This window comes from Neomonachus schauinslandi, chromosome 6 (assembly GCF_002201575.2).
Source record: "Neomonachus schauinslandi chromosome 6, ASM220157v2, whole genome shotgun sequence".
Classification (NCBI taxonomy): domain Eukaryota; kingdom Metazoa; phylum Chordata; class Mammalia; order Carnivora; family Phocidae; genus Neomonachus; species Neomonachus schauinslandi.
The window spans coordinates 76,867,670-76,938,947 of record NC_058408.1 but is presented as its reverse complement, the minus strand read 5'-3'; the positions used below and the strand labels follow the sequence as shown (position 1 = coordinate 76,938,947).

General features: G+C 42.7%; 2 protein-coding genes and 1 non-coding gene across 7 annotated transcripts; 1 reads left to right on the top strand and 2 right to left on the bottom strand.

Annotated features, from left to right (window-relative positions):
* Positions 1–21,232: 21,232 nt before the first annotated feature.
* ANKRD22 (ankyrin repeat domain 22) lies at positions 21,233–45,959 on the top strand. 4 transcript variants are annotated; one of them, XM_021696118.2, is made up of 6 exons: positions 21,233–21,414; positions 36,562–36,753; positions 40,346–40,453; positions 42,600–42,677; positions 44,877–44,975; positions 45,254–45,959. In XM_021696118.2, the coding sequence occupies exons 1-6, from the start codon at positions 21,394–21,396 to the stop codon at positions 45,329–45,331; spliced, it is 576 nt and encodes a 191-aa protein (XP_021551793.1). In that variant the 5' UTR covers positions 21,233–21,393; the 3' UTR covers positions 45,332–45,959. The 4 variants fall into 4 exon arrangements, with proteins under 4 accessions (XP_021551793.1, XP_021551790.1, XP_021551791.1 ...); XM_021696115.2 differs by lacking the exon at positions 21,233–21,414 and adding an exon at positions 29,435–29,870; XM_021696116.2 differs by lacking the exons at positions 21,233–21,414; positions 42,600–42,677 and adding an exon at positions 29,435–29,870.
* On the bottom strand, positions 40,169–40,241 carry TRNAK-UUU. Its single transcript has one exon. It is a non-coding gene; the product is annotated as a tRNA-Lys (tRNA).
* Positions 45,960–47,887: 1,928 nt separating the features above from the next.
* Positions 47,888–70,722, bottom strand: LIPM (lipase family member M). Of its 2 annotated transcripts, none has more exons than XM_021696159.1 (10): positions 70,555–70,722; positions 63,960–64,220; positions 61,155–61,272; positions 57,966–58,164; positions 57,010–57,119; positions 54,599–54,735; positions 54,073–54,219; positions 52,952–53,023; positions 51,675–51,746; positions 47,888–48,204 (listed from the first exon to the last, which is right to left on the bottom strand). In XM_021696159.1, exons 2-10 carry the CDS (start codon positions 64,056–64,058, stop codon positions 47,935–47,937), a joined length of 1,224 nt encoding a protein of 407 aa, XP_021551834.1. In that variant the 5' UTR covers positions 64,059–64,220; positions 70,555–70,722; the 3' UTR covers positions 47,888–47,934. The 2 variants fall into 2 exon arrangements, with proteins under 2 accessions (XP_021551834.1, XP_021551833.1); XM_021696158.1 differs by having other exon boundaries at positions 63,960–64,065.
* Positions 70,723–71,278: the final 556 nt, after the last annotated feature.

Here is a 71,278-nt window from a genome sequence, read left to right as displayed (position 1 = left end):
AGGACAGAAAGGGGGGAGGGGGGGAAAACCATAGAACAGCATCTGACCTGCACCGTCAAAACATATCCTATAACAGTCCCATCTCCTCTGGTACTGCTCCCATGCAATAGAAATCCTTCCATTGTAGGCTTTAACTATTATTTAACAGCTATTCAGTAGGTTTGAGTGGCATCCCTTTGAAACACGCAAGATGGCCTGATATTGGTTCTTTAAATTTAAAATCTCTTTGGTCAGCAGAGAAAGAAGCTATCTTCTGTTTATAGAAAAAAAAAAAGTGCCCAGTAAAGTTTTTACCGGAGTGAATAATATTATTTTAAAATACAATTCTTAAATTTGTGGCTCTGTAAGCAAAGACATGACCTTTTCCAAGGACAAATAGTAAAAATAGCGGATCTGTGAATATATATTGGGGCACGTGCTCCGGGGCTTAAAACTCAGGCTCATAATATAGATAATACTTAGGTCTGAGCCTGCTCAGGCTGCCCTCACAAAATACCACAGACTGGGTGGCTATGAACAACAGAAATTTTTTCTCACTGCCTGGAAACTGGAAGTCACAATCAAGGGGCTGGCTGATTCTTTTCCTACTGGGAGCTCTCCTCCTGGTTTGCGGATGCTCCCCTTCTTGCTGTGTCCTCACGTGCGTGGGGGCGGGGGGAGATCTCTCTCTTCCTCTTTTGTTTTTTTTTTAAGATTTTATTTAACTTTTTTTTAAAGATCTATTTATTTATTTTAGAGAAAGAGAGAGAGAGAGAGCATGCCAGCAGGGGGGAGGGGCAGGGAGAGAGGGAGAGAATCGCAAGCAGACTCCCTGCTAAATGCAGAGCCTATTGTGGGGCTTGACCTCACAATGCTGAGATCATGACCTGAGCCGAAACCAAGAGTCCAACCCTTAACCCAATGAGCCACCCAGGCGCCCCAGATTTTATTTTATTTTTAAGTAATCTCTATACCCAGTGTGGGGCTCAAACCCACAACCTCGAGATTAAGAGTCACATGCTCCACAGACTGAGCCAGCCAGGTGCCCCATCTTCTCCTCTTCTTATAAGGCCACCAACCCTATAGGATTAGGACCCCAATATCATGGCCTTATTTAACCTCAATTACCTCCTGGAATCCTGTCTCCAAATACAGTCACATTGGGGGTTAGACCATCAATATGTGAAATTTGGGGGGGACTGAATTCAGTCCATAGAACTTATTTGCCATTTAAACTTAAGTACAAAATAAACCATAAATGAAACCACATAGTTTCCTATGAGTCTCTTAGAGACTACAGGATCCTTTGTACTCCAAGGGACAAAATACTCATGAGTATGTCATGGCACACTGTGATTTGTTCAGTTTCTCTGATTAAATGTCAAAACTTTGCCATCATAGGTTACTCTGTCATAGCACGACTTATGTTTTGAGAGCCTTGAATAAACAAGGAAATACCCCCTCCTCTGGAGAGAGAAGGGGGAAATTCTAAAAGCTTGTTAATACTGCCTTTCTCTGACTTTATGGTTTTTTTAAAATCAGAAAAACCCATCATTCTTTGAGGTGGCAGATAGAGTGCATTCTGGACAAGTAGAATCTTCAAGTTTTCAAATCAGAAGGTACCACAGGTATCAGCTGGTCCGACCTCCTTACTTCACAGAAGAGGAAACAGAAATCTTAGAGGGTGGTGGTAAGTTGTCAAGGTCACTGAGGACTCCACACGGCTGTTCCATTATAGTTGGGAAACACTCAACATTTAGCGTTGATTAATGGCATTAGCTTTCCACCAGCTAGTGTGATTAGATTTTACCTTTACTGATTGTACATACTTTCCCAGGCATTATGCCAATTGATTCTCTTCACAACCCTGTTAAAGGAAGGCCTTGTGTTAGGGCAAAGGATGAAGGCTTGTGTTTTTAGAAATGGTACACAGAAGGGAATGGGGAGAAGATTGCAAATCTGCAAACCACGGGACAATAAAGGTCAGAGTTAAAGTGGGACTCAGATGCCACCTAGAAACAAATGGGCATCTGTTACGTATTATAAAGGGCTAAGTGAATTTGTGGAAGTGGACTATTAGGTGGCAGAGGAGTTGATCGCAAAGAATGGGGGTGGGGGTACTTATATTTGGACGGATTGGACTTCAAAGGCAAGTCGATTAATTCTCCCAAGCCCCAGTTTCTTAAGTAATAAATACAGTAAAACTCTTATGAAAAGTAAGTGAAATCACATCTAGAGAGCATGTAGCGCTGTGTCTAGCATGGGGAGGGATGCACAAAGGTTTCCGAGTCAAGCTATAATGGAGGCTGGAGTAAGATGGCAAAGAGCCAGATGGAAATGCCGACCTAGTAATCCCACGAAATTAACCTTGAGATGTAGAGTTGGGGGTCCTCTGCTGAGGAGTGATAAGTACAACCCAGAAGATGGATGAAAGCCTCAAGGACAGTGAATGGGAAAGGCCTGAGCACCAAAGACTGAGCCTCAACAAACGTCCACGTGTATTGGGCAGCAGAAGGTGGAGTGCACTTACGCCAGGTCACAGGGAATCGGTGAGTGTTGGGGCAGGACTGGGATGCCAACCACGGACCAGTTATCCCAATGGAAGGCAAGAAATAGATGGGCAGTCAGGGGGTCCTCAGAGCCTGGCAGCTTCTGCCTGCAAGGTAGGGCAGCAGAAGGAAGGAGCTGGTAGAAAGAAGATGAAAGACTGTGGAATATGGAAAGACATAAGGAAAAGAGTAAGATCCTGAAGGAGTCAAGACAGGCTGAGATCAATAATACAGGTGTGAGGATTCATTTTCAAGGGAAGAAGACCAAACTTGAGTCATGTTCTACTACTTTGTAACACTTTCTTAGCAAGCTTTTGCATTCAAAGAAATATCCATTCAGCCTCCAAACTTTATTTTTTTTTAATTTTTAAAGATTTTATTTATTTATTTAGAGGGGGGTGGGGGCAGAGGGAGAGGAGAGAGAGAACCTCAAGCCGACTCACGATGGGCTCAGAGCCCAATGCAGCGCTCAATCTCACGACCCTGAGATCATGGCCTGAGCTGAAATCAAGAGTCAGAGGCTTCACTGACTGAGCCACCCAGGTGTCCCAGCATCCAAATTTTAGATGGCAATTTTAAAGCATTGCTGTGTGTGTCACAAAAATGCTGAAAGGGTTGTTTTCACAATGTTGCTTTTTTTTCTTATTCTTTGTGTCTTATAAATGGCAGTCACTCCAAGGTTTTTGTTGTGTTCCTCTTCCTTCTCTTTATTTTAAATCTGTAAGGCTTCCTAGACTCTTCCTACTGATTTATTCTCACATTACCCAGATTCCTTCCAAGGAAAGAGAAACCAGGATTAACCTAGCAAGCAAGGGTCCTTTCATGACCTCCCATTACCTCTCCAACTCTGAGAAGATGGTGGAAGCCTGAGAACATATAGGAACTTATATCCTTGTCACACACAATTCATCTGAGACACAGGAAAGGATGAAAAGTATGGAGTCAAAAATACATCCCATCCATCCCCAAATGAAGTTCTTTTATTTGATATTCCATAAGGTAGAGGTGCTTCTGGGAGTCAGGAATTGTCTTACCAAATATAAAAATTCAACAGTCATCTGGACTCAACCAAACAGCAGTTATTGACCTCATAGCACTGGAATTTAGGTCTCAAGGTGGGATATTTAGGGAGATAAGGTTTGAGTGGATGACACTTTATAGTATCTTGGTCCAGGGCTTTCCTCTGTACTTGGACCATTAGCATCATGAACATGAGCCATGTCTTTAGAAAGTGAGTCTACTTACCTGAGAGAGCCTGTTAACTCGATCAGTTAAGAGAATGGGTTTAGAGTGAGACAGACTTGGTTTGAATCTTGGTTCCAGCACTTTGCAGCCCTGTGACCTTTGAGCCGTTAAATTAACTCCTCTGAATTTCAGTTTTCCCATCTATAAAACAGGGATTGTAAAGGGGGTCTGGGTGGCTCAGTCGGTTGGGCATCTGACTCTTAATTTCAGCCCAGCGTCATGATCTCAGGGTTGGGAGACCGAGCCCCATGTCATGCTCTGTGCTGAGCACAGAGTCTGCTTGAGATTCTCTCCCTCTGCCCCTCCCCCTGCTCAGGATCTCTCTCTCTCTTTCTCTCAAATTCTCAAATAAATAAATAAATAAATAAAATCTTAAAAAATAACAAACCGAGATAGTAATACTATTTCATGGGGAGTTTGTTAAGTATTCGCTGATCTGGCAAACTCAAATGCACAGCACGGTGATCAGCACCCCGTGGGCCCTCAATAAAGAGTCATCATTATGGCTAGTAATAAAAGAGAATTTCTGATTAGTAAGTCAGTCAGATGGGTAGAGTCAGCTGGTGAGACACCCTTGAGCTGTCCTGCAAGTTCATTAGCCACACAGTGAAACAAAGCTATGTGCATTGGGGGAGGAGCAGGAAGGGGGAGACAGAATCTGTCTTCGTACTTACGGGCCATTTCACATGCAGACATCCAAGCTGCCTTTCCTAGAAAATGCTGTGCTCTGCTTAGAAGCCCAGGTTACTCTTTCAGCCTCGATGTCATAGCCAAAAAGAGATGTCTGCAATGCAGACTAGACTCAGGAGACAAAAGGCATCTTTCAGCAGATGTTTCATTAAGCTCTGACTTAGCTTGATTAAAATCTATATTGACCTAGCCTAAGGAAGTTGTTGCAAGAGAAATAACATCCCCTAGCATTATGTCAGTGCCTAGAGAATGATTTCAATTCCAGAAGTGCTTGGGTGATGGGGAACGGATTTGTGTGTGATCTTTAGTTTCCTCTCTTCCTTTGTAATTTTTCTAATTGTGTTATTTTTCCAACCTTTCTGCCAAGAACATCTATTACTTGTATAATAGTACAAATTGAAAATTATGAAGGAAATATATCTCCTGTCTTACTAACACACGAGTGTGAAAAGCCAGTGTGAAAGGGAAGTCGGGCTACCGTGTTCAAGAGGATTTGGGGAGGGGAAGACCTGGAGGCAAGCATCTGGGCATAAAGTGGTAAAACTTTGAGTTTATCTCCAATATGTTCTTTTTTTCTCTTGTCGCCTGTTCCCATCTTCCTGTTCACTGAAAAAAAAAAAAATCTTTTGTGGAAAGATAGAGATTTCTGATGCTACCAGAGGGGTGGGGTAGGAGGTCAAGGCTTTGTTTTAGGAGACAGACCTGATTGCTCTGAAGTTTTATAAAAAAGCTAAGGCCCTCCAGTGATTCTTCTGATGAGGGGATGGAAGATATGCCTCCCAACACTCTGCTTTAAACTATGAACCCCTGGTGGGTGTTTTGCAGGATAAATCTAGGATGAGACCTTGAGATTTGGCTTAAAAAAAGCTGGTATTCACATCTGCTTCCCTCTTTATAACGATGCGAATATTCTTTCCCTCTCGCCCAGGCTTTAGGATGTAGGATACCATTTGTGATAATTTTATGTGTCAAGTTGACTGGGCTAAGGGATGTCCAAAGTTGGTAAAACATTATTTCTGGATGTGTCTGTGAGGATGTTTCTGGAAGAGATTAGCATTTGAATTGGTAGACTGAGTAAAGAAGATCATTCTCCCCAGGGTAGGTGGGCACTCCCCACCCCATCCACTGAGGGCCTCAATACAACAAAAAGGCAGAGGAAGGGCCAGTTTGCTCTCTCTGTTTGAGCTGGGACATCTGTCTTCTTCTGCCCTCAGACATAGGCTCCCCTGTTTCTCAGGTCTTTGGGCTCAGACTGGAACTACACCATCAACTTTCCTGCGCCTCCAGCTTACAGATGGTGAGGCCCCTCAGCCTCATAATCATGTGAGGCAATCCTTCCTGATATGTCTCTCTGTACATGTGTCTGTGTTTACTCCATTGGTTCTGCTTCTCTGGAGAACCCTGACTGATAACACCATTCAACCAGTTACCCAACTAACCTTTTGAGGCAAACAGCCAGCTATTTGCTTCTTCTTATTATAAAACTTGAATATTTCTAAAATAGAGATCTCAAAGAGGAAAATAAAAACCATCTGTGATCGCTGGCGCCTGGGTGGCTCAGTCGTTAAGCGTCTGCCTTTGGCTCAGGTCATGATCCCAGAGTCCTGGGATCGAGCCCCACATCGGGCTCTCTGCTCATCGGGAAGCCTGCTTCTCCCTCTCCCACTCCCCCTGCTTGTGTTCTCTCTCTCGCTGTGTATCTCTCTCTGTCAAATAAATAAACAAAATCTTTAAAAAAAAACCATCTGTGATCTTTTATCCAGAGACAACCAACATCTTGGCATATTTGCTGTTGGATTCCTCTGTACAGGCAAACACACACACACGTATTTATGGGGTGTGAGTACCATATATAGCTCTGTGTGTTTACTTTACTAAATACATATTAGAGTACACACGCTCCTAAGTAACCTTCCTTTTCTCTCTTAGTGTGTGGTGAACATTCCCCACATCTTTAAATATATTCTTATTTTTTGAGGTTTTATCTTTACATACTTATTTGAGAGAGCACTCACGAGTAGGGGGAGGAGAAGAGGGGGAGGGAGAGGGACAAACAGACTCTGCACTGAACAGAGAGCCCCATGCAGGGCTCAGTCTCAGGACCCTGAGATCACCACCTGAACCAAGAGTCAGATGCTTAACCAGCTGAGCCACCCAGGCACCCCTTTAAATATATGATATAATTTTTTACAATATAATTTTTACATCCAACTGCATCAGCCCCACAGATTGCCACTGGGTGACTTCGAAATGCCTAGCACTGAGGCGGATGCTACAGGAGTCCTGGCTCTGTCACTTGCAAGCTCCTTAAGATAAGCTACTGAACTTCTCTAAGTCTCAACTGGTAACAGTATCTAGTTTAAGGTCTGTGAGATGATTAAGAAAATGCATTTAAGGTATGGTTCATGGCATACAATAAACCCTCTGGCCAAGATTAAATAACATTGTTATCATTTTTTAAAAGTTTTTATTTATTTACTGTTTCGAGAGAGAGAGCGAGAGAGAGACAGTGAGCATGAGCAGGGAGAGGAGCAGAGGGAGAGGGAGGAGCAGGCTCCCCACTGAGCAGGGAGCCTGATGCGGGGCTTGATGCCAGGACCCTGGGACCATGACCTGAGCTGAAGGCGGATCCCAGGACCCTGGGATCATGACCTGAGTAGAAAGCAGATGCTTAACCTACTGAGCCACACAGGCACACCATTGTTATCTTTTTAAACAATGCTTGTCTTGAAAATTTTCAGTGACATCTGTCATCCTGATCCTGCATGGCTGGTCCATTTCCCAGTAGGAATTCCTGTATACTTTTCTCTTCTTGCAGATGACATAGATCCTGGGCGCATTAGTGACCATGTTGGTCTAGAAAGTTCCAGCCCAGCGTTCGCTTACATCATTTAGAACACATAAGTCTAACTTTACATTTCATCATAACCGCATGCACTTTACTCCCTACCATCCCAGCCAAACCTGTGTGTGACTCTGTATATGAAAATGAAAAATAAATTTGCAGGCAACTTAAAATCTGAAAACTGCCTCCTGAAACCATTAACTTTCCTCACCGCTTGGGAAAGAGGGGGGGACATCTTTAGAAGCAGTGGCGTGTTAAGAAAAAGAAGCAATGATATGCAGCTAAGTGGAAAAATAACCAAGATGTAAATGAAATATATACTTTTATTTAAATCATAAAAATATGCACACAGTGAGAAATGAGTGTCTGGAAAAAATGCATGTAGGCATTAATAGCAAATACTCTTTGGATGACTTTTTAAAAATTAGTTCCTTTATTTTCCAATAAAAGAATAAGCAAGTATTACTTTACTGCTTCAAAATAAATCTAACAAATGGCATGTTTTTAAAAGAAACAAAAAGGACATGAAAACTTACAGCATGTGAAATTTCCTTCCTTCTTTAAAAATCGAGCAGTAAACTAGAAGATGACCCCTTCAGCCCCTTCCCACCCCAGCAGCTTATGAGTCCTTAAATTAAGAGGGAGAAGGACTTGATATGTAATTAACATGAAAGGTGCAGTTAAAATATAATCAAGGTAGCTGATCGTGGAGGCAAGATGACACTCCATCTTGGAAAACTGCTAGAAAAGTATTTTTTACTATCAGGACAATGCAAAAATGATACATTTTTAGACACGAAAACCAATATCAAATTACGAACTGTCTGGGAGACAATCCTTCAAGAAATATTAAAACTCAGGTCCTTATCCAACAATCCATGAACAAAAACTGTATCTTGCAAGAACCGTGAGACACTATGCTAGGAAGCTCTGTCGTGCAGGACACAATTAACAAACGCAGAAACTCATCAGTGGTGCTCATGAAGTTGAGTTTCTTTGTATCCTAGATTAAGACAAAATCTCCAGGGTCCTCGCAACTTGCAGGCCAGGGATCCAACACCTTCAGAAAGCATATGATCTGGGGATATAACCTCAGGTCTTGGACATTTGGGTGGTACAGATCCTACTTCGTTGTTCTTTAAGACTGGACTCAGGAGAGATCATACACCTGCCTTTGGTGGATGAGAAGGCAGATGGTTTATCCAATATCTAAGAGAGTAAATGAATCAACCAAAATAAAGGGCAAGAGATGGGTATGGATAGGCATTTTCTAGTGAAAAGTCACTACTTCACTTCATTAGTATATCAGGCAGGACAGATAGGTGTGAGTGAAAGAAGCTAAGCAGAAAATATTGCCCAGAGCTGGCTAACTCCAAATGGGTTTAGGAACTAGGTTTGTAGACAATGTAGCCAGGGCCAGTGCTGGAAATAATGCTGCAGACTGGTCTGGTGAAAACATCACTGGCACCATGGTTCAATTGAGTCACTGCAATTAACACCTCCAATTTCCTCAACACTGGTTGTTGAGCCCTGTGTTAGGAGACATTTCTCCATTGGTATCTTGCTTTTCTGCATGTCTTACAAGCAGAGGCCCTGGTTGCTGGTGTTCTAGACTACCCGTCAAGGATGATTGCATATGTCTTTTGGTCATTTGGTTGTTTTCTTTAGAGAAATGTCTGCTCATGTCTTCTGCCCATTTCTTGACTAGATTATTTGTTCTTTGGGTGTTGAGTTTGATAAGTTCTTTATAGATTTTAGATATTAGCCCTTTATCTGATAAGATATTTGCAAATACCTTCTCCTGTTCTGTAGGTTGTCTTTTGTCGACTGTTTTCTTTGCTGTGCGAAAGCTTTTTATCTTGATGAAGTCCCAATAGCTCATTTTTGCTTTTGTCTCCCTTGCCTTCGGAGATGTGTCTGGCAACCTGATGTAATGAGCACTGGGTGTTATACACAGCTAAGGAATCACTGAACTCTACCTCTGAAGCTAATAATACACTCTATGTTAATCAATTGAATTTAAATTTAATTTTTTTTTAAAAGGATGCTTGCATAGCAGAAGCCTTGGAAAGTAAAAACAGTATTTCCCTACAGAGCAAAGGGGTAGACATGCTTACTGCCCATTATAAAAGATCCACTATGTTCTCTTGTGTGTTCAGGTATCTATCTGGCTCATCTGCTTTGCTCCCTCAAGAATCTATTAGCCTGCAAGTAGGGCAAATTCTCATACCCTTTAGCTTTTGCACTTGCTGCTAGACTTGCTCCCATTGTTGTCTTTAGAAATGGGAACCAGTCATTAGAACAGAAACAGCAGTCTCAGCTTTTTTTCTTCTGAGCTTCTAATTCTAAGCTCAGGTGGCAGATGTTTCTAATTGGTGGCCCTAGGTCATGTGATGCTTGAGGTAAAGGGAGTCTGGGAAATCCAATATTTGTTTTTCTACTGTTTCCATAGTGGGACAGTCTCCAAACAGCTTGTTCAGGATGACAGGGGAAAAAAACCCAGACAAATGTCCACTACATCAGTAGTTATTCTATATTTCCCAAATTGATACATTACAGAAATTCGTAGGACTTTGTCAAAGGTTAAATCCAAAGCCAGAGGTCTATAATATGCTTCAGGGAAAGACTTGAAATTCCATGGCTCCTAGCAGAGATGTTTGTGCTACTTGGCAAAAAATACACCAGATGGCACTCTAAGTAGTAATTGTACTTCTGCTTTCCCCTAACTTCGTTGGGCGTGTTTTTAGGGCACAGCAGAATCCTTCCAGGAAAAGATCAATGTGGCCAGATTCCAGTCGTTCCTATCATATTTCTCAAATAAGATGGATTCTCTGGCCATGGGTGATTCAGGGCTAGGAGGAAGCATGTGTTACAGGTGTCCAAGGCCTATGATGACAAGACTCAGTGACTCAGTCACCACCACCTGGGGTGACAAGGAAAAGGCAGGACTGGAGATGGGAACGTTCTCTAAGAGGATGGTGGGCTGGTGGGAATGGGGAAGTAGCCCTGGGGGAGAGGGTCCTAGAAAATCATATTTGTTGGAGGTTTTAGTCTATTCATTCTGTATGTTTAAGAGTAACATACATGTAGAAACATGTGGAGGTAATAAGCTCAATTAATTATCCTAAAGTGAATATACCTGTGAAATCATACCCCAGATCAAGAAATAGAACTCTGCTAGTACCCAAAAACTCTCTCAAGTGCCTCCCAATGACCATTTCCTTCTCTTCCTTAAAGAGAGCCACTACTCTGATTCTAATATCTTATGAGTTTGCTCTTTTGAACTTTATAAAAATGGAATTGCATGTACATACTTTTTTGGGTCTAGCGTCTTCGCTCAACATTATGGTTGTGGGATTCATCCATATTTTTGCATGTAGCAGTAGTCTGTTCATTTGTATTGCTGTATAGTATTCCATTATATTACTGTATCAAATTTTATTTATCTATTCCACAGCTCGTGGAGTTCAACTTTTGTCCATTGCAAATGCCACTTGAATTTTTTTTTATGTCTTTGGTATTTACATTTTGGTTAAGTATATGTTAAGAGTAGAATTTTCTGGTCATAAGATATTCATGTGTAGAATTGCAGTAGTACTTCCAAAAAATTTTCCAGAGTGGATGTAACAATTTGCACTCCTCCTGCACTGGGATTAAACTTTGAGGAACATCAAACCTCTGAAGATCTTGGATCCTCAAACTTTGTGTGATTAACTGATGTTGGGAAGGAAGAATTCTCTGTGCCATTCAAGATCCTTCTAGCTGGAGTAAGAATCAAATTGACATTGACATGAGACAGGTTAACAGGAGAAAATCAAATTTAATTTTATGTGTATGTGGAATCCACACAGACATGGAAATTCCAAAGACAGTCAGGCAAAATGAAGTATACATATGAGTTAGAACTGAGGGGTTAGGGGTCTGGGACTTGAAAGGGAAGGAATGCAATTCACAGGAAGATAAAAGAGCAAATGTTTATAAACAAATGCATTCTGGGCCCTTCAGAAACAATGTGACATAGAGGACTTTGATCAAACAGCCCTTACTAGGTTCCTCCCTCGTTACCATACCTAGTTCATATCATAACATAGTTATCAATACTGATAGCTCTCTTACTGGAGCAAGTCCTCTATCTGAATTATTTTGAGCGAGGAGGTAAAAGAGCTTTTCCTGAATCTGCTGGGTTTTGATTGCTTTTTAAATCAAAATGATCTTCATACCCAAGTGGCCCATCTTGGGTCTGACTTCTCTTGGCCCCCGTGCTGAGTTTGTGGGCTGAATGTATGTATAAGAATGCCTCATATTTCTTAGCACCAGCTAAGTCACCTCCTTCTTTGCCAGATAGTTCTTTCCTACACCCACACTTTGTTTCTTCCTGAATCACTGACAAACTCCTGAGTACAGTCCCGTAAGGGTCAGAACTATAAACTAAGAGTCAATATTTGGTTCAAACCAGATTCAAAAGCTCATGGAGAATTCAACTTGCTTGGCCACACCATAAATTTCCTTAGGGAATGTTTATTTTTTCCCTCTAAGGAAATGCTTTTGCATATTTCTCTCTTTTTTACAGTTTTGAAGACACATTGAAATATGGATTTCAGTTGGGAAATAGCATTTTTTATCATCTTCTACTTGGAGACATCACATAGCCACAGTGAATATGGATACTTTTGTAACTTTTCTTCTACTTAATATTTTAAACATAAAATATGAAAAATATTTACTCCTATAGGTTTAATATTTTTCTATTGAAATTGCACAGGAAACCTGACACTAGCTCTTAGCTAATTCAGCTTTCTTGTTTGACCACCTACAAATAATGCTGCAAATGATGCTGTTTGCCTCTGGGCTAATGTCAGGGAGACCCACTCTGAGAGGGGCACATTCTAAGAATTACGGATTTATTTTCTGTGCCATTTATTTGGTCAGAGTCAATAATGCCCAAGTTGTAATGCAACAGGACAGTAGCTGGGCAAGTTGAACTTGAAAAAGGTCAGGAAATCCAAGCTCATAATGAGCAATCTGCAGCTTCAGTGGTCTAGGGGTGTCTGGGGAGCCAAAATGAGTCAAGGTCTGGAAATCAAGACACCATCATGGCAGCAAGAAGTCTACCTAGAGGAAGGCTTTTGGCTATGTTCTGCCACTTGCCACCTGCTGATTTTGAGCAGATAAGTTTGCCTCTCAAAGTCTTAGTCTCCTCCTCAGTACAAATGGGGATAACAGTAGTGTCAACTTCATTGGGTGATTGCAAAAGAGCACTAATGTGGATGAGGTCCCTCAGAGGTGCCCAGTGAATAGTAAACACTCAATAAATGCTAGCCATTGTTTTTTATTATTATCTCGGGGAATTCCTATCCTCATAGTTTGAACTAGACAGTATGTGTCAAGCACCTGCCAGACAGCAGGCCATGGGAAGTGCTAAGTAAATGAGAGCTGTTATCATCGATACCAAGGAAATGTTAAGGTGGTCACAAAAAATTATACTGAGGCCTTTCTTGTAACAGGAAAGGAAGTCACTAAGTACCAGTAAAGGGCAAATGTAGGATGCAAATCATTGCACCACAAAATCCCACTTTTTGCAAGTTAATTAACCAAGTGAACACACACATCCACAGGAAGATTGGAAGGCTGTATACCAAAAGAGAGACCAGATAATATAATGGCTCTACGGACAGATTCTGAGGCCAAGTGTCTTGGGTTTTGACCGTCATGTTGCCATTTAAGAGTCATGTCACCCTGGCAAGTTACTTAAGTCTCTGGGCCTCAGCTTCCTCATCTGTTAAATCATTGTTGGGTTTAATGTGGTCAAGGATTGTTGACCACATTAGAGGAGTTAATATATATAAAGGGCTCAGACTACTCCCTAGAACACCAAGTGCCAACTATGTGTTTGATAATGTTACGGGTATGTGTTATGTTGGTGCGGCAGGATTCTTGGAAATCAGTTTCTTCTCTATTTCCCAAATTTAAAAGCTGTTTATTTTATTTATATATTATTTTTTAAAGGTTTTATTTATTTGTTTGAGAGAGAGCACAAGCAGGGGGAGCGGCAGGCAGAGGGAGAGGGAGAAGCAGACTCCTCGCTGAGCGGGGAGCCCGATGTGGGACTTGATCCCAGGACCCTGGGATCATGACCTGAGCTGAAGGCAGATGCTCAACCTACTGAACCACCCCGGCGCCCCCATAAACGTTGTTTATTTTAAAAACTAGAAAACTTAAGATTGAAATCAGGTGAAGCAGTATTTCTCAAACTTTTCTACCTGTTTCTTTTTAAGGAAGCTTTGCAGGCATCCTTCCCTCATTGACGCTTCTCCATGTAGTACGGCAGATATGCTGGATATCGGTTTATGTACTGTATTTATATCTGTGCTATGTTCACGAAAACTACGTTTTTCTTCTCCCTCCAAGCAGTAATTTTGCTGGGATGGCAGAGTGATAGCATTCTCATTGAGCACACGTTAGTTAAAAGAAACAAGCAAATATTAATGACCAAGGAAGAAAAACCTAGAGTAGAAAATGTAGTAGGTCAAAGCCCTGGTAGCAGCAATTCAGATACACGTGAATCTGTTCCTATTTCATGGGTTATTTACCATAAGGTCTTTTTTCGGTTTTATGTCTAGAATAGAAATGAGCAGGCAGTTCTGGCCCAATAACTGCCTATTGATAACTGAGTGTCGTCATCGAGAGAGTAGAGTCATTAAGGTCAGGAATAGTATTTGCTATACAGCCTTATTACTTTTTTTTTTAAAGATTTTATTTATTCATTTGAGAGAGAGAGAGAGGGAGCATGAATTGGGGGGGACAAGCAGACCCCCCGCTGAGCAGGGAGCCTGATGCGGGGCTCAATTCCAGGACTCCAGGGTCATGACCTGAGCCGAAGGCAGACGTTTAACAAACTGAACCATTCAGGCGCCGCCCACCTCCATTAATTTTATGTGAAGAATTCTTAGAATCTCAAACTCAAATGCATTTATTTATTCATTTTTAATATTTTATTTATTTTTTTGAAGTAGGCTCCATACCCAATGTGGGGCTCAAGCTCATGACCCCAAGATTAAGAGTCACATGCTTTTCCAACGAGCCAGCCAGGCGCCTCACAAATGCATTTATATGCAAGTCCAAAACTGTCTTTGGAGCCAGATAAATGCTTCCTGTCCAAGCTTCTAGATCAGAAAGATCAAGAATCACCAGTTCTCAAAGTGGCCATGGACACTAGCTTCAGAATCATCTGGAATGTTTATCAACATGCAGTTCCCCAGGTCTTCACATTCTGGTGTGAGTGTGGGGAATTTACATTTTAGCAAACTGCCAAGCTTTTTGTAAGCACGCTACAGAATAATGATAAGGATGATGCTAATCACCACGGTAACTCACTTGCATAGAGTGATATGTGCTGAGACCCCAAGGGTTCCGGTACGTCCCAAGAGAGGGGGAAACCCCAGAGAACTTGAGCAATCTTGGATTTCTTCAAAGCCTCGGAAAGTAGGCTCAACCCACTTACAATTTGATTTAAAAAGTAAGGATGTGAGATGTTTCTTATACTCTAAATGGCCTGTGGAATGCCTATCCGTCAGAGTTTCATGAGTCTGTTTAAGCAGTGCATCACACAGCTGGCTCATAACATAACTGTAAGAGTGAGGAATGCAAAATGGAAAAAGGGGAAGAGAGGATAAGAACATAGACAGAAACTCTCATCAGTCTGCATGCTAAGTGCCTTCCAGAATGGTTGGCCCTGAATGTTATGCTATGGTTTTTCAGCCTTTTAGATGCTGCCATTTTAATGCTTTCAAAGCAATTTAAAAATGGCAATATAATGGAATGTCTCAGGTTCACTTGTTTTGGTGGATTCATGATTGACACAGAGAAAGAAGGAATGCCTTGAATTGAAAGAATCGTATGTGAGACAATGGCCTTGGGACCCTGCCTTATTCTATGAGAAATGGTTGGCCGAAAACGTCTGGGCTTTACCAAGAACTGGGGGAAATAGGTGAAGTTCTAAAAAGGAAGGATCAGAATCTGGGCCCACCAGTCTGACGGGCCTGACCTTAACAACAGCTGAATTCAAAAAACAAAACAAAAAATCCAGAAAACAACCCTTTACTATGAAATAGAACCAAACAAACAAAACCCCATAAAAAGTTGAGATTGCATTTCATAACCTCAGAAGAGAATGTAATAGGATGAATGTTAAGGCCCTGCGAGAAAGTAGACATAAATCCTCTTTCTCAAGCCCTAAAAGGCACCAAGAGCAAGAGAAAATTGCAGTTCAAAGTGTAAATAAGGTAGGTAACATCCTCTGTCCCAGGGCAGAGTAATAAATCCACACCCTAAAGAGTATAGCTTGTCTACACTGTGAAACTGGTTTTACTGCAAAATGGCAAGAGCCTTATAATTTAATTCTTCCAACAGATTCCTCAGTCACTGGAGGAATAGTGAACATTTGCAAAAGTAGGTGGTTATATCCCGAAACAGTCATCCAACATCACAGGATTTGTCAGTAATATAGTTACTTTTTATCTTCATTTCTGCTTTTACCAAGAAATAAAAATAAACTCTCATCTCAGATATGTGAAGTTATCTAAAAAACAGAAAAACACAAATCACAGCATTCCAATGGCTGTGGGGTCAAGAGCATGATATTTACTCTTCGTGTTTCCATTAAAGCACATGGTAATAACTAATTCTGTGAGTACTGATGGAGGATGACACAGAAATAAAACCCACCGTGGAATTAAGTGTTGCGTAAGTGCTAAACAATTAAGTGACCTACTTTAAATTTAAACTTAAAATGCCAATGTATTTTTTTTTCTTTATTTTAAGGGATGGCTGACCCCATTTCCTTTTCCATTACCATAAGTTTCTTTCTGGAAAATTCAGAAGTGATTTCAAATTTGACAAGATTTTTTAAGTCTTGGAGTAAAGACCCTATCTTAGTACAAAACAAGAATTATTGCAATTTGGCCTCAGAATCCTGGACTTTATTTTAAGCGAACAAATGATCTAATAAGCTTTCACAAGCAAGAGAATTGCAGAAAGAGATGACAGGGCTCCAATGATTAAAACTCAGAAACACAAACATTCTGATTAGCAAAAGTACTTATTTGCTTGGATAGCCATTGTTCCCATTTAAAGGTGCTAAAATGAAAAGAAAAAGTTGTTATGTTATTTAAAGAAGAAAAAACCCTATACAGTCAAAGAATTTATACAGGTTGTGTGGTGGGGGGGGGGGAAGACTTTAGTAAGGTATCTAAACTCTCTCATTTCTTACTTTGGGAACTACTGGTCTATTTGCTGATCACTCTCCAAATCTTTGTCTCTAGAACAGCTCTCATTGTAAAATTCTGGGACCGGATGACAAACTTCCCATTGGATATTGGATGTCTCTCAAACACCACTCCTGCAAACTGGGACAGATCGTGTCTCCCCAGCCCTTCCCTAATCTTGTTTCCTTTCTGGTGTTTTGCACTTGGGTGAAAGGCACCAAGCTGGAAACATGCATGCCTTCCTTGATCTGTGATTCTGCATGTTGCTTATATCGGATTGAGAATTCTGGCTATCTGTAGCTTCTACACATCTCCAGGGTACTATATCAGCCAGAGCCCAGTAAGGAAAACTGTACAACTTATTTTTTTATTTTTCATTTGCATTTGTATTTGTTTGTCTGTTTATTTATTTATTTGGGGAGAGAGAGAGCGAGCCAGGGTGAGTTTGGGGGAGGGCCAGAAGGAGAGGGAGAGAGAGAATCTTAAGCAGGCTCCATGTCCAGCACAGAGCCAGAGGCGGGGCTCGATCTCACAACCCTGAGATCATGACCTGAGCTGAAATCAAGGGTTGGATGCTTAACCAACTGCGCCACCCAGGCGCCCCAACCACACTAGTTATTTTAACTGAAAGAATTTAATACAAGACATCAGTTAAGTGGGTATTGCAGGGCTGAAAAGGCAAAGGGGGGGCATTGAGGTGACAGAACTACAGAAGAAGCTACCACCTCTTGGAATGGGGGAATGAGGACTAGAGGTTGGGGTTACCAGAATGTAGGAGCTACGGGGAAGGACCCTGAAATTCTTGGGACCCAGGCATTGAGGAGGGACCACGGTCTGCTTGCTGCTATAGGAGCTCAGGGGAGGAGCTGCACCTGGTTGGGCTGGAGGAGGGAGGCCGTTGGAATTGGTACCTCTGAAGGGCATGATTCGGCTGGGGTCCAAGCAGTGCAGGGAAAAAGCCAGACCTATCGCTGTTTCCAGGACGAAGGGCTATTCCTGGGCTTAGGCTGATGGGATCAGAAAACACACAGGAAGGAGCAGCTTTCTTTCTGCCTCCTTAGTCTTGCAGTCTTCCTTGAGTGCACCCTATGGGGGAAATCTAACAGGAGGCCAGTGGGGAAAAGAGAAATGTAATTTACAGAGAGCTAATGTGAGCATCACAGAACAATGTATAGGGACGTGTATTTGGTGCCAGGAGAAAATCATTGTCAAATGACAAGAATAAAACAATTTAGTTTGATATCCTTTGGATTGGGGGAATACAATGCCACACAAATGGGACACTCTTCTCAAGGGATGTTGGGCAGAGGCAAGTTTTATAGAGCATTAGAAGCAGCAATATGGAAACGGGGCACCCCTGGCTAGCAGGCCCATCGGGGAATAAGGTTAATGTCTTTGGTTTAAGCTGATCGGCCAGGGTTGCATATCTCACTTTATTTAGAACTACAATAGTAGCACAGATTCTTGGCAGTTGGGGATTGGCTGGCTGGAAATACTGCCTTTCTGATCAAATGGAGCATTTATAGGAACATGAAAGTTCTCTCAGTTTTGGTTTGCTGACGTGGCATTCTGGGCAAGTGTGGCTCCATCTTGGACACCAAAGTTTATTTCAACACAGCCTAACAGTGCATTTTCAACAAAAAGCCCATTATTTCTACCTCCTACCTCCTCTTCTCTCTGTCCCCACTGCTGCTTTCCTGCCTTACGTACTATTATCTCCCCGCTGACTGGTCTTGCTGTTTTTTCTCATGCCTGCCTCAGATCCAATTTCCACACAATGGTCAGAGTGATGGCTTTATTGTTTTATTTTACTTTTTTGAAGATTTTATTTATTTATTTATTTATTTGAGAGGGAGAGAGAGAGAGCAAGAGCACAAGAGCAGGGGGGCAGGGAGAAGCAGACTCCCCGCTGAGGAGGGAGCCAGACTCAGGGCTCCATCCCAGGACCCTGGGATCATGACCTGAGCTGAAGGCAGATGCTCAACCTACTGAACCACCCAGGCGCCCCTTTAATTTTCAGTTAAACAACATAATTGTTTAGTAGAAGCATTCCCCATGTGGTAGTTCAGAAATTTATCTAAAATTCAAATTTAACTAAACATCCTGTATTTTTATTTGCTAATCTGGCAGTCTTACCTAGGGGCTAAATCATCGCTGTTCGAGACTCACTGGTCTGGAGTGTTTTTACCAATTGCAATGAGTCAATTGCTTTTTTATTGTTGTTTTTCAGAGTCAACCCTACATTGAAACAGTTCCTCTTCCATAATTATAATGAGTATTGTGTCTTTAGAATCAGATTGTAGGGGAGGAAAAAGAATCTTTCCTCTACCCCTCTAGGTTCTGTGGCTGAGAACCCCCATCACAAGAGACAGATTAAGAGAAAAAAAACCGAAGTTTAATAACGTGTGTACCTCATGTGTACACACAGGAGGCCCAGGAAAACTGAGTAAAATCCCTTGAAATGACCCAAACCAACACCTTAAATATAATCTCCAGCTGGAGAGAACTGAAGAAGTTGGGGGAGGGGCACAGTAAACAGCATCAATTGTCCTGCAGATTTAAGTCATTGCCTTCTCCATTAATTGAAGAATTAATCTCCAGTGGAGATCTAGAGTCAGCCTCCTCTTCCCGAGGGAGACACCTTTATAAATGGGAAATTTCTTTTATATATGTAAATGTCCTTTACAAAAAAGTAAACTTCTACTCTGTTTTCAGAGATTCTCTTATGTGTCTGAAGGTTTTTAAAAACAACCACATCAAAACAATCCTTATGTTAAAGAGACATATTTTAGGGTGGTGTGTTTGCTACCTTTCAAGATGAAGTCAAGAGAGATGCAGAATCCGATTAGGCGAGTTTTGGTCCTGACAGGAAGTTGAAGAATCCTCTTGAGGTTAGGGAGAAAGGAGCTCAGAGAAGGAAGCTAGCAGCGACCTTCGCAGAGAGGTGGGGAGAGTGAAGAGTTCTGGCCACACCAATTAGTTAAAAGAGGTTACAGAAGGAGCTGAAAGGGGTTATAGAAGACTTGCATAAGAGCGTGAAGTACCCAGTGGAAAAAACATTAATGTTTATGTCAAAGGGAAAGACACTTAAATGTCTTAAGTGTTTTAAGAAACGCAAAATCAAACCAAGCCAAAAGGAAAGTCAGCTGCAACTTAGTGGTTATTGCAGACTTCCATCTTCAGCAAAAGAATTAGTTAATTCTTAAACTCCCGGGAGGTTGGTCCGAAAGCCAAATCTAAGGTAAAGTATATAATTTTTGTTATAAAACTTATAAAAATATCTCATTATGTCCATCAGTGGAGTAGGAAGAAGTTCGCTGAATATATGTAGGCTCAGGTCTTGGATTCTGGCCCCTTATTCTTGGCCACTGAAGAACCTTCAGTGACTGGAAGAATCACATCAATTTGTTTGGGATGGTTGAAACTGGTTCTTTCATGGGTGTGTGTGTGGATTTTCTAATTCTGGAAAATTTCCACACTTTGCTATGATTGTGTTCAGAGACAATGTGTGAATGGTTGGTATTATATTTATATATAAAATGTTTAGAATGTTGAAGAGATTTTGCATAAAACCATGTTTGACCAAGTGGCCTGGTGATTCCTTTTAAAATATGTAATGGGACAATTGATTTCAGACTTACAATGTTAAAACTGAACATTATAAAATAATTTGGCTGAATTTATAAACACTATTAGAATTTTTAAGACAATTTAATATTTATTATGTTAATAAGTTTATTAGATTTATGAGACCATTTAGCTGGAAAAGTATTACTTGTTAGGTTCGGAATTGAAGTACTTATTAAAGAAAATTAAATATAGTGATACTATAAGTGTAATTTAAACGTTTAAAGATAATTTAATTAACTAGGATATAAGTGGGACTGATTCTTCAAAGATTTTCGTTTCTTTCAATTTGAATTGCTCAAGCTTTATTCAAAATGCCCTTGAAAGTGAACACATTTATGTATATAAAATAATATAGCTTAAAAACTTCATCTATTATTTAATTTATTGCTTTAATTTCTTTATATTAATCAGGACCACCAAGGAAAAACAAATAGCTTTGTCCAGGCTTAAAGATAGCAAATAATCCATAGTGAGAGTTTTGAAGATGATTTTTTTTTCTCATTTTTTTTGTTTTTTTTTTGAGCAGGGTGGGGAGACAGAGGGAGAGGATCTTGAGCAGACTCCATGCTGAGTGTGGAGCCTGACGGTGGGCTCGATCTCAGGATCCTGAGATCATGCCCTGAGCCATAATCAAAAGTCGGATACTTAACCGACTGAGCTGCTCAGGGGCCCCTTGAGGATTATCTTTTCTGGAAGTCAAGCCTGTGGCAGGTAAACATGGTTCTAACAAGTGAGTTTGCTCAACCCTAGCCTTTCTCAATAGCCACTGAATACCAGATTTCAATTAGGAAATGTCTTATATACAATGCCCTATTTTGAACCCTGAGTCCTTCCTGAGAGGCTGAGAACTTCCCTTTCCCCTTGACTTTGCCCCCTTCTCTCCACATGTCACTACTCGCAGAGCAAATGTGACTCAGAAACCGGTTCCTCAGGGTTGTAATATTAAATGATGCACACTTGGGTCATTACGCCGTAAGCCAATGCCTATGTTTCATTGGGCTGGGTTCTCTAGAAGGTGTGTTGTTGCCTGTGTTACTGGAAGAGCATTCCACAGGTGTGGGAAGAAAGGACGTGCCACCGGCCTCAGCTTCTAGGGACTTTTTCTTGGCTGGGAAGGATTTTATGTTCATCAGAAATACATCCAGAAGATTCAAGAAGCGGTAAGGGTGACACAAATCTGTGAAGGACCAGCATGGGGATCCTATACTCTGAGGTATGTGACCTTTCTGGAAGTAAGATTCCAAAGGTGTTGAAAATTGTTCTTGCTTTTCAAATGTAATTTCCTGTTCCTGTTAAAATGTGTCCTTTCCTGGCTTAGCTTTCTGTGAGAGTGTTAAGCCAAAACAAAGTGCTGTGTATTAATCTTTTTGATACATTTAATATTTTAAGGCAAATTATTTTGCAATTCTAAAACTCTACCTACATCTAAGTAGGGAGCAATACGATAAATATGTCACAATGTCCAGATGTTTGTGGGGGTAATTTGGATCTTGCAGGCACTTATGAAAATGGAATTAATGGAGTCATGTTTTCTGATGTCAAACTTCCAGAGGAAAAGTGAAAATTGTACCCAACTGGATTTTCTAAACATACAAAAGTAGACTGGCTCCTTTATGGAACCACACGGACAGAGCGACACCTTTCAGCTTGGCATTTGAAAAGAAATTCACTATCAGCAATTATAAATAGAGATCATCCCTATATAGAAGAGGGATAAATGCAGACTATATTTTTGATGCTTTGAGTTTTTTCTTTTCACATCTGATAAATACAAAAAATGTCTCCCCCTGTATTGAAAGTAACCTATTAGAATCAAATATATTTGTAATACTGTTTCAAAGAAGTACAAGTAATGTATACACAAGAGTATAAGAGGTGTAATGATGTTATTATTCACAATTTATCCCTTTCCTCTCTAACACAACCAGTTATTCTGCATTTCATTACAAATGCTCAACAGAACCTCCTTGGGTAGTTCTTCTCCTCATATTAAAGGCAGTTTCTCTGCATTTGCAATTATTTCTAATGCCTGTCCTGTGCGTGTGCATGTGTGTGTGTCTTTCTATAGTCAGTGTACTCTTTGATTAGTTTAAAATTGCAGGTATGTCTTGCTCAGTGACTCTAGTTTGGTGAAGAGATCCTATATATGAAACTGACAATACATGCAATATTCTAAAATGCTACTACTCTGGGGTTTCTCAAACTTTAGATTGCTGGAGTTAGAGGAACCTAAAAAACAGGAACTTGTTTAATGCAATGTCGAGAGCCCCCAGCCCAGATAGTCCATTTCACTCAGTCTGTGGTAAGGTTGGCAAACTTAGCTTTTAGGGGAGCATCCCAGGTGATTCTCCCATAGGTGATCAGTTTACCCCCCATGGGAGAGAAACACTACTCTAAGGTGAGGGCTTTTCAAATTTTAATGTGAGTACAGATCACCTACGCTCTTGTTCAACTGCAGATTTTTGTTCTGTAGGTCTGGGTGGGCCTGAAGATTATGCACTTCCATTCCTTGATGCTTATGTTGTTGGTCCACGGACCACACTTTGAGTAGCCAGGTTGCAATCTAGGTCCTGAGAATAATTACGTTAAAAAAAAAAAAAAGTCTCTGCCTGCGCAGTGCAATTGTTTGTTGATTAGGTGTTGATTTGGCAAGTAGTTGAGTTGAGTCAAGGTGAGGTAAGATATGTTGAATTGTTTTTAAGTATTGTTGGGGAAAAGAAAATTTTCTTCTACTTTTCAAAATTTCTTCTGGTTTGTCTAAGAACTACATTGACCTGAGACAGATTAACAGGAGAAAATCAAATTTAATTTTGTATTACATAGGGGAACCCTATGTATATGAGAGTTCAAAGACAGAAAGGTAATATGCCATCCTGAGCTAAGACATGGGATAGGAGTCCAGGATTCAATGGAGAGGAGGCTAATCCACAGGCAAAGAGAAGAGCAGGTGTTTCACAATGAGATGTGCGCCCTGCCCTACGAAGGGCCACTCAGATAAAATTTATCTCTGGTAAAAACTCTCATTCTGGGAGAGACCCCTAATTTAACTTCTTCCATAGTTCAGGGAAGGGAAAAGTTTCTCTTGAGACTGCTGGATCTTGATTGCCTCTAGTCCAAAAGAGTTCACATGTCAAAGTGGCATATTTTTTGGGAGACTTACTCTGAACCCCTTCAGCATCAATGAGAATATCCCCAGAAGTGGAATCAATGTTTCACTTTTCAAATATATGGAGGACAAAGTGACTTGGAATTTACTATGATATTTAAAGACAAATTCAACAACCACACACATGCAAATCCACATGCATACACACACCCCTAAAAAGCCCTAGCATACCTAGAAGCTCAGAGGTAATTATTCAAAGCTCATAATTAATATTGAACCAAAGGTAGCCTAAGGTAGTGTTGAAATAGATGCTTTGGCCAGACCACTCCATATCACAAGTGGAAGTGGATTCTAAGCCCTTCCATCTGATTGTGCACACTTGTCCACTAACTCTAGTGTTAGCCACGTGAAACACAGGAGCCCCTGGGAAGTCCGCCATTTCCAGAAAGAAGATAGTTGACCACCATTTTGGCAAATAGTTTCTCAACTTGCAGAATTCCCCCTTGATATCAGCTTGTTTTTTCTTTTTTTTCTTAAGGTAAAAGTAGCCATCACTGAGGATAGTAAAGGCATTGGTAAGACTAGCTTGGGTGGCAGGTTTGTATCAGGAGTAAGATGTTGAATCTTCCCTATTGTCAGCTGTGTCGAGGATGCTGTTTGCGGAATGCCTCTGTTTATTCTGCTGTCTCGTTACTCCCCAGCAGCTGATCCCGGGAGATACTCAGCTGGTATGAGCATGCTCTCACTGAGCCCTGCTGCAAGGACTGGGGCTGTGTGCTGGATTTAGACACTTGGCATTTTCAGTTGACAGAGTGGTGATGCCCAGGGCAGTGGATTCTAGAGCTGCACCAATTCTGCCCAAGTTCTTGAAGATACTCAGTATCCCCAGATACCACCTTCTTGATATGTAGACTAACACTGTGTTATTACATGCCCAGGACTGGAATAATCTGGCTTGAGCAATGGATGTAAGTGCTGAAAAGAAGTGGGCCCTTTTAGATCAGAAGAAAGCTTAGCTGCAACTGTAGTTACGTGTGGGAGTTACTTGTGAATGGAAAAAAAAAAAAAAAAAAAAGCTTAGTCTTACTCTCTGGTGTCCTGATGCAGAAGGTCTGGGGTGGATCTTCTGTGAGGTTCTCCCATCTCTAATTTTAAAGAAGTTGAGACGCTCTGGAGTAATCCCTCAAATACATAAACATAACCTACTCATCTGTGATGTATATACAGGGCTCTCTTCTGCCCTCTGCCAATGGCTCTGCGTTGCCCAGGTATAAAGAATGGGAACCACTAAATTAAGAACAGGGCAAGAGCCAGCCAGACCTGCCCCATTCCTTGGGCCTAGACTGCCTCACAGTACCTTTAAAAAAATTTTTAATTCCAGTATAGTTAACATACAGTGTTATATTAGCTTCAGGTATACAATATAGTGATTCAACACTTCTCTACATTATTCAGTGCTCATCATGATAAGTGTACTCTTCATCAGGCATCTATTTTTTAAAAAAATGTTTAGTAAAGTTCAACTTCCCACTTTGAGTGTGGGGAGCTCTTTTACATTGGGGATGAAGGCTTGTCATTTTTTCCTTAGAAAATTCTATGTTCCCCTACTCCTCTTGGGTTGATTGGCTGGGGCCCTGCAAATCTGACTGATAACTGAAATATTAACAAAAGAAAAAGATACAGAAGTTTATTAGCATGGGCATCTTGCATACGCTTGGGAGCACCCAGCGATGAGTGACTCACAGGGGTGATTAGAACTTGGGCTCTTACAGCATCTCAACAAAAGGACCGCACGTTTTCAGAGAAGTGACCAGACACAGGAGAAGCACTTTGAGTTTCTAGGGTGGCAAACTGTGGAAGACAAATATACAGTGGAGCTAATGGAAGACAAAGGCTATGTAGTCAATTTTATTATGTCGATTCCTTTGGTGACTTCTCTGGGCTGACAAGGTGACTTTTGTCCTTCCTGGCAGAGAGGGGAGGGGAAGCCCTTCCATAAATTTATGTCATGCTTTTAGCTAAATAGGAGGAAGGTGGAGAGCTTTCCTTGTATCTGCTCTTCTCAGTTGACTTCAGCTTAAAATAATTATTATGCCAGAGGTATATTTTGGGGTGTATATTCTGCAAATATAAATATATATATATATATTCATTTTATAACTGGAAATTTGTACCTTTTGACTCCTTTAACCAATTTAGCATATTTCACCTCCCCCACCCTACCCTAGGCAACTGCTAATCTATTCTCATGCACTGGATTTTTTGCTTTTGTGGTTTTTATTTTGCTACTGTTGATGTTGTTTAGATTCAACATATGAGTGAGATCATATGGTATTCATCTGTCTGTGTCTGACTTATTTCAGTTATCATAATGCCCTCAAGGTCCATCCATGCTGCAAATGACAAGGTTTCATTCTTTTTTTATGGCTGAGTAATAGTCCATGGTATGTATATGCCACACCTTTATCCATTCATCCATCAGTGGATATTTAGGATGTTTCTGATATATTTTTAAGAAAGAAGGGAGAATAAGGAAGCATTCCCATGTCGGTTCTAACATCTGCAACAGAGGATGTGCTTAGAGGTCAGTGACAGGACCTAGATTGGAATAATCAACCCCTTCTAGGGGAGCTGGGCTCTTAAACAGGCCTGACTCATTTAAGCCCTTATCAAACATATTTGTTCACACTATTTACAATCACAGCAAACATTTAATTAGGGCTTCTTATATTTGTGGTCATGTTCTAAGCACTTCATGTGCATTAACTGATTTAATACTTAGAGCAACCATATAAGAGAATCACTATTATTATCTTAATAATAATATTATTATTATTATTACAAATGAAAAATTGAAGCAGAGAGTTTAAGTAACTTGCCTAGAGTAATGCAGCTAAAAGTACTTCCTGGCTAGAGACCGGAGGCTGCAAGAGGAGACTTGTGTTTGTCTACTCAAGGAAATAATGCTTACACCCACTGATGAACACACAGAGTTCTTTGTCTACTTGTTTTCTCAATAGGGACACCATACTCCATGAATGAGTTGGTCTTAACCACTCTACTTATTGCTAGTACTGCAAAGTACTACAAGAATTAGAAAGAAGGAAGATGTGTAAGAACTCAACTCAAAGAGGTCAAGAATTCATGCTTAAGGGACCTGTAGAATCTTCTGTAGACTCTTGATTCTATCAGCTGGGGTAAAAGGCCCCAAAAGAAATATCTTGAAAATCATATCAGAATGAGGTATCCCTCAAACCTGGGAAGGTCTAATGATAAGGTGATCTGTGAACAGAGGCACACACACACGCCCACGCCACCACCACCACCTCCGTTAACATTAATCTTTTGGGCATGGGTCTTTTTGTCAGCGAGGCAGATGTTACTATAGAAAAAGGCACAAAAGAGGAGAAAGATTGTATTGAAGAATAATGTCCACAGAGAGCAATGGAGGTCAAACAGGGCTTTTGGGCAGAGCTGGTTGAGTCGAGGAGGAGAACCCAGGGAGACAGAGAGATGTGGGCAATGGGAAGCCATTGGACTGAAAGTCAAGAAAATGTAGAATTCAGTACTGACTGCATTGGGAACTCTGTGGGACTTTATATCTATAAAACGAAAGCAGGGTGAGGTCAGGTTTAGCATCGTGTCATTCCGTGATATGAGAAAAAGGAAAGGCAGAGACAATGGAAATAAAATGCCTCCTTCACAATCTTACCAGCTCTCTCTACTTTGTGTGTTGAACCCTTAGTATTGGCACTGTGTATTAAAAAGTAAATAAATAAATAAAGCACTACTCTAACTGCTTTCTTAATTCTTCCTTATAGAAGTATTTTTACAAACGATACTGTACTAAGTCACATTTCTAAAAGGAAATGATAACTTGAATGCAGGAACAGAAACCAGGGCCAAAAATTTGTTAATATTTCTTCATTCAATCATCCATTTATGAATCCACAATATTTGTTGATCACACACTGCATTCCAGACACATGCTAGTGCCTGGTAGATAGTGATAAGTAAGTAAAAGTGGACCCTGACCTCTTGGAGCTACCAGTTTAAAAAATGAATATACACGGGGGCAGCTGGGTGGTTCAGTCGGTTGAGTGTTTGTCATGATCTTGGGGTCCTGGGATGGAGTCCCCGAGTCCTGCATCGGGCTCCCTGCTCAGCGGGGAGTCTGCTTCTCCCTCTGCCCCTCCCCCTGCTAGTGCTCTCTGTCTCTCTCTCTCTCTAGCTTGCTCTCTCTCAAATAAATAAAATGAATATACACATGTAAAAATAAGTATAAATAATGAAAAGTGACATTGAGGAAGCATTAAGGGGAGGGGTGCACATATGCTCTTTGACCTGAAGGACTCCTCTTAGGTAGTGACACCGGAGCTGAGTTCTGAGGAATAAGCACCAGTCTTGGGAAGCTTGGGGAGAGAGTCCCAGGCAGAGGGACAGATGTGTGGAGAATTGGAAGTATGGATGGCTGAGCCCACTGGAATGATGGACGGAGTGGTGCACGCAGGTGTGGTGGTGACAGCACCCCGTGCAGGTCCAGGCAACAAGGTTCACTGTCTGTACAGAGTTTAGAGATTCATAAATCTGGCTAAAGGTTGTTCTGCTTCTTAGTATCACCCACGCTCCAGTAATTCTAGCTTGGTCCTCCTCACCCTTGGGTAGCCATTGTTTGACAGAAGGTCCGGGTGCCCAGGAGGCTGTGCGGGTGATGTTCCTTCTTCCTCTGGGCTCTGCACTCACCTGCTTGGTGGTCTGAGGTGGTAGGGAGATATCTGGGCTTCTGATCTGTTCCATCCTGGCAGCTGGAGCCCACCCTTTCTCCTCCTCATGGGGAAAAGCTTTCTTGCTCTCTCCTGGTCGTCGTCACTGACCTCAGAACTTCTAGGGTCTGAAGTCCAGCACTGGGTTCCTCTGGCCTCCCAGCAGTGAAGACAACATAGTCTCAAGCAGACCTTGTAGGAGAAAGAACACAAAACAGATAACTGTGTGCCCTGCCTCCATGTATCCTCATTGCTACTATTCCTCACAATCCAGCCACTTCTGGGACCTTCCTTCATGTTCCATAAAAGCTAAATGGGCCTAAGGCAACCTTTGAAAAAAACAAAAACAAAAAAACCCCTGTGCCTTTTTATTGACCTGGAGGAAAGAATTTACTAAGAAATTTCCAAATCCCAGTATGTGACAAAATGAGTCATCAGAAAGAATGGCCTGAGATTAACTGTACAAATAAAATGAAACCTTTGATATTGTTCCCTAGGATTGCTTAATCTGAAGGAGAAGAACATATCTTCTTTTGTTTTCTGAGAAGACTTCATGAGTGCACCAGAATTACCTGAATCATTTTGCTTCAAAAAGCACAAATCCTTCTCCGAAGTCATTAGGAAACATTTTATAGGATGGAGCTTCATCATCGGATGGTTAATGAGCAACCTACCAAGCCCTCTGAAGCTCAGGCGGAGTTCCACATGATCTTTCTGTAGACTGGGAAGAAGTTCCATTACTCTTTAGGGGAAACAACATTGAAAGTGGGGTTCAGGGAACATCTGGCTCTTAGAGACATCTGTAATGGTGCAAGCAACTCAGATATTTCTTTTTTTTTAAATATTTTATTTATTTATTTGAGAGAGAGCGAGAGAGCACAGGCAAGGGGAGGGGCAGAGGGAGAGGAGAAGCAGAGTCCCTGCTGAGCAGGGTGCCCCATAGGGACTCAATCCCAGGACCCTGAGATCATGACCCGAGCCGAAGGCAGACGCTTAACCGGCTGTGCTCCAAACATGATCATGTTAAGTAATATCTACCGAATATTTTAGTTGATATCCACATGCTGAACGTGTCATGCATTACTGAGAGACACTTCTTAAATTTTAGGGTCTGGGAAAGTGAGACACACAGTGGGACAGGGGTGGGGTTCTAGCACCAAGTTTGGGGGTATTTTTAAAGCCAGGCACACGGGAAGCCTAAAAGGCACAAAGAGTTGTCCCTGATGTTCCAAGTTTCCAGAGTTTCTGATGCTCCTCACCTTTTATTACTGTAAGGGTTGCAGTGTTTCATTTTGGCTTTACTTTTATTATGGGGCCTCCTTCCTTGTACCTTTGCAGTGATTCCCAACCCTCTCTGTGCCTCAGACACAGCCAGAGAACCTTTAAATAACACTAACGCTCGCACCTTACTCGCTATACCCTCCTCCCAAGGTTCTAATTCGGTGGCTAGTAGTGGGATCTGAGTCTGTACTATAAAAGAGATGCTTAGTCAGACTTGAGAACCACTGAGCTGAAACACTGAGGTGGTTCTCACATCAAGGCAACAATCTGGTTAGGGAGACCAGACTTAATGCACAGGAAAAAGGCCAGCGAGCAGCATGAGGAACTGTGTGGTCCTTGTCGTGGGTAGGATGGATCAAGAAGGTTTCACGGATGTGAACCATGAACTGGGCTTTGAGGGAACCATACAGCTCCCAAGCAGGTGCAAAGACAGAAGACAGAAATGAACGCAGCATGCTCCTGAATTTGCTGGAGTGTTGTGAGCAGAGACGAGAGGAACAGATGAAATTGGAGAGAAAGGTTGGTTTATCAGTGTGCTCTGTTCACCCTGTGTCTTAGTCTTTCAGGCTGCACAGAGCACAACTCTAGGGGACGCCCTCCACAAGTTAGTCGATGTGGACTCACGCACGCACACTTTTGGTAAATATTCCTTCTCTTCAATCTCCTCACTGCCACCTTCCCCTGTGTCCCCACTGAAGTCTCATGGTGGTCTCTACTTCCATCTACTTCTTTCTTGTTCACCGTTGTTGTTTTATTTTATTTATTTACTTTTTTACCTTTTTAAAAAAGATTTTATTTATCTATTGGAGAAAGAGAGAGTGTGAGAGAGAAAGCACGAGCCGGGGGAGTTGTAGGCAGAGGGAGAGGGTGAAGCAGGTTCCCTGCTGAGCAGGAAGCCCCATGTGGGACTCAATGCTTCACCGACTGAGCCACCCAGGCGCCCCTCCAGTGTTGTTTTATGACCATGGCTTGAAGTCTTTGCTTGTGTCCCTTTCTCTATTTTCCCACTTCTGTCCACTGTCCTCTAAGACCCACTTCTACCTTCCTTGATTCCTGAGCACAATGTCCCCTTTCTTTCTGTTCCCCGGGGTCATCCACAATGACCTCAACATCACAAGCCTTTCCTCTCCTTTCTGGACCTCTCTCTGCCTCTGCTCCAAATCAGCCACCCAACGTGATGGTCCATGAACTCTCATCGGGACCACATTCAGTCAGCAACATTTAGGATTTGGCACCTCTGCCTCCTCTCTAACTCCATAAATGGTCCCATTTCCCATGAGATCACATGCGCTGACTCTGCTTCTAGTCCTCCTTTGTGTTGCTGTCTGCTTGTCTCTCTCCATTTCCACATCCGTCCAGCTCCACCTGTTGTCCGTGAGTTGTCCATTCGGTCTGAATCCCAAGATGAGCTGCTCCTCCCAATCCCCTGCGGTCAGACCTGTTTCCTAACCTTTGTTCTTTGCCCCCCTCACCTTCTCCACCCTTCCTTGATTGACGAAAACCATGAGCCTTCCTTGTCGCCTCAGCCCACCGAAGCTTCCTCCTGGGTTTCTACAACCGGAGGCTTCAAGCAATGTCCTATTTGTGTTCATGTCCTGCAGCACTTTTCATGATCGCTGCCCCGAATTGTCCCCACCATGTTCCAGAGCCTCTTCCTTCCTTGTCTCAATCCTGTCTCCTTAGTTATTAACCAGTTTGTCGATTTAAATGTAATGGTGGCTTCTTGAGTTCATCTGTATATGCCTGTCTCTATTGATGATAGATCCATATTGGCATAAAGCCTGAAGATCAAACCACAGACTTTCGGGCAAACATTTTAGCCAGTGTGAAGCTCTTTGTATCCCAACCACCTGCTTTTCCTCTTTTGCTTTGCTCAGAGCCGGGATTGTCATCCGGTTTGGGACAGTCAATGTTTCCACTGTTATTCTGTATCTCACCAGCTCTTCATTCTCTTTCACGATCACCTCTGCCCATCTTTCCTGGCTCCTCGTGTTTTTTAATAATGGTAAGAGAAGCTGACCTTAATTGAGGGTTTATTCTTATGGGTCTGATCTGAGCTCAGTGCTTTATCTGTGCAGTCACAATTCTGTGACCTGATAAAGAAGATGTGATTTTTTTTAATTAAAAAAATTTTTTTTTTTTTGAGAGAGAGAGAGCATGAGGGGGGTTGTGCAGAGGGAGAGAGAGAATCTGAAGCAGACTCTACACCCAGCTTGGAGCCCGACTTGGGGCTCGATCTCACGACCCTGAGGTCATGACCTGAGCCGAAATCAAGAGTCAGATGCTCAACCAACTGAATCACCCAGGCGCCCCAAGAAGTTGTGATTATTAAATGTAGAAGGGAACTAAGCACAGAGAGGCTAAGTAAGTTGTCCTAATAACACGACTCTTATGTGGTGGGGTCGAGATTGGAGCCCAGAGGGTTTGCTTCCTGAGCGTGGGTTTACGACCCCTTGACACCAGCACTTTGCTGCCGCTGTGCAGGACTTGGGCTGGACCCTGCTGCCTCCCTTTGTGCACCGCTTGCTCCCGCTTGGCTTTCACAACCCAACCTGCCACAATTCCTCTCCGGTCACATCGCCTGATTCCTCATAGACCCTGTGCTCAGGGCCCTGTGGTCTGCCTTCTGCCCATTGCTCTATGAGCATTGGTGGTCCTTCATGGTCAGATCCAGAACCTCCCCTTACACTCCACTCCCTAAGTCCATCTTCCTTCTTGAAATTCTTCCTTCTTTGCACCTGGGTCGTATCTTTTTCCGGTTTCTCCTGCAACCTCCCCGACCACTACTTCTTTACCTCTTGCCAGATATCGCTACAGCTAGATCAGCTTGGAGAAGAATCTGAACACAGAAGCAGGAAGCGGCCCAGGGCAGAAGAGGACTGACCAGTGTCCTGAGCGTGTAGACTGTAGCTTGACTGGGGTGTAGGTGGAACCAGACATGACCTCAAATGCAAAGACCTATAGCCAAAAGACATTGTGAAGGCTGTTTTGCAAACTGCCTGCAGTAACGAGAACCAGGGTGTGTGCGTGCTACGGTCATTCCCCTGGCTTTCATTCCTGGCCCTGCCACTTATGAGCTGACTATAGGTTAGAAAGACAACCTCCCTCAGTTTCACTGATACAAAATGGGTGTGATAATACTATTTAGCTTAGAGGGTTGTGTGAAGGTTAAATGAACTAACCGAGGCACTCAATAAAAGTTACCTCATATTATAATTTATTCATACACCTACTCACCAAATAAACACTGAATGCCTACTATGTGTCAGGCTTATGTGGGATGCTGGGGATACAACGTACGAGTACAGACAGAATACCCACCCTTATGTAGCTTTCAGTCTAGCAGGGGAGATAGCTGTTAGTAATACTCGTGCCTTTATTTACGTAAAGATTTTATGTAATTACTTTAGAGAGAGAGCGCGAGAGAGCACATGCACAAGTAGGGGGAAGGGCAGAGGGAGAGGGAGAGAATCCCAGGCAGACTCCATGCTCAGCATGATGTCCGACGCGGGGCCTGATCCCACAACCCTGAGATCATGACCTGAGCCAAAACCAAGAGTTGGAAGTTTAACTGAGCCACTCAGGCGCCCCAGTGCCTTTGTTTACTTAGATCAATGGTACAGATAAGGCAGTGGTAAGAGTTGAAGTTGGAAAGACAGGATTCGTGAGATCTGAAGAATCCTGTGTCAGCTCAAAGAGAGCATCCTAACTCAATTGGTCACCAAGTGACCAAAGTTTTCAGTAGGGAAGTGACACGAAGCTGCTGCTTTTGATGGGTGGCCTTGGGGCTGGAAGGGCAAGACAGAGAGAAGCAAGACCAGTCATCTGCTAGTTCTGCAACAGTCCTGGTGAGAATGACAAAGATCTGAACTGGTACTTTGACCATGAGGATGGACAGAAGAGTACTAAGGGATAGAATCATCATGACAATTTCCCAGGTTCTCCACTGGTTTCCTCTTCACCGAGAGTTCCCCTAAGTCCCAGAAGCTTCAGAGGTCAGCAGAATTCATAATAACTCTTCCCTCAACCCCAGTGGACAGCCTCTTCCTCTTTCTGGGCCCCAGCTTTCTGTTGGCTTTCCTTCTGCCCTTGTCAGTGCTTTTGTGACCCTGAGCTGCCCCCTGGTGGACACTGGGAGTTCTCAACAGCATAAAACCTTTTCTGGGGTTCACTCAACTCCTGGGACCCACCACTTGTGTGTCTAATTGAACCAGGGGGACACTTTACTTTGCACACACAGGAACTCTGTGCCTGGGTATAGGAAGATTAGGAAAGATTAGATAAATCGGGTTAATATGTTAAGTACGATCACTCGAGTGGGATTAAGAAAGCACTCAGAGGCACCCGGTGTCTCTTGAAGGCAAACTGTCTACTTTCCCCCTTCCTCCTTTCAGCGGACTCTCTGAAAAGATTTTTGAGGAGCCCAAGCAGAGGGGGCGTATTTGGTGTCCTCTGGGAATGTGGGCCCAGCGTCACAAGTGTTGTCAAAGCTCTTAACTTTTCTTAAAGCTTTTAACTTTTTAAGAGAAGCTGGAAAGCCCGACGACATGAAATATTCCAGTATTTTTCATGTTGTAATTTAAAATGTTTAGACAAGAAAAATTAACTCTATAGCTACCCATTTTCAATTCACAATTGTGTAATTATGTAGCTCTGTGTGGTGGACTATCAGTTCCCAAATGCTAGACCTACAAATGACTAGCAGTAATTAGTGGCAAATTTTCCCTGATTTACAGTGAAATTAAAAAAGAAAGACAGTGAAATAAGTTTTTCCATACAGCTAAATCTATCTAATATAAAGGATGGCTTTTTTCTCTCCTGTGATTGTATCCTTATATATTTTGTTAAAATAGTTCTGTTTTGCACGTACATTTATGTTAAAGTATCTTTTATTTTACAAAATGTTGATTTTGCTTCTCATGTATTCAGTTGGCAAAATTAAGAGTTGGTGACTTAACATTGCCTGTTGTATTTAGCTCCGTTTTATTTGTTATTTAAATTTAAAAGACAGGGCATCCCTACTAAGATAAGGGCGACTCGATGAAAGTTTTTGAGCAGTATTTGTGCTTAAAAAGGACTACTCCTCTGGGGTACCTGGGTGGCTCAGTTGGTCAAGTGTCCGACTCTTGATTTTGGCTCAGGTCGTGATCTCAGGGTCGTGGGATTGAGCCCCGCGCTGAGCTCTGTGCTCAGCATGGAGTCTGCTTGAGATTCTCTCCCTCTCCCTCCCCCTTTGCCTCTCTTCCTGCTCACACTCTTTCTCTAAAATAAATAAAATCTTAAAAAAAAAAAAAAAGAAAGAAAGGACTATGTCTTGACCTTATAGTTGATGTGGAAGATGCATTGGTTGGAGAGACACTTGAGGTCCAGGGTGTGACAGTCATAGGGTGTGACAACATAGAACAATTTTTACTTTATTCCTTTGTTTTGTGACTGAGGACACGGAGACATATGAAGGGAGGAGATTTGTTCAAGGTCACCAGGGAAATAGTAGCAGAACCACGATGACAAGCCAGTTTCCTGATAGCAGATACATGTCCTTTGAACTGCTCGGGTCACTTCTGTGTCATCCAGACAGAAAACCCGGGGACGCGGCTGAGCCCAACTGGTGACGAGGTCTAGTCAAGGGATGACTTCAGGGTAGTAGAAAAGTGATCTGTGTAATTGTGCATTTCTACTGCATTTTGGACCCCTGTATCGTGCTCATTTCCTTTTGGGGTACAGAAGCTCACCTCTTATCTGCTACTGAGCTGACTTTCCGTTAGGATGTTTCTTTCATGAGTTGGGCCTTGGGCTTAAAAGCACCTTTCAAAAGCTCACTGGATGTGGTATCTGGCAATGTTAGAACATGAATTGATTAGCAAATGAACCACCCCAGCTTTGTCACTCAGGTCTGCCTCAGCTGGTGCTTATTAACCGGAATCTGTGCTTCTTTAACTTTGTATTCCTATTGGTGAGCTTGTGTGTGTGTGTGTGTGTGTGTGTGCACGCACTATATTCCCAACTGGTAAATATATTTCACGGGGTGAAGAGTAATGCATTTTATCCTCCTCCCTGTCCCCCAGCAACTGCGGCTGGCGCCCAGGAGAGGTCTGACTTTGTTACCAAATTAAAGAATGACCGAATAAGCAGGAACAATAATTTTCCATAAATTGAGCCCCATCTCTGTGCCCGGTATTATTCTAAGTGCCTTTTTTTTTTTTTTAAGTCTCTAATTAAAATCAGTCTGAGAATATTCAGTATCTCCCCACCATGTGCCAGGGCTGTGTTAGTACTGGGGATATGACTCGAATCGATTCCAGTGATGAGTGGAATGATGCAGCCTCTGTCCGCAGGGCTCCGGCAACCTGAACTTGGACGCCTCCCCTCACTTGTGCAACCTCTCCCCATGCCTGCGACACGTGATTATAAACCATCAAGGAAAGAATGAGAGTTATCTAGTTGCGGCCAAGCAGTGCCAGCATCAGGAAAGGCTTGATAAAGTAAAAATTCAGCGATGGCACGAAGGACAGACAGGTCAACAGGCATCCAGCTGGGCAGAGAGGGGAAAAAAGGATTTGTGCGGAGGGAGCAGTGAGGGCAGGGGCTCAGATGGAAGGACCAGAACATGAGATATTGAAAACAGAAGAGAGGTCCAGAAGGAGGGGCAGAGTGGGCACAGAGGTTGGCTTCAGTCTTACTGGTAAGCTCCCATTGTGCTTTGCAAAGCTCCTTTGAACACTTTCGAAATAAAAAGCGTCGAATCCAGTTAATTAAGTCATTTGTTATTTATATGTTATTTGTCTAAAATAGGTCTTTTCCACTGCACCGGGTTCCTTGAGTACAGGGGGCCATACATCATTGTGTCATCACCTAGGGTGACCCTAAATCCCTCCCATATGCCTATTTTGTCTTCAGTGAAATCCTGCCTTTCTATCCACCCACCAGAGAGTTTCCTCCCTGACCCGAGTCTGCAATATTGTTTCCATGCTTTCCCTCATTCGGTGGACCCATCTGTATGCCAGGCGATCTAGGAAATCCCAAGAGCTTCCTCATGGATTTAAGCTTGGATTTAAGCCTAGGCATGATGGAGACCAAAGATCTCACCTACAAAGCAATCTATTGCAATCTGGAAACACTTGAGCTTTAAGTGACGGGGTGAGGATTTTTCTCTTATGGGGGTTCCATTATACCTGTATTGCAAAATCTGCTTTTGTGTTTCCCGTCTCAGCCTGTCTGCCAGGCAGCCTACCAGAATGACTTGGGTCAAGTGTGGCGGTGGGTGAGAGAAGACAGAGCCTATATCAACGTTCGAGATGGCTTGAATGGAGACACTCCCCTGATCTGTGCTTGTAGGCGAGGACACCTGAGAATCGTTTCCTTCCTTTTAAAAAGAAACGCTGATGTGAACCTCAAAAACCGGGTGAGGCCATGACACATGAGTGGGGAGGGTCATTGACCATGGTTACCCTTTCTCTTCACAGCAATGAAGTAGTGAATGCCGTCCTCTTGTTGCTCGTAGCTCCTGATACCAACTTTTTTTTTTTTTTTGCCTTACTTTAGAGGGACAGACACATACTATTCTATTAAGCTAAAAAGCCAAATAAATCACAGTTCAGTCAGCAGGCATATTTTGTGGTAAATTATGTCCTCGTACTTCTGAAAAAAAAGGTCCTTGTTCACTCATTTGACTAGTGAGAGCTTCTTCCTTTCTTTTCCTCCTCCTCCCCATGCTGTTCCCTGCCTTCCTGCTTCCCTCTTTGGCTCCTCCTCCTCACTATCACAGAAGTAATGGGAAAGATTTCCTGGAAAAAAATATTGACCTGCTGGTGTTATGTCATTAGGTTTTTGCCTCCTGGGTCAATGTTCTCCAGAAGATCCTACAGTTTGCTTTTGGGTTGAAGAATGCTAGTGAGACATTTAAGGACAAACAAGCTCATGGACCAGAGGTTCCTTGAAGCCACACAGAAAGGCATAAAAATTGTATTTAAGATGCAGTGTTAGCTGATGGGATCTTCAGAATCAAGGAAGAGCAGAATACGTGTGTATTGCCGTGAGCATCCTTTCAGAACAACTTCCAACATTCTGAATGTGTCTGCATCATAGCAACAAGCAACATTTAAAGTACACTGAGTAAATATAAAAAGTCATTACTTGTAATAATTATGAGTGCCCTGTTCCCACTCACATACATTCAGTGAGGAAAAGCAGCCTATAGGGCCCCCCTTGCCCCTTCTGGTTCAAGACCAGCTCATTTGGAGCAATAACATATTATCAGAAAATGGATTGCTCCTGGACCTTCTTGTTTATAGTTACTGGTTTTTTTTTTTTTTTTTTTTTTTTTTTTGCTTGGTTGGGTTTAAAAACAAGTCAGGCCTGCACTGAATCTCACAGATATGCAGCTTAGTGGAGTATGACACACTCTCCCTAGCTCACAGCTGAGGAACCAGGTGTGTGTGCTTGCGGTGAGTGGGAGTGACAAAGACAGATGTCTGTGGGTTCATGACCTCTGTCGGGAGACGTATTTATTCGGAAGCTGTGGGCAGGAGATGTTGGTCAACACAGGGATCGGCCCGAGAAGGGACAGAACCTGAGCCAGCCTGCTGGGATCCTCTGGTAATCATGAACATCTTGGAAAGGACTTGAGGGATACGTTAGAAAAATAGAGATATTATCACAAGAAGGGTTGGGCTTACATTTTCTGTTTTTAAAATATTTTTAATGGTTTTTAAATGTTTAATCTTCTTAATTTTCCCCCAATGTTAATCTTGGCACATTAAGAATTTAACCAGTCCCTTCTCATTTCTTAAATCTATGTTTAGGACTTATTTTCAGAAGTACTAAATAAACAAAGGCCTTAAAATAAAACACACAGTTCTGCTGGCAATTCAAATCACATGCCTAACAGAGAACATCAATTCTATGGAAAGCAAATTAAATTAAAACATAAATATACCTTTTTTTTTTTTGGCTTGTCAAATTGACCAGGACTAAAAAAGGAAACCGAGTGTTGATCATGAAGGAAGTTTAAATCATTATGATTTTACCAGAGCACAATTTAACAATACAATATGAAAAGCATTCATACCTTTCACATCAGCAATTATACTTTTAGAAACTTTTGCTAAGGATGAATTTGGAAATGTTGACAAAGCTTTATGAATGAGGATGTCCAAGCAGCATAATTTATAAAAATAAAAAGTTAAAATCTTGGAAAGTCCAACAGATAGGGTTTGGTTAAATAAATTAGAATAGCTCCATTCAGTAGAAAGACACGCAGCTATTATAGTCATATGTTTAGAAGTTTTAAATGGCATGGAAAATGCACGAATTCTTAATGTGAGTTGAAAAAAAGCAGGTATGATTTTGCATATGCAGTATGATCCCACATTTTAAAATTCCACATAATGCATTTATTTTATTTTATTTTATTTTAATATTTTATTTATTTGACAGAGAGAGAGAGAGCACAAGCAGGGGGAGCAGCAGAGGGAGAGGAAGCAGCAGGCTCCCCACTGAGCAGGGAGCCCGATGTGGGGCTCAATCTAGGACCCTGGGATCATGACCTGAGCCAAAGGCAGACGCATAACTGACTGAGCCACCCAGGCGCCCCCACATAATGCATTTTATTTATTTATTTATTTATTTATTTATTTATTTTAAAGATTTTATTTAATTATTTGACAGAGAGAGACACAGCGAGAGAGGGAACACAAGCAGGGGGAGTGGGAGAGGGAGAAGCAGGCTTCCCGCAGAGCAGGGGGAGCCCGATGCGGGGCTCGATCCCAGGACCCCGGGATCATGACCTGAGCCGAAGGCAGACGCTTAATGACTGAGCCACCCAGGCGCTCCCATAATGCATTTTAAAAGACTGGAAGACACTACAGCCAAAATGTCAACAATTATTTCTGGGCTATGATAATGGGTGATTTTAAATTCTGTCATTATATCCTTGTTTAGTTTACAAATTTTTTACAGAGAGCATATTACCTTGATATTAAAAAAACAAAAATTATTCTTATTTAAGAACTGTGCCTCCCCCAAGTTGAAATTAACCTCTCTTTTCTCTCTGGCTTTCTCTCTTTTCCCATTGATTTGGTTGGTATTCCAATCATCATGGCCTGTTTTGCATTATATTTATTGTGTTTGTTTCTGTCTACCTTTCTTTGATTATGAGGCCATGAGGCTTTACATCCGCCCACAGCCCGTAGAAGCTTAAGTCTGTCACCTGATAAATAGTCACATATTTGAAGAATTAAATTGACTTATTTCCATTCTTCCAGCACTGTATGTATGCATGTACGAACAGGGAAGATATGCCACGTGGTTAAGATTTTCCCAGAAACAAACCACAAAATGAATAATTGTATACCAGAGATGTGTCAGGGATAACGATAGCTTTTCACACTGAATTCAGTCCTATGTTTCTATCTCAATGTATTTTTTTCCCCAAAAAACTAACATGCGTGTGAGAATCCATCTTATTTTTTAAAAAATATTTATTTATAGATTTTCGAGAGAGACTGTGCGTGAGGGGGGAGGGGCAGAAGGAGAGAGAGAGAGAATCTCAAGCAGACTTCCTGCGGAGCCCACGTGGGGCTAGATCCCACAACCCTGAGATCATGACCTGAGGCGAAACCAAGAGTTGGTTGCTAACTGACTGAGCCACCCAGGTGCCCTGAGAATCTTCAGATTATACAATGGAGAAGTGGCCTTATTAATCAGACACACTCCACAAAAAGAGTTGCCATGGGTACCATAAAAATAAAAAGCACAAACCAACCTTTTTTAAAAAATAATGTAGTTTTTTTTTTTTTTTTTTTTAAAGTAAGCTCTACTGCCCAACATGGGGCTTGAACTCACAACCCTGAGATCAAAAGTCGCATGCTCTACCGACTGAGCCAGCCAGGCGCCCCACAAACGAAACTTTCTGATATGGCAATCTGAAAATACGAAATTTGAAATAAATATTAATAAAACATTTATTTTCTCTATTTTGTTTTCTTAATTTTCAGAAAGAGAGAAACTGCTTGCATTATGCTGTGAAGAAAAAATTTACCTTCTTTGATTACCTACTCATTATCCTCTTAATGCCCGTTCTGCTTATTGGGTATTTCCTCATGGTGAGTAACACCAGTGTGATCAAAGGGTAAACGGGGAGGAGATCAACAGCATGACTCATCAAGTTTTGCTGGGCCAGTCAGATGTAGAGAAACAGTAACAAAATAAGGCCCTGGTTCTTATTCTGTGCCTAACATAACATAAAAAAAAAAAAATAAGAAAAAATAATTATTTCTAAAAAAAAAAAATGACATTTCCAACATCTATTTAATGCTGGGATTGCAGGAAAGTGAGAAGAAAGGTAGCCAACTAGGTTAATCTGCGGTAAAATCATCTGTGCAATGTTTATTTAGAAAAATAAGTTAATCTTGATTAAGAATCATCCAAAGAAAGCAGAAAATCCCAAATATTAAAAAAAAATTCCCCTGCCACGTCTTTTCTCCTTTTTGGTCAAAAGAGCTTGTGTCTTTGTACACATCTTTGAGTTTCTGATTTTTCTGGACCTGCCCTTGTTGTGTGTTAAAAAGCAGATCCCAAGAGATTTGCAGCCAGAAGTTGAGAAACACGGAACATCTTTATAGAGCATTTCAAGCCAACCTTTTACCTTGACAGAGTTGAATAACAAAAGATATAGTTGGTGTAGGAATGCATTCATTTTATGAGTAGAAGATGAAGCTTGAGATGGTTATTTTTGTTTTTTCAAATTGAGTGATAGCTTTGCACTAACTCATTCCCTTCTTCCCACCTTGTTACCTGGAGTCCGGTTCCATCGTTGAGAGATGACTCAGCAGATGTGTCACTTAATCCAATTAAATGACCAAGCTCCTTTCCCTCTGTAGCTAATAGACCATGCATGTTAGTTACTTTTGCTACCAGAGGCTTCAGAACAGAGTCTGCCAGTTGGAAGTGTAATTACCTCCTTGGGTATTTAAATGTCACAGAACTTGTGGAACTCTAATCAAATATGATCCTGCCGATTTTGATGCTTGGATTTATGGGAAAAAGAAAACATAAGTCCCTGATAAACACATAATCTGCTTCTATCCTGGAAAAGTTCTTGAAAATTAATTGCGTATTTAGTACAGAGCTTTGGTATATTTGTAGTTTCAGGGCGGGCGAGGGACCTACCATTCATTTCCAAAACGATCACAAGGGTGATGAGCAAGACTCGTTCAGAATTTGTTGACACACAACCTTGCTTTCTAAGACCGTCGGAGGTTTAAAAGCTGGAGGCTTCGGCAAAAATACTGATGGTAATGAATAACCGCCTCTGATTGCACAATTTATCCTACTTATTCATGGGGCCGGAAACTGCACATTTGTGATGCACAAGGCATAAGAGAACATTTTAGAGGAAGGGACCAGAAAGGACTGTGTTACTTCAGAGAAAGGTAGGAGGAGACAGGCAGTTTCCACGTTGACGCGGGAGGGAATTACAAAGAAAGAAGGAAAGTGGGTGGGGCTTCCTGCAAGGCAAAAGGGATGACCTTCAGGACTTGCCCATCTGTTCCCTTCGAGAGCTGTGCTCCCTAAAGCAATGGGATGTTGGGGGGATGCTCAAACTGTCCTGTGGTCAGAATCTCAGGGGACTGGGCAGGAAACGTGGATGTCTGAGGAGTCTCATTCATTTCGTTCCTTTGTTCGTTCATTCAGCACATACTTACTGTGGACCCACTCCGTGCACACACTGCTGGGTGGGAGGGATGCAGTGGGGAAGCAAACAGGTGTAGTCCTTGTCCTCGAGAGAGTTAGAGAGTAGTGAAGAATGGGTCATCAATGAAATAACCACAGAACGCATGTAAAATTACTACAAAGTAGGTGATACAGGGAGGTGATCTTCTCCCAGAAGAGAGAGATTTCACCCAGCCGGGTAGGTCAGGGAAAGCCTCCTGGAGGAAGAGGGGCTTGGGCTGGGATATTAAAGATGGATTTACCAGGCAAAGAAGGGAGGTCTAACATGGGGCCCCCGAATTTACATTTCCAATTTCCCGGGTGCTGATGCTGCTATCCCAGGACGGCACTCTGAGAATCCAGACTTTACCTGACTGATATTGGAGGGGGCGGGGTGGTGGGGGAAATTTTAAGAAAGGTGCATAGACGTATAGACATGTTGGGGTTAAAATAAATCCTGTTGAGTAGAATAGTCTAGGCATAAGATGGAGAAAAATTTCATCAATGAACCTCTTCTGTACTTGCTGTTTGTAACAGGTGTCAAAGACCAAGCAGAATGAGGCTCTTGTCCGAATGTTGCTCAATGCTGGTGTCGATGTGAATGCCAAAGACTGTGTAAGTTCGTGTGTTTAGTCATTTTGAAAGAATATTCAAAATGGTTTTTGCAGGCAATGTCTTTGTCACCTACAAAGTTACTTGCTTTATTTTCCTAGACACTTCTACATTTTCCTTTGCTTTCTTTATATTCCATTGTCTTTCTTTCTTTTCGTTTTCACTGCTAGTCAGGCAACCTTGAAGTGGTTTGATGCTGCCACTAAAGTCATGGGAATAAAATCTTTATTGGCAAGAGGACATTTTTTTTTTAAAAGAACCGCTCCCCCTTTGGTGAGAAGCTATGAGAAATGAAGGCTCTGCTAAGAAACTTCCATCCTCCGTAGTTAAGACGCTGGAGGCCGAATGCCTACGTGTCAGTCTAGGCTTGTCACTTTTTGTCTGTGAGTGTTGTGGCCAGGCATAAACTTATTGGACTCTCGGTTTTCTCACCTGTAAAGTGAGGACGTTGATAGCACCCATCTTGCAAGGCTGTGTGCCTGGCGCTTAGTAAGCTCAGCGAGTACCAGCCGCTGCAGCCAAACTCCCAGCCCACCTGTAAGAGAGGCCCCATCTGTAAACTAGATCGGTAAGGATCAAGGTCACATAGCCCAGGTGGTGCTGAGGGCAGTGACCGCCGAGTGGCAGCCCCTAACTTCTTCCTGTTTCTAAATATCAGGTTTTGTTTTCACATTTCGCCCCTGCACGCCTCTTCCTCGCTTAAATGATCATAAATGGATCAAATGTTTATTTGTATGAACTTTTATTTGCTTCTATTGATTGGATGAAATTTTGACTTCCCACTTCTGTATTGAAAAAGTAGGCAAGTTGAAATTTGAGTCGAAAAGAACCAATATTTTCTTTGTGGCCCCTAATTCATTTTATGTTGTGTGTATCTGTGTGCGTGCGTGTGTGTTACCGTTTTGTTTTGTGATGGAGAAAATGTGCCCATCGCTGTTTCTATTCATTATTTACATCGTCTTAGTTTTGGTTATATTGGTATTGCATGTTTAGATGGAGGTAGCTCCATGTGCCTGTGTGTGCATGTGTGAATGTGTGTGTGGGGAGAGAACACAAGAGAATAAGTTTATGAAATGCATGTTTTTCCTTTTATTTAAAATAGGATTTTTGGATTAATTGGAGTAGATGACCACTGTGCTCCACCATTTCCGTACATAACTTTGAAATATATTAAGTAAGATTAAAGATTAGGTAAAAGATTTGTTGAAGATTTTTCTTGGTCTTCTCATTTAAATTCAAAAGGTTGAAAACTTTGTGATGAAAATTGCTCTAGGATATTTTTCTCGTTCTCAGTGTGTCTCTAGCTGGATGATTACGTTCCTGTGCACACTCGTGTGCCCCTATATGCACGCAGACACACCTTCCCCGCCATTTTTCTAAAACGGAATGTTCAGATCGTTTTTCCACCTTTAAGTGATGCGGTGCATTGTATTTTTAGGGAATTAGACTCTTTATTTCACATGGGAACGTTCAGCGCCAGATCTTCCACTTACCATCTCACCACTTAATAAAAATGAGTGATCGCAACATTATTCACTATGATCTCAGAAGAGTTAATAAGGTCTGATATTTCGTCCACATACCAAAGCCACGGTTGCTTGGCCGCATTTTGAAAAGCAAAATTGGGGGGCACAAACACCCTAGCTGTACATTTCTTATCACTTGGAGTTAGTGTTTTAAACTGGTACCAACAGAGCAGATCCACTATTTTAGAACACAGAATACAAGCTCCAGGAAACCTGTATGGGCGGCTTCTCCATAGAGCTGCGCTGCTCCTCTCACTGTGCTAGGACAGTATGAGCACAGCTGCCTTCTTCAGCTTGTGGGGACTTTAATCAACAACCACAGAAGATGATATTTGCAAAAAGGCCCATGAGGGGACCCGCTGGGAGAAAAGATGGCAAGATGATCAAGGGGGTCATCGCCCAGACATATGGAATCCTACCAAGAATCCCTGAGATAATTCGGCAGTAGCGTTGTTTAAGTTGGGAACAGAAAATGAGAGAGGAAGATCTTAAGGGCTTATAGGACATGAATTATATGCACGTGGAGGTGGGAAATGCGTGTTAAGTACGAGAAATGTAGTTGTGCATAGATGGCTTGCAACTGGTTTGCTTAGCTGTAGGCTGTGAGATGTGACACGACACCTGCTAGGGTCGGTGGAGCCCACTGACGAGCCGCAGCGTCGGTCCTCTGTTTCAGGATGGCTGCACCGCGCTACATTATGCTTGCCAAATGAAAAACCAGACCCTTATTCCTCTGCTGCTGGAAGCTCGTGCTGACCCCATGATCAAGAACAAGGTAAGCATCTGTGGACCGTTGTCTGAAGTCTCTTCCAGCAGCATCATCTTCTCATTTTAACTTTGTATTGAAGTGAATTAATTGCCTCTGATGATGTTAACAGCAAAACTAATTGTCCTCATTAAGCAATGAAGTTATCCTATTACTGTTGGAGCCGAATGACATTTAAAGCCCTTACCAAGCATGTGAGTCAGTCAGTCTGGACTCTTCTCTAGACCTTTTGCTTTGACGTTGGACTGTATTGGAGATAAATAACTCTAGTTTCTTTTTCTCTTCAGCGTGGTGAGAGTTCCCTGGATATTGCGCGGAGATTAAAGTTTTCCCAGATTGAATTAATGCTAAGGAAAGCATCATAATCTTTGTGGCCTTGCATGGAGAAGTAGAAGAAGTTAAAGGACTGGATTCTATCTCCATTTTGGACAATTGGTCTGTGGACCGTTGAACCTGGATGCTATGATTTTTTTTTGGTAACCATAATGGTGGTTTCCATAGTTAACATTTTGGAAGAGCTTTGTATTTAGAATTTTCTTTTGCCCAGTGGAGTTCACCATGGTCACGATCCTTCTAGGAGAAACACTAAAGCTCTTGGAGCCTCCATTTTGGTCCAAAAAAAGGTGACGTTTCAAACTCAGTCTCTTCTGAAGAAGAGGATCAGAGTTACCTGGTTCGGTTTTCTCAGCTGTGTGGCTCTTACCAAGAGGCTGTCCTGTGGATATCATGCCCAGAAGACAACTCTTTCTCTCCGTCCTTTTTGAGTAGTAAGAGGAAGATTCAAAGTATCCATATTTGTATAGACTGATATGTTAGAGGGATGGGAGGTGAGCTTCATATGTAAATATTTACTTGGTAAAACAACCTCAATAAAATCATCCATCAGTCGTCAGGGGAGGGAGTATTTATGCCACAGTAATTGGCAAATGCTACAAGTCAGAGCTTTTTCTTTTTCTTTCCAGAGAGCCAATTTCTTTTTTTTAAAATTTATTTGAGAGAGAGAGAGAGAGAGAGCACAGCCAGGGGGAGGGGCAGAGGAAGAGGGAGAAGCAGATTCCCCGCTGAGCAAGGAGCCCGATGCAGGACTCAATCCCAAGACCCTGAGATCATGACCTGAGCCAAAATCAGACACTTAACCTACTGAACCACCCACACACCCCTCCAGAGAGCCAATTTAACCAGCATACCTCTAGACATTTTGCTTTTGATTTTGAACAAAATTACGAAAAGATCAAGATGTTTGTTCAAAAATATCTTTCTGATTCTCTTGTGAATGCAAGGTAGCTACTAAGGTTGTTCATTCTGTTTATATTCTTTGGTAAAATTTAAAATAGTATTGTTAATTATTAGACAAAGGATTTCTTTTTTTTTTATGTTATGTTAATCACCATACATTACATCATTAGTTTTTGATGTAGTGTTCCATGATTCATTGTTTGCGCGTAACACCCAGTGCTCCATGCAGAACGTGTCCTCTTTAATACCCATCACCAGGCTAACCCATCCCCCCACAACCCTCCCCTCTAGAACCCTCAGTTTGTTTTTCAGAGTCCATCTAGACAAAGAATTTCTTTACAAGAAATAGAGCAATAGGATGTGATGGTATCTGGATTATACTTCTAGAGGAGAGAGAGAATATCAAAATAATATTTCTCAAGTCCTTTGTCAGTGAGACAGAAAAGAAATAAACACATTTAAAGATGATTGAATTTTGCAAAGCAAGACTGAGTCATTAATATCTTCAGACATGGACTAAGCCACACTATATGTGGTAACAAATAAACAGTCTAAGAAAGAATGATTTACCATCCTTGAACAGAGTAAGGGTTTAATGAAAATCCAATCCAGGAGTATTTATTGAACTATGTACAGAGCCTTAAGGTACATGTTTTGTGAGGGAAGTAGTAGGGTGTGGATATAGATTCTGAAGCCTTTAAGTGTCTCTTAAAGTATTTAAGACAGATTTGCATTGAATGAAGTTAGCAGGTGACTCTGGGGGATTGAATAAACAAGCGAACTTCACGCACCAGTATACCTTCAATCTGGTTTGCAAAATTACACTCTCACTCACGTAATTTATAACTGTCATCTTTGAAACTGTGTGAACATTGAACATTTTTCTAAAGAAATAAATCCAGATTTGTGGATGAGTCTGGGTACTTGTCAAGATCAAAGGATAGAACACATGACAGTTTGTGTCATTATGCTCATGACTTTCTAAAGCTTTCTTCCCAGTTTTTAATTTTTGAAGGGGGAAAACGGGGCCAGATATTGGTAGCCTCAGGCAGTAAACTCTCATATGAACTTGGACTTGGCACTAGGTACTGAAACACAGACGTGCTCCATGCAGGGCATAATGTACTTGCTGGAAAAGTCACTAAATATCTTACCAGATTATTTCCTCTGAGACTCAACTATAAAACTTGGCCCTTTTTAATGATGCTTAAAATATATTTCGTCCATACTGTTCTTTTTCCATCTCTCTCTCTCTTTCTTTCCTAAAACAGCTCAGCTTCCTTAGGTAGCGTGATGTCTCTATGGCAATAAGGTGAAAATGTCTAGCTTATTTTGTTGTAGTTACAACCATCCAGACATTCAAGACCTCTGTCTCTGTCCCAATCCGTCATTTTACTTGACTGTTCCAAAAATATGGCTTCTAGAAAAAAAGTTAACATTGTAAAGGGGTCTACCTGAATGACATAAAGAGTCCTAGTTAACTTCTGGCTGTCAGGTAAAACCTGCTCTTCAGGATGGCAGAATATATAACACATGAAACCTATGTTCACCCAATGAGTATTTTAACTAGCTAAAAAACATTTAAATGTCCGTTTTAGTGTCAAATACAGGAACTCTGAAGGAATGGGTATTATATCTCTGCCCTCCCTTCCCCACCCCCTTCTACTGATATGGGAGGTTTCTAATTTCTGGAAATCCTGAAAAATCCTAAGACTCATCAGTATCGGATGCTTCACAGCCTGATCCCGCACTTTCCCTGGGAGAAGCTGGTCTCCTCCTGCTTCATCAGATGTATGATCTCATTGTACATACGGTGAGGAGCATCCAAGCCCCAGATGAAATCCACATGTGCCCACTCAGGAATGTTCTTATGGTAGATGAGATTGGTCACCTCAGAGAGCAGTGTCTTCACGTCCTCTGGATTTGAAAGCCAGTCCTGACCCCCAGTCCACACTGCAGTGGGGACCATCATATCTCCGACTTTGTACCTTATGGGAGTTGGCTAGAAAAAAGGAATCGTTTTTAACTGTCGGTAACATATGGATTTCCAAACTCACGATTTATATTTCAAGTCAACAGAGTCAAAATATGTCATGTGTTGCGAAGAAAGGTGCACGGGCACCGCAGCCAAACAGGACCCCATCCAGAGTTGTCTGTTCAGCCCCTACTTGAAGGTACAGTGGGTTAGCCTCAGTTTCTTCATCTAGGAAATGGGGATGACGCTTGTAACAACTTACGAGGTTAAGTGACAAACCATGTAAGTGGCTTTCCACCTTAAGCATGAATTTTCAATTATTTTTCTCCTTATTTATAAATATTTAACACATACGTTGCCTTTGGAAGATAATGTTCCTGTCCTTTTAAAGGCTGATTTCACAAATTTCATGAGGCCAGAGGGAGAGAGATTCTCGAGAGAAAGGCAAGAGATTGGAGTCCCCTGAGAAGGTAGCTGGGTCTTCACAGAGACTTTCTGGGAGAACAGAAAGGCCTTGAGGCAGTCCAAGCTCAAAACCTGGGGAAGTCAGAGGCCCTAGAACTCGGGTCATTTGAGCGGGGGGGGGCGGGGAGGGGTAATGATTAGACCCCTGCTCCAGTCCCCCATCACCCGAAGAAAGTCATCTAGGATTCCGAACTGACGATCTCCCTTATTCAAGCCGTGCTTCTAGATCAGACTGGCTGGCTGAGCCCTGAGGTTAATCAAGCACCCAGAACTTTCCACAGTAATGTTGAGCCCCGATTCTTCTCAGAAAATCCACCATGGAGCCAAGGCTTTAACCCAGGAATCTTGGTTGATTCTGTGGCTTTCTAAGAATTTAGAGTTCTAGCCTGAGACTGTGATTTACAATAACGAGTATATATTTGGTCTTCATTCCCATTTCTGGCACAGACCTCCTCTTTACCCTTGGAACTTACTCAATGACCAGAGCCAATAAAGGGTCTTTTGTTAAGTTAAAGAGGTGACTTTTGGACTTGACTTAAGGATGGGGGCTGGTTGAAATAAGTCAATCAGAGAAAGACATGTATCATATGACCTCACTGATATGAGGAATTCTTAATCTCAGGAAACAAACTGAGGGTTGCTGGAGTGGGGGGTGGGGTAGGAGGGATGGGGAGGCTGGGTGATAGACACTGGGGAGGGTATGTGCTATGGTGAGCGCTGTGAATTGTGCAAGACTGTTGAATCACAGATCTGTACCTCTGAAACAAATAATGCAATATATGTTAAGAAAAAAAAAAGAAGAAGAAGATAGCAGGAGGGGAAGAACGAAGGGGTGGAAATCGGAGGGGGAGATGAACCATGAGAGACGATGGACTCTGAAAAACAAACTGAGGGTTCTAGAGGGGAGGGGGGTGAGAGGATGGGTTAGCCTGGTGATGGGTATTAAATAGGGCACATTCTGCATGGAGCACTGGGTGTTATACGCAAACAATGAATCATGGAACACTACATCAAAAACTAATGATGTAATGTATGGTGATTAACATAACAATAAAAAATAAAAAAAAAAAAGGATGGGGGCTGGTCGCCAGTGGAGCCAAGCCTGTGATTAGAGGGTTGGAACTTTCAGTGCTGCCCCCCACCTCCAGGGAGGGGAGGGGGCTGGAGATTGAGTTCAATCGCCGATGGCCAACAATTGAATCAATAATGCCTATGTGATGAAGCCTCCATAAAAACCCTAAACAAGGTTGGGGAGCTTCCAGGCTGGTGAACAAGTGGAGATTTGGGGAAAGAGGCCGGCTAGGAGAGAGCTGGAAACTCCTTGACCTTCACCCATACACTTTCCTCTGCATCTCTTCCTTCTGGCTGTTCCTGAGTTACAGTCTTTTGTAATAATGGATGATCTAGTAAGTAAAATGTCTCTCTGAGCTCTGTGAGCCAATCTGGCAAATTAATAGTACCCAAGGAGAGGGCTGTTAGAATCTTTGAGTATAGCCCCTGGGTCCAGAAGCATAGGAAAAACCTGGGCTTGAGATTGGCATATGAACTAGAGGGCAGTCTTAGCGAACCGAACCCTTACTCTGATGCTATCTACAGATAGTGTCAGAATTGAGTTAGATCATAGGACACCCAGCTGGGGTCTGGAGACCTGCCTGTTGGTGGTGGGGAACCTCCCTGTGCCCATACACACATAGGAAGTTGGTGATCAGAGTTACCTTTCATGGTCTTAGATAGGAAAGGCTGGAATATTCTACGGCGCCAGTCATGTATTTTTCTCATTTTACAGGTGAACTGAATTCAGGTCTAACTCTAAGGAGCTGTGATTCTAGAATGCCTTTTTTGCCTGCGTGTTTTCTTTTTCTTTCCTGGGGCCTATGTTGCCTGAGCTGCTTTCTCTAGAATTTAAAACATTAATGCTGATAAATTAAAACCATCTCGGAGCCGGAATGATTTCTCCAAAGACATGTATTAGGAAACATTGAAGAAGGACCTAATAAAAAGTAGCTGATGCCCGTGACTTAGAGTTTGCTGGTCAGGGCACTCCCCAGTCTGTCTGATTTCCTAGGCTTTTATATCTAGACTAATGTACGGGAGTGGATGTTACATATGATCCAAGACTCTCAGGGGTTGGCCTCTGTCCATTGGGCTCCCTCTGGCTTTATGTTTGTATGGTCAGCATTTGTTTGTATTCATACACAAGCTAACCAATAATCTTCAGTGGGGATGTTATGCTCAGAAGAGTATAGCACCCACTTCTGACTCTCCACAGCTGTTCATTTTATTCTAGGGCATTGGCTGTGCATTTTCCTAGATAATGTAATACCTTTTCACATTTTTCCCTTGCAAATGACAGATGCATTAAAAGTGTGACCAGCAGAACTCTTAAGGATTATCTAGTCTAATAATAATAATTATTATTATTATTTTAAATAGGCTCCACACCCAGCTTGGAGCCCAATGCTGGGCTTGCACTCATGACCCTGAGATCAAGATCTGAGCTGAGATCAAGAGTCGGACGCTTAACCAGCTGAGCCACCCAGGCACCCCAGTCCAATAATTTTTAAAGATAAAGACATTGGGGTCTGCAGAATGAAAGCAGCCTATCCATGACCCCACAGGTGGTAGGATGGAGGCAGGACTCACAAGCAACCCTCACTTGCCACTGAAGGCCCTTTTATGTGCCATGAAGCAAACTCGTTCCTGCCATCTTCATCCCTGGTTTTGTTTTTTATTTTTATCTTTTGACCCTAAGAGGATCCTTCTAGTGACCACCAGAGTCTACACTTTTCCCTTCACCATATCTACCCCAACTTGCTCCTTAGAAGCCCAAGTGCCTTGTTCATGGCGGCCGACTCATCAGGAAAGTTCTCCTACTCTGTTATGAAAGCAGGAAGCCTCTTGGCGAAGCTGTGAACTTCTCTCTCTTCAAATGGAGTCAAGCCCGAACTCAGATTTGATCCCCGCCTCTACAAAAAACTGTCATTATAACTTCCCTCCCATTTATTTCAAAAGGATGTGTTTGATTTTCTTACCTGATTGCCTTTCTCCAGATTTTTGGTCTCGTTCCCCCAGTCAAATGCCCGGAATTCCCCGGAACTCAGTGCCTAAAAGGAAACAAATTGACATGGCCTTCAAATGCATCCCCGGATAAGGGTGGGATGAGCAGGTGCTACCAAGTCTGCAGTCGTAAGCCAATTGGAGGGCAAAAGCTGAGGAGGCTCTTCCCCTCGGTGTTAGGATAATCTTCGAGAGAGCGTAAGGGCGAGTAAGGCCCCTTCGGGGAGGAAAATGCACTGGAGACGCACTTGCCACCTTGTCCTACAACTCCAGGAAGTGCATCCCTGATGTAGTCTGTGTGTAGGTGGCTGTCTCCGCAGGCTGCCACGGGAGAGCGCCCCCTAGCGCCGTGCCATGTGGTGATTCAGGGAGAAGGTGACCAAAATTTCATCCAATTCAGAATTCTTCTTTCCTTTTGATTGTAAAGTCTCGCTCCCCGTACACACGCACACGCACACACACTCACACACACGCAAATAGAGCCATGACCTTAGAGGAACAATTTAGGCTCTAAATGGTTAGAGAAACAGATAGGACCGATATTTATGATTTTTAAAGTTCACCCTCAGTATGCTTAAAACTTTCTGCTTGAATTAGGAGCCCTCCTTTTTTTTTTTCAACGAGGCTGTGGTTGTTGTAGTTGAGAATCTAAGGTTAACTACGCTCTAGCTCTCTGTCTTTATCTCCATCCTTCTTTCCACAGCAAATCAACCACTCTTCAGTATCATCTATAATGAGCAATATTAGGCACAGTGCTTCTTTATAGGTGAAGCAATAATTAGCACCCACACTGTCCTGGAGTGAGTTCCAGATGATCCGAGATCTGCCCCACTGCCCCCAGAGACAGTTCCTGTGACTGGTGATCGGGACCCTCCCTTCTGTGATTGTGGGTGAAATCTGCAGCCCAAGGACTCCTGTGAATTAGGTCCTGCCTTCTTCGCATTTTTATTACCACTCGACCATTGTGCTGGAGAAGCCGAAAAGGAGAATGGAAACGTGATCTCCAGCTTCATCTGAAGTCACGCTCTTAAGGTCCACTAACGATCCCTTGGGCCAACCCTCCCCCCCACCATCTCCTGAAAAGATTCAGTGTTCTGGATCAAATTCATGGTCGAAACAGCATTGCCAAGATCATTGTCCATTTTGGAATAAATGTGAAATAACACCTGGGCTGTCAAAAGGACACCCTTTGACTGCTCCAGAGAAAATACACAGAGACCCTTGGCAAAGACAACAGAGTTAGCATTCCTACCTGGCTCCAGTGTAGGATATTTTGCACAGACGTTCCGGCCAGAGTGTGAGCGACATACACATTTGCTCGGCTCTGTAACAAAACACGAGTGGTTTGTGGGGCATGGAAAACTCACAAAACATGCCTCTTGTCAAGACCATGTCTCCAGGGTGTCAGATTGAGAAATAGGAATATCATCAAGTTATCAGCAATTATTCACGAATCAGTAATATACACACACGTAATAAATAAAAAATGCCGCTAGGTGTATCCCCAGGCACCTGTATTTTTCATCTGAGAAGAGCTTCTCTTTAGACATCTGACTTCTTCTTTTAAAAAACTTTACCAGAATAATTAAGGATGAGGGCTCTAGAATTGGGTCTGTATTCAAATCCTACCTCTGCCATTCAATTTTTAGGTCGATTTGGGAGTTATTGAATGCCTTAAATCTCAGGACACTAGTCTGTAAAAGGAGGCTATTGATCATACCTGTCTTATAGGATTGTTACAGGGAATCACTTAGCCTGGTACATAGTAAGTGCGTATCGAATGGTAGCGATTAATCATATTGTTAAGAAAAAAGGGAAAAAATCTTCAGAAGTGAAAGATATATTCCTCCAGCTTCTAGAGGTGCTGCTGGCAGACAGCACCCCACTATCAGGCTTCCTTGGGGGGCCACCCCAGGTGCAGACAGCTGCCCTGCCCAGCGTCTCCCCTGGCGACATCTGTAGCAAGTGACAGGTTGAGCTGCGAGTATAAAGACCTACCCTCTCACTGTAACTTAGGACAGCTTAGAAGGGTCTCCCCATCTTCACATCAATTGAGATTCCCACAGAGACTGCATAACAGCTTGATGTTTTCAATCTAACAAATCCTGCTTCCTTCCCTTCCCTGGTGTCATCCTAAGGGTATAACCCCAAATCGTTGTGCATACTCTTCTCCGCCTCCAAATCTATGACATCAATGTCTAGCGATGCCCTTATGTCAACCTTGACTCAGCCTGTGTTGAAGTGTTTTCTGCATGTTAGTATGGTTTGAAGAAAATGGAATAAGTCTCCCCTGGCATTAGCTCACTCTCAGGAGGTGAGACTCACTCCTCGCTTTGCTTTGGAAAACTAAGAATTGACTAGGCTCCCACTTACCATGTTCATATTGTTTGTATTAAATCCTCCCATAAGAAACAAGAAGTTGCTACAAATCTGATCGATAATCATCTGACCACACAGGTAAATAGCAAACTGTCTGAAGAATCTGGTCTGGTACAGAAATTCTTTTCTGCCAAACAGTCCCTGTAAAAATATGACATGGAATCGTAGTCATTACATCAGAGTCGAAAAGAAGTGAGTCTAATTTAAAAGCATACAGATCTTCCAAAACTTATAATGGAGCCCATCATAAGTTGAAAATATTGTAAATCAAAACCTGGGAGCTCTGGCTGCTGCCCAGCATCACGAGAGAGGTTTGTCTCAAATATCACTAGGTCAGGAAAAGATCAACATTTAAAATTCAAAGTATGGTTTCTACTGATTGCGTATCGCTTGTGCACCCTCATAAAGTCAAAAGATCATGAAGTCGAGCTATTGTATGTCGGGGCTGTCTGTATGTCTTAGCAAATTGGATTGGAGGACTCATCTACGCAGACAAAGAATTATCTGAGGAGTCACATACCTTGATCATCATATCCGGCAGCAACAGAAATTTGGCACCAGGGCTTTTTGTATGTTTAATAGTGGCTATGGGTGCTAAAGCAAAATACATTTTGATTTTCTGAGCCAGTTCTGGCATGGTGGAAAAAGCAACAAAGCCTACAAGAGAAGAGATATGTCAGTGTGGATATTGCCTATCCCAGAACCCATAGATGCTGACTGTACTTTTATCAAGTTATTTCAGTAACTATGTGTAATTGGGTCTTAACTGTCCTGGGAAAATATAAGCTCCTTGAAGGGGAAAACACCAGTAGCCAACACCTGGCATATCTTTTCCAGCTAGTAGGTTCTCACTGCATTATTGAATTAAACTATTGAGTCCAATAGTATGGACTTTGAGAAAATATATATACAGAGAAGTAACTATGTGCCAGACACTTTTCAGGGCACTTTTGTTGTTCTTATCTCATTGAATTCTCAGACTCTTATGAGGTGTTTTTAACAAATCTCTACTTTACAGTGAACAGAATTGAGAATTAGAGAAATTGCCTGTTGATCAGTAACAAGCAGGTTCTGTAATAAAATGGGTGTTGGGATAGCAGGGTTTCTGCCGGTCTCATTGATTCCTACCTTTTCTGGAACCCAAACTGTAACATGATCTCAAAAACCAGTTGTCTACTGAACTGGATCCTAACTCTTACTTTTGTCATAGATCAGGTCTGGGGCCCTGGCTAAATCAGTCTGTGCCCCAGTTTCTAAGCCTATGAAAGTCTCTGAATTATCACCAGGTAGGGACCATTCCTGTGGAGCCTTGGCGAGAAAAAAGGCTATCATTTAAAGCCAGGGCGTGGTCACTGTATTTGAAATACTCTACATCTCTGCACTCCCTAGCTTGGCTGATATCTGCAGCTTGAGTGGGAGGGGAGCGGGGCAGAAGAAGACTAGTATCACGTGACTCCCTCCCCCCAACCCACCCCGGTTCCTGGGGGTGAGTGAGTATTCATGAAGAATGCATCCTTCTCAACTTTTCCCTCCACATGATTAAGCTTGCTGGCCCCATGCAAAGGCAGGCCCAAGAGTGACTTGTTCCTCTTGCTCTCCCAGGTGTACCATCAGTAGGATTGGGTGGGAACTCCATTAAACTCTATTCCAACTGGATTGTGACCCTATTAGAACTCCTCTCAAATGTCAAGTTTGAGAACTCTCACTAACTTCTCCCAGCGATACTTTCTCTTTATGCAAAGTTAGTACAGGTTCTCCATCTAAAGAGCTCCATGGTTGACAGCTAGAAGAATCCCATGCTTTTTTGCCCCCTTTTGCTTCTCGAAATGGCATTTGGCTTCATCATCAGCACCTTTATCTTAATGTCAAGCTGGACAATTTGAGTGTAGAGCAAAGAAACTCTCAGAGGCCTCTAGCCATTAGAGCAAGAGCGGGGGATTAACACCTTAGCTTGCTTTCTGTCAAGTGTGTGGTGAGACGTGGCATCCCCAGAGCCATTTAATGTTGTTGGAAAATCCAGAGAGGAAAATGTGAAAGTCAGACTCTTTTCATTCGCCAGAAAGCACCAAATAAAAATAAGCCCACTGAACTCCTGCCCTGAGTTCCAGGGGGGTGTGCTCACCTGTCTCCTCAGCATCCCATACCCTGGCCTTCCCCTATGGGTTTGGCTCAGGGTGAAGGTAAAGAGTGCTCTCAGCCTTCCCAGGGAGAACCTTCTCCCCATGACATACACTGCGCCCTTCCTTGTCCTGGTCTAAGCCAAACACTTTTCCTACTGCCTTTGGTCTGAGAGAGAGCCAGAGGACATAGCCTCCACTCCCGTTCTCCCCATTGATGACCTGTATCCTACAGGGGCCGTGAGTTAAGGTTTCTTATAAATTCACCAAAAGCAAAAGGACAACAGCACGAAATTCCAGACATTGGCCTTAGAAGGGAAGGAACAAGACTTGAATGAAATCTGCCAGCCATCCTGTCTGTAATGTGACCACCATGCTTACTGTTTATGTTTATTTATTTGAGTGCACACTCTGTGCCAGAAACTTCTCTTAGACTTGTGTCTTAGACGAAACCCCTGCCTTCACAGAGCTGATCCACATTGTCCCTGAATAGTTCGAACACCTCTAACTCCCCTACGAAGGAGTTACTATCTTCATTTTGTAGACAAGGAAACTGAGACCACAGGGGTTGGACAATTCACTCAAAGACATTCACCTAGGAGGTGGTAGAGCCAGATGTGATCTAATCCCACATCTGTCTGCTTCCAGAGCCCTTGCTCCTTCTGCTACTTTCGTCCCCGACTTCCATAGCCCTCAGAGTCACCGAAGAGGTCAGGGCCAGAGCTGAGAGAAGGTCGGGTGCCGGACCCCAGGCACCTCTGTGCGCCATATGCCCACATCCCTGACTGTACAAACCTGCTCCCATCGAACCTACCCATGGTGGTGCCCTGTGAATAGCCGACATAATAGATCTTTTCCTGGCCGGTTTTCTGCAAAATAAAGTTTATGACTGCAGGAAGGTCAAACTTAGCCATCTCATCATAACTACAAGGGGGGGGGGAAAAGACAAAGTTACATGAAAAATTAGAATCAGAAACAACGAAAGCAGCCCCTGGGGTTTACAAACAAGCACCCGAGTCGTCAGCCCCACCAGCTTGTGACCGTGCCCCTCGAGTCCCTCAGGATGGACTTGTTTCCCACCCGTGACACATGGGAGCCTCTGGGCTCACAGACTATTTGCACTATTTGTACCCTGCTGTTTCTCCAGATAGTATCACAGAGCGATAATCATCTTTAAGGAATATTTACTGAGCACATGATCTACCGCCTAGTGAAGGTGTCCTGCTATACAGTTAGCAAAGCAACACCTGGCTGAGCAAATTCATTTGTACAGAAAGGATTAAAAATGCTGCAGGGGCCCTTCTCCGATGACATGGATGAAGAGCAGGTTGAATGCCAATAGGTAATTTACATAAAAACATTAAAAATCTTTTGTAAGACCCTGAGATATGTATTAGCCAAATTGATGGTCCCTAAGGCTTAATAGTTTCCCCGATACCTCTAATGTTGTCTGATCTCATCTCTTTCTGGGGGTGCCAGTTCTTGTCATTACTCAGGGGGGAGTTAGTCCCAGGGTACGCATCTGCAAGGACGTGGACCTACACCTTCTCTCAACCACCTGACACCAACCACCATCTCACCCTATTAGCCAGACCCATTCTTCTATTAGGGAAACCCAGTCCCTCCCTCTACTTCCCCCGGATTAAAACAATTGGGTCTATCTTGGTAGGATATTGATGACCCAACCAAAGTAAATCATCCAAATGCTAGGAGCCATATTCTTTACTGGGTTCTCCCAAAGACATCTGTGTCTGCCTCCACTCAGTATACCTGAAAGCCCAGAACTCATCTTGGTCTACGGAGAGGGTCTTGTGTTTCCGAGACCAGGTGTTCCCCCTGCTATTCCCCAGCCACACGTCAAAACCGGCGTCTGCCAGAATGAAGCCCAGGCTGCTGTTGGGCAGGTTGAAGATCCAGTGGCTGGCGTCCCCATTCAGGCCATGCTGCAGTAACACCACTGGCCTCGGACCTACGTGCAAGAGAATTTCAGCCATGAGACATGTTCTCCACCTTCCTTGTTACCCTCTAGTGTGCAAGCACTTTCAAGTTCAACAGACCCGTGTTCAAATTTTGATTTAGCTGCTTGTTAGATCAGTTATATTAGTTGGCCACTTAACCTGTCTGTGTCTTGATTTCCTCATCAGAAAAACAGGATTTTTGTTACAACTAAATAAAATAGTGCACAGGGAACAGATGCGACAACACCTGGCATAGAGAAAGAATCAGTAGAGTTTGGCTTCCATTGTTGTCTTCCTGTAGTTCTTACTCTCACTCAGTGTGTCTGGGCACCACTGAGAATATTGGAAGTGCCCAGGACATAGTATAGTCTAATTATTAAGGTAATTATGTGATTATAAATATAATTAAATATTACATAATTTTAAATGTATATATAATGCATATATATATATTTATACCATAATGTATAATGGTTTAATGATTACGGGCCCTTCATGTCAAAAAGATTCACAAGCCAGCTTGAAGGAGCTCCCACTGACCAAATATGGGAAAATTTGAGACTCAAAATAAATAATGATAGCTATAAATCGTATCCCAGTGAATAAATTAAGAATGAGTGAGTCTAGGGGCGCCTGGGTGGCTCAGTTGGTTAAGCATCTGACTCTTGATTGCGGCTCAGGTCGTGATCTCAGGTGAGGGTCTCAGGGACCCATGATCGCTCATGACCCTGAGATCATGACCGGAGATGAAATCAAGAGTCAGACACTTAACCAACTGAGCCATCCAGGTGCCGCACATTGTACACTTTAAATATATGCTATTTTATTTGCCAATTATATATCCATAAAGCTGAGATGAAAAGAATTTTTTTAAATAAAGTGAATATCACCAATATTGGAATAAGCCATTATCACGTGCTTCATGATGTGACATGCTGAGGACACAACTTCACTTCTGCCGTATTCGGACCAAAATGTATAACCTGAATCACATCATGAAGAAACATCGGACAAACCAAACTGAAGAGCGTTCTATAAAATAACTGCCCAAAAACTCTTTAAAAATGTAGAGGTCAAAAGAGACAAAACTTGAGAAATTGTTTCAGTTCATAAAGGAGACAAAAAGTCATGAAGACTAAATGTGGCATATGACCGTGGATGAGACTACTGACCAGGAAGAAAAGCAAACACAAAGGACTGGTATAACTGAAAACATTTGAATATGGGATGTGCAGTAGATACTAATATCAATCAATGTTAATTTCTACTCTTGCTGAATGTATTGTGATGATAGAAGAGAACATCCTTCTTTATAGAGAAGGGGATCAGGATACAACCCAACCTACTGGGTCCTTGAAGAGGCCAACAGGAGCTGCAGGAACAACACTGGCCACTAGAGGGGAGTATTCTGCACCAACTGGACCAAAAGGGCAGATGGATGGATACCTTGATCTACCAAACTCTGGGGCGGTAAGTGAACAGTGTAAGTAAACAGGATGTGAGAATAGAAACTCCATCCATGAATAGGGGTGCAGGTGACCTGTGAGCTCAGGCACCACCACAGTCATTCGATTGCTTGGGAGAGCTGTGCCTTGCTTACCTCCTAGGATTTGTGGGGCTCACTGAAAAGTTCTCTCTGCATCTCCAGACTCTCTGTTTATTTGTATAAAATTCATTCATTCGTTCATTTGTTCGTTCATTCGTTCATTCCACACATATTTATTGGCACCTAGAATGTGCGTGGCGTTTTTTTAGGCACTGGCTGTATAGCCTGCAACAAAATCAAGTCCCAGCTTCCAGTGAGTTTACATTCTGGTTGGGGGAGACAGATAATAAACCAGCAAATTATCTATCCTGCCAGGTGGTAAGTGCTGTAGGGAATGTAGCAGGATAAGGGGCCGGACTCTACTAGGTGGCAAGGGGCTGCTTCAAACGCACTGAGGTTGGAACATGCTGGACATACAGAAGGCACAGCTATGCAGCTGATATAAAAAAAAAAAGCTGGTTTTCAAAAAGCTGCACACGTGTAAACTGGAATAAAACAGAGCCCTGAAGCTTGTTTATGCCAAAGATGATAGCGTTTGCCCGGCAGTCTCTGGTCCTAGTTGAGAATATGGGCTAGAGTGGCAGACAGGTCTTGATTTGACTGCGGGTTTTACAGTATTCTAGCAAGTGCTAGCAGAGACCTTCTGGACAAAGTTACTTAACCTCTGTGAGTGGCAGTTTCTTCAGATTATTGTGGAAGTTAAGAGAAACTAATGCAAATAAAGCACAAGCCATCAGAGCTGGCTTTTAGAAAGAACATAGTATGAAATTGTGTTATCTGTACTCATGACAAATACTGTAGTTGCTGCTATAAATGTAGAGCTAGAGTATTCAAAGGAATACAGAACACTTTCATTGGTAATGAATGTGAATATTTTTTAAAAACCAGCAATAGCTGAAAATCCCATATACAAAAAATGGGACTATATGAATTGAAGAAATGTATCAGAAAATTAAAAATGTACATCTATTGCCTGATGCTTAAAAAACTTCAGTGAAAAGCTGAGCAACATCTCAAATACTTAAAGTGCTATTTGGATGGGGAATACAGAGTACACAGGGGTGGGCGCCGGGTGCCATGTTGGAGTTTGCATTCTTCATGAGTAGGGGTTGATATGGTCTGTTCAAGAGACCATCAGTGGATATTCTAGAATATCTATATAAGAGGGGTTTGGGGAATGGGTTAAGTGCTAGAAAGGGTCAAGAAATGGACCTTTCTTGAAGGTCTTTTTTTGTTTTAAAGCAAACGTTACATTTCTTTGAAATCATTCAGGATATTTGGGATAAATGGGGTGGTGTTGATGGGGAGGATGGGGGAGTGAAGCTATCTTTGGCTCAAACAATGGGCCCCAGTCTATAACAAGAACCCAGACTCCCCTGTACACACACAAACCACAAGGAAATCATTACTATAGAGAAGGCTGCCATGTTGGGGCGGCATGGGGGTGAACCATACCTGTCTTCTTAAGTTGCACTGGGCCTTGAGGAATTCTGTTAACTGAAAGGATGTACCCATCTTCTGTCACAACTTCATACTCCTCACAAGGGTAGCCTTGATGTTGGATGATTTCGCTCTAAGGAAAAGGTAGTGTCTTTTGAGTTCAGTTCTGTATGGCTATAGTCTCAGTGATCCAAAAGTAACAAGTAGCTTCCTTGACTCTGGAAGATATAGAAAGGGGTCCCATCTTTTCCCTCGTTACTCATGTTATCTTAGAAAAACTAGCCAGCCCTCTCTAGTACTCACTTTCTTTGCCTTTAATGTAGAGACTGGACTAGAACAATGGTTCTCAAAGTGTGGGCCCTTGACCAAAAGGCTCAGCATCACTTGGGCCCTTGCTAGAGATACAAATGATCAGTTTCCACCCAAACTGATTGAATTGGGAACTCTGAGGATGGGGCCCAGCAATTTGTGTTTTAATAAGCTCCTTTGGAAATTCTGATTCACTGTAATGTTTAAAAACCACTAGACCAGAAGACTGATTCCAAAGCCTGTGTGCATGCCAAAATTATCTGGGGGCACTTAAACCTACAGATTCCTGGGCTCACTTCAGGTTAGGGACCAGGTAATTATAATGCACCCATTGAGGCGTTCTTCCTAGGACAGCTTATGAGAACCTTTAGACAACGCGTTCCCTACAATTCTTTTCATCTCTGAGAATCATAGATTCAAGAGCAGTAGCTCTTAACATTTTTCGGTCAGGGATCCCTCAGGGAATTTGAGGAGAACTATAAAAATGAATATGCACATGGACACACAGACACATTTTTTCTATTTACTCTCAGGGGTTCCCGATTCCTGGTTGCCTATATATGGATCCCTGTTTAAGGACCTCTACTCTACCCAGTCATTACATGTGGAAACTCTTTGTAAAATACGAAGCTTCAGAAATCTCTTCAGTAACCTCCCTATTCCCACCCACCCTCATCACCCCGAGAAAGGAATCATTTCTCGCAGCTTTAACAGGACCAAGAGAGGAGAAAGCCAGGGGTGAAATGCCTGGTGTAGTGCAAGGGAAAAGGGGCATAGTAGTTAAGAGAAAGGCCCTGAGGTCTCCCTGCTTGAGTTTTAATCCTGGTTCTAACACAAACTAGCTATGTGATCTTGGGAAAATAGTTAACCTGTCCCTGTTCCTCAACTTACTCATCTGCAAGTCAGGTATAGCAATAGTCTTTACTCCATGGGGTTCTGGCAAGGAATGTGAAGAGACAGTGCACATATATAATACTCACTAGGTTACCTGGAATGTAGTAGGCATTCAATGAGCATCAGTGACTACTAGAATTAAAAATCACCCTCACCTTCTCAAGTAACTCCTATTTATTTGCAGACTTCAGCTTAAGAGATCTTTTTCCAGAAAAACTTTCCTGAATTCCCTGGATTACGTCCCCCTCATCTACATTTTCTTCCTCGATTTCACTGCTCTTGTAATTAGTAACTGGGGGTCTATTTTCCCTGTTGGATCCTAAGTTCCATGAACTGGGGTCTTTTGGCATTCGTAGATCTCTCTGGAATCTCACTGACTAGCGCAGTATCAAAGGCCTGTTAGGTGCTCAATTAACACTAGCTAGAAAGAAACAAGCAAGAAGCCAGTTGTATCCCAAAATATAGGATAGATTACATCCATAGAAATCCATCTACAGAATCAAACCCATTCAGGCTCTGAACCACTCGTATTCTATTTCATCGAATGTATCCCAGTAATTATATGGATTTCCTATTTTACTTTGCTTCTCCAGGCATAAACACTCAATGGCAGAGTCTGATTTAATGGGTTTTGGTATTAGGGCTCCTGAAGACCCAACAGCGCCCAGTGCTGGGCACACCCAGTAGGTGAGGTTCGGGGAGACCGGCTCTGCCTATAGCTGAAGACATTGCCTCCATGCAATAACTCAGAGGAATGTGTGTGGGATCTTCCCAGGGCCAGTGAGCTGGCGGGAGCCTCTCCTCACCTGGGAGGGTTGATTGCACGTTGGTTACAATTATGAGCTTTGTGTCCAGGCAGGCCCGGCTCTAAATTGCGGCTCTGCTACCTGCCAGTGGCGTGGCCTAACTTAAGTTGCTTATAGCCCCTTATTCTCAGGTCCTTGATTTGAAAAATGGGGATGATACCATCCACTGACCGGGCCGTACCTTGACAGCTTTTGATCACCGTGTCTGCCAAGGGGTAAGTATAACTATATGGTGGGCATTCCTAAACTCAACCCAGAACTTGAAAGTAAGCCCAGCACTCTGGGATACCTAAAAAGAGGTCACGTCGTTCATGAGCCTTACGTACATGAGGCCCTCTAGCTTTTAGCAAGGCCAGTCGACTGAGGTCCCAGTCCAAAAGAGGGTATGGAGGGCAGATGCTACTAGAAGCCGGCGTCCTGACAGTAGGAAGGGAGGACTGAGCAAGTAGAAAAGGAATAAAAATCACAGATAAAGTGGAATTGCCAAGGGCCTGGGTGTGGCTCAAGATGCCGCGATGATTTCTCCGCTCGTAGAACGAACCCAAGAATCCAAGAAAGATTACCTTGCGCTTGGGGCAAAGGGATTAAGTCATTCACCTGAGTTTACTGAATTTGTTCAAGGAGGACGAAGGTTGACACATACCCACGTTAGCATTCTTCCCAGTACAACCTGCTTAATTATAACTATGCTCTGCTAGCAAAAATCACCACCACATAGAAATATAATATATAATGCAGATAATACACAGATGCACAAGTTAGCATGTGAACGAATTCATTTCCCCCCAAACACAGAAAAATCCCAACTTACAATATTCATGAAAGCTTCTGGATCCACGGCTTTAGTTGGCATACATCCTGAATTCACACTTCTTTGGAACAAATACGCCACCAGAATCAGAAGCCACATCTCCGTTCTGTGTGAGACAATCCACACTCTTGACAAGATTTTTGGCAAGATCCAACATCAGCATTTATTTTTTTTTCTGGCAGTATCACCACTAATCCTAATGTCAGAAGGATCTACAGCTTTAAAAGCTGTTTCCTATATGTTCCGTCCAGGATTCCTCCCCTAAATTCAGAAACAAATTCAACAATCTTGGTTGACAGGAAGAAAAGAGCTCGAAGCAGAATGGAAACGTGGTGCAGGATGTCTCGGTGCCACTAGGCCCCTCCCAGTCCTCCCAGAACTCACAGTCACCAACCCTCAACTCCTGGCTGTGTAGAACTTTCTTTGATGCCACCTGCAGTTAGGTGCATATGATACAGCCCATAAAACCCCTGTTCTTCATCATCAGGAAATAGGAACCACAGGGAAGATCTTTTTTCTTTTTTTCCTAGTTTTTGTCTTTCTTTGGAGGGTGGAAAGATACCGAGTCTGCAGCAAATATTGTAAGCTTCTATAGCCACATTCCAAGGCTTCAATGATCAGTCCTTTTTTTTTTTTAAGATTGTACTGATTTATTTGAGGACGGGGAGACAAAAAGTAGGAGAGCACACAGAGGGAGAGGGAGAAGCAGGATCCCCCCTGAGCAGAGAGCTCAATGCAGGGTTCGATCCCAGGACCCCAGGATCATGACCTGAGCCCAAGGCAGGTGCTTCACCCACTGAGCCACCCAAGTGCCCCCCCCACCCCGATCAGTCCTTTTATTGCAGATCAGTGTACTGATGAGTAGTTTTCTTTAACATGTCAAGAAATGATAGGACATTTTCTCTTTTTAGCGATGGGTGAGATCATTGATTGGAAGAAAACAAATCTTCCACATTTAGGCCATTTCTATGTCCCTCAACTAAACAGACACATGCAAAAAGTTTTATTTTGGGTTATAATCACCAGCTAATGCCAAGAGATTAATGAGACAAATACCTGGCAATTAAATTATCTGCAGTAACTAAAGTGAGTTGCAGCCTAGTTATTTTCACAAACGAAATGTCCCAATTGGGTCAACTGTGTGGCAATGTGAGCACTTCCTTACCCTACTATTGTTTAAGCAGGCCAGGAGGATAGACTTCTTGTCATTTTAAGACAAGACAAAAAAGCATTCTTTGAAGTATTATATTTCTTTGCTTTTACATCAGCTCTTCAGAACTGAGCTAACAGCAACCACACTAACTTAGAGACGTCTGGAATGTGGTTGGTGAAGGAACCGAAGCTGGAACAGGACAGGTGAGTCTGTGAGAAGGTACTGCCCACGGTCTCAGCCTCACCTCTGCTAAGCTGCAGAGGTGTAATGAGGAAAGCCTGAAGCTCTTAATCTGGACTGATCTCAACATTCCCGCCACATTGATCTGCTGCTTGCTAAGGAGGGGCCCTCTGACCTAGTTCAGAAGAGCAGGGACGTCTGTCTAACACTGCAGAGAGCCCCATGTCCTTAGTACCGGCTGAGCTCACTCTGACGGTCTGCGAAGTGAGACTTTCAAAAGGAACCTTGGCTCCCACCACCGACATTTTAGGTTTTAAAAGTCAGATAGCTAGAAAAAACCAGGAAATCACATTCGGTTCTTTCGTTTTTAGAAATGTGAAGACGTGCCCAGTATTACCTGGGTAGATTGTGGCAACGCCAATCCTAAAAATTCAGGTGTTTTAATTCGTTGGTTAGTATTATTACCACATGGAAAAAAATGTAACATTTCAGTGTCCTCTTCCCCATTCGAGGACAAAACCACGTAAACCATCAGAAGAAATGACATCAATCTCTGGGAATTGTCTCTTTAAAACGTCTCTCCTGGATTTGAGATTCACAATTATTCTCAGTAATTTCATTATAAATCTGGGAAACATAATCTACTCACATTTGCTCTAATACATTCAGGTAAGATCAACTCCCACATTGGATTAATAAACTTGTGAATATTGTACAGATTTATTAATAAAAGAATCGATGCCAATTAAACTGATCAGTTCAGAAAGGATCCCATGTTTTGGGTGGTTTGGTTTTCAGCCTTTATGAGCTGTGCCCTCCTTGGGTGCAAGCATAATGCAGAGAAAATACAGTTCAATTGGCTTGGGTGACTGGTTCAAATTCTTGGGTGACTTTATAGCTCACAACTGTCATTTTGGAAGCCAGAAAGTGACATTCTAAGTCCAGCTCAAGGAGCTACATTTGAACAAACTGACATAAGTTCAGTTCATCCACACTCCAGAATTTTAACCACCTTAGCAACTCTCAAGCCATGGGAAGCATCAGAAACATTATAAACAGAGATGGGGGTTCAGATGTGCCAACGAACGTGACCTCCAACTTGGAAGTGTTTCTCTCCAGAGATTTATCTGTAGAGGTTTCTATCATGGAACTCTGTCATCTCTTAAAATGGCTTTTTGTCGTGTCCATACCTAAAGACGGAGGATCTGAAAGACCCTGATATCTTGAAACCAAGAAAATGGGTCTCCCCCTGATGTACATTATGTATAAATCAATTCAATATCAAAATTACATAAAAGCAACAGGTCTAATAGGACAGAAGTTAAAGAAAAGCTTTCTAGGAACAAAGTGAATAATCAACATGTAGCCTTACTCAAAGTTGTACTGTGTGTAAAAACTACACAAAAGGAAACTGTTAAAACAAACAAAACACTTCTCTCTCTCCCTATCTCTCTGTCTCTCAAATAAGTAAATAAAATCTTAAAAAAAAACCCCAAAAAAACCAAAAAACAAAAATAGGACAAAAACCCCCAAACAGAAAACAAACAGTAACACAAGAGTGAGAAAAAAAAGCAAAATGAAAAAGCCCCTCAAGCTGGGACAGAAGTCCTCTTTTCTGTTTGAGTTGTGAGTGAAAGGGCTCTCGACTTGGTATTATACTCTCCTAACGCTGAACTGAGTTGTGTTAAAACGGTTCCTTCAGGTTGTGTAAGCTGAAGCCCAGAGTCCAGTGGGGCCTGAGCCCCGGAATCTAACCAAAGTCCCAGTCGGTGCTCTGGGAAGACTCCCTCTGCCATCAAATGACTGGAACTTCTGGGCTGACTCAGACTTGGGCCTCCCCTTCCTTTCTCACCAAGAGGTATCTCGAAGGACACCCCAGGCCTCCAGGCAAATGGCCTTTTGGTTTACCCTTCCAGCTTGTCAGACGTGCCTGAAAATATAGGACTCTCATTTTGAGACCAATCAATACCTCTCAGCTCTATCAATCAACACAAGATGCTTCTTCTTCTTCTTTTTTTAAAAGAAAATAGAAATTGTTTTATGTTAAAATAAAGGTATTAAATTCTAAAATAAAGTGTAGTTAAATTTTAAAATGTAGGGTTTGGAGAAAATATTTAAAACATGATTATGGGGCACCTGAATGGCTCAGTCAGTTGGGCATCTGCCTTCGGCTCAGGTCATGATCTCAGGGTCCTGGGATCGAGCCCCATGTCAGGCTCCCTGCTCAGCCAGGAGCCTGCTTCTCCCTCTGCCCCTCCCCCCAGCTCATGTGCTCACTCTGTCTCAAATAAATAAATAAAATCTTAAAAAAAAAAACATGATTGCAAAATAAGACAACAGAATGTACTTAGGTGTATGTTAGGCGTAAGGAAAACTACAGGGTTTTAAAATAACAATTGCACGATACCACGGTAGCTGGGTTGAAAGAAGCTGTAGCCTAAAACGGGTTCATTTCTTTTTTTTTTTAATTAATTAATTTATTTGAGAGAGAGAGAGAGTGGGTAGCGAAGCAGAGGGGGAGAGAATCTCAAGCAGACTCCCCACTGATCTTGGAGCTCTAGGCGGGTCTCGATCTCACGACCCTGAGATCATGACCTGAGCCGAAACAGAGTGGGACACTCAACCAACTGAGCCACCCAGGTACCTCAATGTGGGTTAACTTCTAAAACCAAATAGTCATACCCTAAAAAAATTTTCCCTCACCTTTTTTTTTTCTTTTTTATAATTCAAAGCAGGATCCCATTTTTAACTTTCAGAACATACGAACATTTACCTTGAACATTCACTGACGTGTTAGGTTTTCCCTTTGACAGGTAACTACTTGTAAGCAGATTTTGTCTGTTCTGCCAGCACCATCCCTTCTGCTTGGATGAACACATTCTAAAGCTATGTTTTATATATGGCAACACAGAGGATATGTAATGATAGACACTCTAACAATATCAACAGAAGAACCCAAGAAGAAGAGCGGCTGGGATTATAAAAGTCATTTCGCTGGGGTGCCTGGGGGGCTCAGTCATTAAGCGTCTACCTTCGGCTCAAGGTCATGATCCCGGGGTCCTGGGATCAAGCCCCGCATCGGGCTCCCTGCTCAGCAGGAAGCCTGCTTCTCCCTCTCCCACTCCCCCTGCTTGTGTTCCCTCTTTCGCTGTGTCTCTCTCTCTGTCAAATAAATAATGAAAATCAATGATGCCGCTATCCCTCAGCTTTTGTCTGTCTGAAGGACGACTTTGCTGAGAAAGTATTCTTGGTTGGCAGCATCTTTTCTAAGCGCTTTGAATATCTCATCCCACTCTCTCTTGGGCCGCAAAGTCCCTGCTAAGACCTCCGCTGACAACATTGTGGGGGTTCCTTTATATCAGAATTGTTTTCCTCTTGCTGTTTTTAAAATTCTCTTTTTTCTCTAATTTTAGACAGTTTTATTACAATGTATCTTGGGGAAGATCATTCTGACTTGAAATTTTGGAGTGACCTCTGAGCTTCGTGAACCTGGATATCCACCTCTCTCCCTGGCTTTGGGAAATTCTCCACCAGTATTTCTTTAAATAAGCATTCTGCTCCTTCCCTTCTCCTTCCCGGACTCCAGTGGCACATATGCTGTTTCTATCAGTCCCATAAGCTTTCTTCATTCCTTTTTATTCTTTTTTGTTGATGTGGTTGTTTTAGCTTTTGCTCTTCCGATTGGATAATTTCACTTGATCTGTTTGCAAGCTCACTGCTTTGTTCTTTTATTTAAGTCTTTGTTCAAATTCTCTTCTGAATTCTTCAGTTCAGCCATTGTATTCTTTAGCCCCCAAATTTCTGTTTGTTTTTTTTTTATATTTTCTATGTCTTTGCTGAACTTTCCATTGTGTTCTTGTATGGTTTTCCTGATACCATTAAATTGTTACCTGTGTTCTCTTTTAGCCCTCTGAGTATCTTTAGAAGAATTATTTTGAACTCTTTGTCAGACAATTCTTGGATCTCTATTTCTTTGGGGCCAGTTCTGGAGGTGTGCCTTATGCCTTTGCAGGAGCCGTGTTTCCCTCATTCTTCATGATCACTGTAGCCTTGTACAGGTGTCTGTTCATTTGAAGGTGCAGTCACCTTGTTCAGACTTTATGAGCCGATTTTGGTGATGGAAACCTTTTGCCCGTGGGCAGGAGCATGCTGCAGCATGCTGTGATGTTATGTCTAATGGCGCAGGGTGCTAAGTGTGCGGATAGGTGTCAGTAGAAGCTCCAGCAGGGAGTGATGTCTTTTTGGCTCAGGCTGCTGAGGTCCATCTCATCGACAGCTGTGTGGTCCTTGGTGAGGGCTGTGGGGTGTGCGGTGGAGGCAAGGGCTGTTGGGGTCCTCAGTGGGTCCAGTGGCTAGGGATCAGGTAGGCAGCAGTGGTGGCTGGAGCTGGTGTTATGCACGTACTTGGCTGTAGGTGCCAGTTGCAGGGGCCAACTGCAGACACACACATAGTGGTGGGGGTAGGTGGGCGCTGTGGGCTCACTGGCAGCTGTGGGGGCCTTGGCCTTCAGCGTGTGCCCCCATGACTGCAGTCTCCCCTTGGCCATGCACATGGCGGTGGAGGTCAGTGACCTGCGTCATGCTGGTGGTGTGCAAGTACACAGCTGAGGGACTAGCCCTGAGCGTGTGCCTGGCAGTAAGAGTCAGCCATGGGAGTCTAATCTGGTGTCTTGCACTCATGCAGCTGCAGTATCTGAGATGCAGATGCAGCAGAGGCGGGGGGTGGGGGTGGCGGAGGGGAACAGGGACTCAGGAGGCTTGTATCAAGGGATGTAAATACCTATGGAGCAAACCTGGTGAAATCTGCAGGGGTCTGTGGTGGGCTCTGCTGGCCACTGGTTTATTTGTTTGTTTCTTTCTTTTAAATTTTTATTTATTTGAGGGGGAGGGAGAGAGCAGGAGCAGGGGGAGGGCAGAGGAAGAGGGAGAAGCAGGCTCCCCGCTGAGCAGGGAGCCCAACACAGGGCTCGATCCCAGGACCCCGGGATCATGACCTGAGCCCAAGGCAGACGCTTCACCAACTGAGTCCCCAGGCGCCCCTGGCCACTGGTCTCTCGAGTGGGAAAAGTTGCTGGGTTGGTCTGCAGAGCAGGTCCCTGGGAACTGTGGTGGCCCCTGCTGTGTGGCTGTTATTGGTGGCCCCTGTTTTCTTCTTCGTTCCTAGCTGTCTCTAAATATCCCAGCTTTGCCAAATGGGTGGGGTGAAACCCAAGCAGGCCTTTGATGTGGTGCCCTGAAAGGCTGGGGAAGCTCCCCACTTACCTCCTTCTTCCTTTCTCAGCAAGGGGCATTCTCTCAGCTGGGGAGCTCCCTCCTGACCCGGGGCAACGCTGGCTCAGGGGCTGGAGTGATGCAGGCAAAATGAGGCTGTCTTCCTTTATCCTTGGGTGTGGTTATTCTCAGGTTATTTGTTACACTGCGTTGCTGAGTTTCCTTCGGTGGACTCCAGAACTCTCCTGAAGCTGGTTTTATTTGTGGGTAGTTATCTAATGGCTGATCTTTGTGGGTGGGGTTGGAGGCTGGCATGTCCTACATTTACTGTATGTGTGACTCTCTGCAACTTTCTTACCCTTGCTGAGCCTCAGTGTCATCCCTTGTAACTTTTTCTTCTTTTTTTAAGAGAGAGAGCACAAGGGGAGGGGCCGAGGGAGAGAGAGACTCTCAAGCAGATTCCACGCCCAGCGCGGAGCCCGACTCGGGGATCGATCTCATGACCCGGATATCATGACCTGAGCCGAAATCAAGAGTGAGACACTCAACTCTCTGTGCCACCCAGGTGTCCCCCGTCTTGTAACACATGAACAGGAACGGCACCTTCTTCCCAGCCTGCCGTGTGGGTGAGGTGGGTATGAAGAGGGAGCATCAAGCACGCCTCAGCAAGGTTGCTTCGTGCGGGTCATGGAAGCTGTGATGCTGGCTGGCTGCTCCTCACCGTGGCCTCCTGCCGGCTGACTTGATGTTTAGAAGATAAACCAGTTTCTCCATC

Bases quoted from the DNA above. Each gene is read 5' to 3' on its own strand.
- LIPM (XM_021696158.1), bottom strand. From the start codon at position 70,583: ATGCCCCTTGCTGAGAAAGGAAGAAGGAG. The intron at 54,736-57,009 runs GTAGGTTCGATG...CTTCTCTTGTAG, and splicing joins TTCACAGGGCACCACCATGG to GCTTTGTTGCTTTTTCCACC. The intron at 48,205-51,674 runs GTAAGAAAATCA...CCTTTTTTCTAG, and splicing joins ATCTGGAGAAAGGCAATCAG to CCAACTCCCATAAGGTACAA.
- ANKRD22 (XM_021696115.2), top strand. From the start codon at position 29,733: ATGAACTGGGCTTTGAGGGAACCATACAGCTCCCAAGCAGGTGCAAAG. The intron at 29,871-36,561 runs GTTGGTTTATCA...TTCCCGTCTCAG, and splicing joins AGATGAAATTGGAGAGAAAG to CCTGTCTGCCAGGCAGCCTA. The intron at 44,976-45,253 runs GTAAGCATCTGT...TTTTCTCTTCAG, and splicing joins ACCCCATGATCAAGAACAAG to CGTGGTGAGAGTTCCCTGGA.